Source organism: Lemur catta, chromosome 7 (genome assembly GCF_020740605.2).
Source record: "Lemur catta isolate mLemCat1 chromosome 7, mLemCat1.pri, whole genome shotgun sequence".
NCBI classification, from domain to species: Eukaryota; Metazoa; Chordata; class Mammalia; order Primates; family Lemuridae; genus Lemur; species Lemur catta.
In genome coordinates this window covers 95,267,173-95,334,001 of record NC_059134.1, presented here as the reverse complement: position 1 = coordinate 95,334,001, position 66,829 = coordinate 95,267,173, and the positions used below count along the sequence as shown (strand labels likewise).

The 66,829-nt window shown below is 35.7% G+C and overlaps 6 protein-coding genes and 1 pseudogene across 6 annotated transcripts; all 7 read left to right on the top strand.

Moving 5' to 3' along the window:
- Nucleotides 1-2,865: 2,865 nt before the first annotated feature.
- Nucleotides 2,866-3,801, top strand: LOC123641802 (olfactory receptor 4C15-like). The gene has a single exon (XM_045556737.1). The coding sequence runs from the start codon at nucleotides 2,866-2,868 to the stop codon at nucleotides 3,799-3,801; it is 936 nt and encodes a 311-aa protein (XP_045412693.1).
- A 13,215-nt stretch (nucleotides 3,802-17,016) lies between these two features.
- LOC123641801 (olfactory receptor 4C15-like) lies at nucleotides 17,017-17,952 on the top strand. The gene has a single exon (XM_045556736.1). It carries the CDS (start codon nucleotides 17,017-17,019, stop codon nucleotides 17,950-17,952), a length of 936 nt encoding a protein of 311 aa, XP_045412692.1.
- Nucleotides 17,953-28,332: 10,380 nt separating this feature from the next.
- On the top strand, nucleotides 28,333-29,280 carry LOC123642106 (olfactory receptor 4A5-like). Its single transcript, XM_045557019.1, has one exon. The coding sequence runs from the start codon at nucleotides 28,333-28,335 to the stop codon at nucleotides 29,278-29,280; it is 948 nt and encodes a 315-aa protein (XP_045412975.1).
- A 7,436-nt stretch (nucleotides 29,281-36,716) lies between these two features.
- On the top strand, nucleotides 36,717-37,673 carry LOC123641800 (olfactory receptor 4A15-like). Its single transcript, XM_045556735.1, has one exon. The coding sequence runs from the start codon at nucleotides 36,747-36,749 to the stop codon at nucleotides 37,671-37,673; it is 927 nt and encodes a 308-aa protein (XP_045412691.1). The 5' UTR covers nucleotides 36,717-36,746.
- A 12,477-nt stretch (nucleotides 37,674-50,150) lies between these two features.
- On the top strand, nucleotides 50,151-51,086 carry LOC123641799 (olfactory receptor 4C15-like). Its single transcript, XM_045556734.1, has one exon. It carries the CDS (start codon nucleotides 50,151-50,153, stop codon nucleotides 51,084-51,086), a length of 936 nt encoding a protein of 311 aa, XP_045412690.1.
- Nucleotides 51,087-62,696: 11,610 nt separating this feature from the next.
- LOC123641798 (olfactory receptor 4A15) lies at nucleotides 62,697-63,623 on the top strand. The gene has a single exon (XM_045556733.1). The coding sequence runs from the start codon at nucleotides 62,697-62,699 to the stop codon at nucleotides 63,621-63,623; it is 927 nt and encodes a 308-aa protein (XP_045412689.1).
- Nucleotides 63,624-63,647: 24 nt separating this feature from the next.
- On the top strand, nucleotides 63,648-65,760 carry LOC123642105 (annotated as a pseudogene).
- The last annotated feature ends 1,069 nt before the right edge of the window (nucleotides 65,761-66,829 follow it).

The following is a 66,829-nucleotide window of genomic DNA, read 5'->3' as shown; positions in this document are numbered from 1 at the left end:
TTCCTGTTTCAGTCTTCTACATGTGGCTATCCAGTTTTCCCAGCACCATTTATTGAATAAGGATTCTTTTATCCAGTATATGTTTTTGTCTCCTTTGTCAAAGAGTACATGGTTATATGAGGATGGTTTTATTTTTTTTTATTTCAGCATCTTACAAGGGTACAAATGTTTAGGTTGCATATATTGCCTTTACCCTACATGAGTCAGAGCTTCAAGCATGTCCATCCCCCAGACCGTGCGCACTGCACCCATTAGGTTTTATACAATGAAGCTATCTGAAATACTGGTGGATGCTACTGGCTCTGAGAGCCACAATAATTTATTCAGGAATTACTAAGGATGTTTAAAAGTGGTGTACATATTAAAAATATCATTTCGGTACTGACGCTGACCAAACAACATATATTACATTTGTAACTTAAAAAAAGGATGAGTAAAAACCATGTTGGTCATGGTAAAGTAGGAATTAAGACTGAAGATGTTATAACTTCTGTTCTGTGTCAATGACTCTGGGAGCTTGTTCTCACCACTCATCATGACCTTCTGAGCTTGTTACTGCATCAATGTTTTTATGTGTGTTTCCTTATCTGATTCTCACCACAACACTATCAATAGACATTCCTCTTGTATCCACTTACAGAAGTGGCAGCTGAGGCTTTGAAAATTTGAAGAATTTTAGGGAACATGTTCTACCTCAGTTGTAGATCCTGAATTTGAACCCATGTCTTATGAGTCTAGAGCTGATGTTCTTACTCAGTTCACTCCATTGTGTTTCCTGCTTTGGTCCAAGGCTAAACTGAGCACTGCTAGGTCATATATTGATATTTTTTGCTTTGTAATAAGTGGGTGTTGACTGATCTCATGACCTTCTAGGGTTTGGTTGAATTCTTTTTTCCTTGGCAACAACTTATAACTGGATATGGGGTTCATCATGCAGACACCAGTAGGAATGACCGTGGAAATATAACTGAAATAGTTGTTTTAAAGTAAGCCAAAGGACAGATATTAACATACACCATTGTGTATTTGTTAAATTTATTTACATTTGATTCTTTCTGTTAACTCTAAGTGTCATTAAGAAACATCAGCTTATTTATGCCTCACAATGAATCCCATTTTTCTTTTTTTTTTTTCTATTTCAGCATACTATGGGGTACAAAAGTTTAGGTTACGTATATTGCCCTTACCCTTCCCCTCCCCCACCAAGTCAGAGTTTCAAGCATGTCCATCCCCTAGACGGTGCACATCACATCACACTCATTATGTATGTATACACGGATCCCCTCTGCCCCTCACATCTGCCTGACACCCGATTAACCCATTTTTCTTTTATTCACCTATTTTTTAACGACCATATATATGTATACATATACAAATATTAACACATGCAGACATGTATTATGTGCTATTTGACTGATGCATTTCAGTTATGCATATAGATGGGAATATAATCATCCTGTGAAGTTGTGTCTACCTGTGGAAAATGAAGTCAATGGCTTGATAACTGTCTGGATGACTCATTGCAAAGCTTTCTGTGGGTAAGGAGATGTCTTTGTAAGTGATATACTAGTAACTACAATTGGTAAGGGCACTTTATCATAAGCAACATTTTCACATTTTCAAATTTAATGCACATTATGATCCTGGGAGATGAACAGGTAAGCTGTTAATATATACACAGCTCTCTGCTTTATAATAATATCAAATAAATTTGAAATATGTATATCCTCAGTAGTTATACCTGATCAGACCTGACCACATTGGGTAAATAATTGACAAATAATTAACAAAGCCTCACAACTCTGTCTTACAAGCAACTTGTTTGTCTTCCTTTTCAATGTGTATATGTATATGTATGTGATTATAGAAATGTCACCCCTGCTCTGAAGTTCTTGCTGAAAGAAAAATCCATTCCTTTCCCTATTGATCCAGTGGATGCTGAAGCCAGAGGTTCTGTGTTCAAACCCCAGATCAAGCATCTGTTTTTTGCTTGAACTTAGCCTATTTAAGCATGAGTTTCCCACCAATCTACAGGGACAATAGAACCGATCAGAGACTGTGTTCTAGGCAGTGGGTCCTGAGAACCACCTTACTTCACATTGTAACCATGACAACACTCTGGTATTGGCATTATTATTTTTATAAACTTCTCATTTTAAAATGACAGATTAAAAATAAACTCAATATTTAGTGAATACATTTATGTATTAAGTTTACAGCTAGGAATTTTCCACAGATCATTCTCTTTTATAAAGAAAGACTAAATTCCTTTAAAGGCCCAATACAGTTCAGACATTCAAAGACATATCTGAGGAACAGCCATGATTTTCAAGAGGCTTTTAAACTGCACGTTATTTCTTCTTCTATTTTAGGTGAGGCAGTCTCTAGGTTAGCATGTCATGCTGGCCACCTATGCTCCCATTCCATGCCAATGGCAGGCACCACTAATAAATTACAGTCCTCCTTCCCTAATAACTTGTAGGTGGCTTCAGAATTCTTCTCAATAATTCACTCCAGGAAGCCACTAGTAAATGATCAAAGCTGGCACTTGAGATGAAAACTATTTCTCTTCTCTACCACATATAGATGCTTTCCTTCCCCCATATTGAAACTTGGCCTCTTTTAAGGCATTCAATAATTTATCTCCACCTCAATTCTGTCTGACCTTTCACTAGTACCTTCAACAATTTCTAATTTTGTGTTCTCAGTGAAAACAGAAACACTTAAGATAATTTTGTATATTGATGCAGACACTTATTAATGACTATAATACTATAAATTGAACTGAAGCAAATTTTTCTTTGTCCTAACTGCAGATGCTACATGCTGATCACTGTTGGAGGTGTCACCTTTTCCTTGGAAATCATGCAAAACCAAAGCTTTGTAACTGAGTTCATCCTCCTGGGGCTTTCACAGAATCCAAACGTTCAGAAAATCTTATTTGTTGTATTTTTATTTGTATATATTGCCACTATCGGGGGCAATACACTAATTGTAGTAACCATCCTCAGCAGCCCTGCTCTAATGGGCTCCCCCATGTACATTTTCTTGGCTTTCCTCTCCTTCCTAGATGAATGCTACTCCTCTGTCTTCACCCCAAAGATGATTGTGGACTTCCTCTATGAGAGGAAAACCATCTCCTTTGAAAGCTGCATGATACAGATTTTTGCTGAACACTTCTTTAGTGGGACAGAGGTGATTGTCCTCACAGCCATGGCCTATGATCGGTATGTGGCCATTTGCAAGCCTTTGCATTACTCTTCCATTATGAACCGCAGGTTCTGTGGCATTCTGATGAGGGTAGCCTGGACAGCAGGCTTCTTGCATTCCATGATACAAATACTCTTTATATTCCAATTGCCCTTTTGTGGCCCCAATGTTATTGATCACTTCTTGTGTGACTTGCATCCATTACTGGAGCTTGCCTGCACTGACACTCACATTTTTGGCTTTTTTGCAGTGGCCAACAGTGGCTTTTTCTGCATCATAATCTTCTCCTTGTTGCTTTTTTCCTATGGTATCATCTTGTTCTCCCTGAGAACTCATAGTTCCGAAGGGCGGAGAAAAGCTCTCTCTACCTGTGGATCTCACATTACTGTTGTGGTTTTGTTCTTTGTCCCGTGCATGTCTGTATACACACGACCTCCATCTACTTTCTCCTCTGACAAAAAGGTGGCAGTAGTTTACACCATCCTAACTCCCTTGTTCAATCCTCTGATTTATACTTTCAGGAATAAGGAAGTAAAAAATGCCATGAGGAAAGTATGGAAGAGATTGGTGGTGGTTTCTGATGGAAAATAAAATATTAAACTTTTTTTATAAAGTCAAGGTTAAGAATAAAAACATCAAAAAATATTCTTCGACAAAAAATTTAAGGGATATACCTGTACAGAAAGAGGTAACATAATGTTATTACAAAGTGTTAATGGGCGTCATAAAATGATGTTTTCACCCTCTGATTCTCATCAACTCTGAGTTGCCAGCCCTGTATCACATATGTAAATTAAAATGTGTTGAATTTTATATTTACTTAGAATCTAATAATAAAAAAAGAATGACAAGATAAATTACTTCATCAGACTGAATGTCATTCACTTCATCCATTGAAAAACTTTTTTGGAAGGAATACAACAATGTCTCAGAAATTAGGGACAGAAATTTACCCGAACTATGCCAGTTGGAAAGAAGGTTATGTTTGGGACACTGATATTCATGTATCTGAGGAAAAAAACAGCCAAGACTGAGGAAAAGTACAGACCAGAGTATTCACAGAACCTCAGCCATAGGTGTTTGTGTTTCACATGACTCCGTCATTTAATGTGGGTTTCCTACCAACTGCTATAGAATTTGAGTCACTTGGTCAATTTCTTGAGAAACAACATGATTGATCCAGCCATGCTTACAGATGAGTTCCTCTTGGGTCCGATAACCACCCTCTACCAACCAGCTACAGGAGAGGAAGAGGGAACCGATTCCACAAGGGAGTTAGCAGTGGTTTACCTCTTATGCAAGCATGATCTAAGGGAACATTTGAGAGACCAGGTTACCAGCAAACCAGTACCAAAACTGTAGACGTAGTGACCTGACTTCCCCCCTACAGAGGAATAGAACCAGAGGCATCAGAGACCAAAAGGCAGATTTCAAAAGAGGATTACTTTTCATTTTATTTTGTGATTGAAATTTTCTTGCCTTTGTCTACCCATTGAAAATAATTCCATTTGAATAATTATCAATAAAATCATTCAAATGTAGACAGATCTCATAAGTCATTCCAAAGTTAAGGTTTGTTAGTCTCAGGTTTCCAAGTGTCTTCTGTAATAAAATTACTTGCAGTAAAACTTAAATTTTTCCTATCACCTCAACACTAACAACATGCCTATTAATTGAGCATTATAGACAAAATCACTATGTGATATTTTTCTCTTTCCCTTAATATTCCATAACAATCCCAAAGTAGAAGAGTGTATAATATTACTTTTCTTTCCCAGAATAGATATGGCAGAGTACAGGTAGGATTTCAGTGATTGTACATGGGGAAGTCCATGAGGGATTAAGATAAGGATCTAAAACATTGTCTGAATAAATGTGTGCACTGCAGCAGACCAAGTGTGCAACAAGGGCTTGGGCATGCTGGGGAGCTTTTCCTGCTTCCTTCCCCGGCTTGTCAATCATCTGTCATCGTAGAAAGGGCAGCTTCTTAATGTCTGTTTCCCTTCATGTAGAGGTTCTTATTGTTAAGTAGTTCCTTTACCCCTAAGAACTAGCTAGAGATTGATGATCTGGTATCACTGGCTCAATTAATTTATAAATCTGTGAATTGAAGACTTACTTGATATACCACAAAATAAATCATTATTCTGGCCAGATTTTTGTGAACAACACAGATTCGTGCCTGATCCATGAAACACTAAAATTCAAACAGATTTTAATTATTTGACCTCCCAACTTCCCAATGTGGTCTCTGCTAATAATATACAAGGCAAAAAGAAAACATGAAATTTAGCATATAAAAACACAAATACTGAAAGACATGAAACTGAACGTTTTTCATTCAAACTAGATTCATGAACAGAATTTTGCAAAATTTTCCCAACAACAGTTATTGCTTTAGCTTTCCATTTTATTTTCTTTGTTGATTTGACCTAGGCATGATAAAATTCATTCTAATAAGTTAGGTGTGGTCCATGATCGTAAGATTTTATTTTCAGTTTACAGGGCAAATAAACTTGGGGAACACAGAAGGCAACATTTTAGATTTTACCCTGTATGTTGCACATATCCCTTCTGTTTATGTTCAATAGATAAAAATTTAGTGACAGAGCTACACCTGAATGCACAGGGGGATAAGTAATGTAGGCTATACTTGGTTGGTCATGACAGGTACCCATTTCTTACTGCACAGGAGGGAGAATGGGTTTTAGTTGACAATTATCAGCCCTGTCACAGGCACCTGACATCAGGAATACCCACAGAAATATTTTTCACTCAAAATAAATTCAATTTGGCATTTATTGACAGCTTATTATTGCAAGTACTATTCTAAGTAGCAGTAAAAAAAATTTCTATATTCACAGATAACAATATAGTGGATTATGCTGGTCCAAAACATTCCATAGGAAGTCCTGAAGATTTGTGAGTTCCCCAACTTTGAAGATATTGCATGAATTTTTCTCCAACTAGGGATTGCCAGTTTTTTAAGACAATGTTTATGTTTTGAGTCCATCCAGCACTATAACTTTCCTGTGTTTATCATAAATCTCATCCCCACACACACACCCCAAATCCCCTTTCATTTGATCCTCTGGATCTCAGATCAATAATAAGCAGAATCCTCTACCATTCCAGTCTCTTATGTGAACATTTCCTTTCCTTTATTGCTTTCCTCTTTCTCCTCTCCATGTTTCCACTTAAGTGACGCATGTTTCTTCTCACATAGTTCTCATGCTGAAGGCCTACAGATGAGACTTCATTCCGGTTGCTTCTCACTGCTACTTCCAGCTCATACCCTTGCTTCAGTTCATGATTATTCTGATTTTCTAATCTAAATCTGACTATGCCAGACTCCACTTTTCCTTATAAAAATCATTCACTGCTTCCAGGATCATTTCCTCTTGTACCTTAAAGGTGCCAGCTCCTGGCTCACTGTCACTCAAAGTGGTTCTGCCATACTTCTTAGAGATTTCAAAATCCACATAGATGAACCTTCCAATATACTGGCTCCTAAATTGACCAATTGGCCAATTTCCTTCTCGGAATCTCATCCTTTAATCTATCTCAGCTGTTCACTCCCATGGTCCTACCATAGGCCTTGTCATGACCATCATTTTAAAAATTTCTATAATCTCAATCTCCTACTCACTAATTTTCAAACAATATCCATTGTTTCCAGCTTCTTTCTAATAGTGCTCAACTCTAACAATTCTTTAACGCGTGGTGACATACAAACCATTGTTCCTGTCAACTTTTTACATGACCCCAGATACACTCCTGCCTAAGAAAGTATGAAAAATAATTCTCTGTGTCTTAGTTATTCTTCCTGGAGGTATGTGCATGTCTTACCCCCTCACTTCCTTTGGTTGGTTATTCAAATGTATCTTCTCAGTAATGCATTTCCTGACTACCTTACCATATAGCAAATCCCGCTGACTAACATTTTGTGACTCCTATTCCTACATTTCTGCTTAATTTTTCTACTTAATACTTATCGTTACCTAGCATGTCATATAGTTTATTTATTTTATTTATTGTTTGTACACTAGAAAATAATTTATATGAGGGTAAGGATTTTATCTTTCTCAAAAACTTTACTGTGACCTTAATGTCAGGTGATTAAAAAAAAAAAAAAAAACTTTAGTGTTAAACCTCAGTGCCTAAAATAGGGCACAAAGAGATATAAAGGACATTGGAAACCAAGACAGGAAAAGGGTGGCAAGGGAATGAGTGTTAAAAAAATCACCTATTGGGTACAATAACCACTGTCCTGGTGACAGGCACACTAAAAGACCTGACTTAAGCATTATACATGGTATCTATTTGACAAAAACATTTGTACTGCCTTAGTATTTTGAAATTAAAAAAACCTTATCTGTAAACAGGGAAAACTTCAAAGTGAATTGAAACTTCAATTGACTCTTCAAAGTGAGTGAACTAGGCAGAGACTGACTTTAGAAAGAGGTACTGAGGAAAAGGGGAAGGAGAATCACTCCAAGCATAGGAGCAGGACAAAGAAAGGAGGTCTGAAAATCAGTATTTGGTGGGGACAATGGAAAAAAGTCATTAAGTGATCTCATAAGAGATCCAAGACAGCTCCTATAAAATCCTTCTGTGATTTATATGGTCAGGGGAGCCATTTTCAGTTCTCCCACCTCTGCATTCAGGTCTGAGGCTTCTTTTTTATTCATCCTCACTTCCCAATACCCTTCCTAGCCTCTGGTAACCATCACTCTACTCTTTGTCTACAAGAGGTCAATGGTTTTTAATATTCAGCTCCCACAAATGAGTGATAACATGTGAGATTTGTCTATCTCTGCTTACTTTATTTCACTTAACATAATATTCCCCAGTTCCACCCATAGTGTTGGAAATGGCAGGATTTCATTCTTTTCTGTGGCTACATAATATTCCACTGTGTATATGTACCCTAATTTCTTTATCCATTCGTCCACTGATGGGCACTTAGGTTGATTTCCTATCTTGGCTATTGTGAATAGTACCATGAAAAACATGGGAGTGCATATATCTTTTCAACATACTGACTTCCCATCCTTTGCATGTATACCCTGCAGTGGAATTGGTGAGTCAAATGGTACATCTATTTTTACTTTCTGAGGAAACTCTGTACTGTTGTTCATAGTGGTTGCACTAATTTACATTCCCACCAACAGTGTATAGGGGTTCCCTATTCTCCACATCCTCAGGAGAATTTGTTATTGACTGTCTTTTTGATAAAAGCCATTTTACTGGGGTGAGTTCATATCTCAATGCAGTTTTGATTTGCATTTCTCTGATGACTAATGATGCTGAGCATTTTTCATATACTTTTTGGCCATTTGTATGCCTTCTTTTGAGACATTTATTTTCAGAGCTTTCCCATTTTTAATCAGATTATTTGATGCTTCCTGTTGAGTTGTTGGAGCTCCTTTTATGTTCTAGTTATTTTTCTCTAGATATAAGATCATATCATCTGTAAACACACGTAATTTGACTTCTCCCTTTCCCATTTCGATGTCCTTCATTTCTTTCTGTGGTATAATTGCTCTAGGTAGAGCTTCCAGAGCTATGTTAAATAACACTGGTGAAAGTGAGCATCCTTGTCTTGTTTTAGATCTTAGAAAGGCTTACTGTTTTGCCCCATTTAGTATGATACTAGCTGTGGGTCTGTCATTGATGGCTTTTATCATGTTCAGGTAAGTTGCTTCTACACTCAGTTTTTGAAAGTTTTTATCCTGAAAGAATGTTGAATTTTACTGATTGCTTTTTCAACATCAATTGAAACGATCATATTATTTTTGTCCTTATTTCTGTTGAGAAGATGTATCACATTGATTTTTGTATATTGAACCATCCTTGCATACCTGGGATGAATTCCACTTGATAATGATGAATAATCTTTTCAATGTGTTATTGAATTTGGTTTGCTAGCATTTTGTTGAGGATTTTTCACCTATGTTCGTTTGAAATATTGGCCTGATAATTTTCTTTTTATGTCATGGCTTTAGTTTTGGTAACAAGGTTATACAGGACTCATAGAATGAGTTTAGGAGGAGAGGATTCCCTTCTCCTAAATATTTTGAAATAGTTTAAGTAGGATTGTTATTAGTTCTTCTTGGAACGCTTGGTAGAATTCAGCAGTGAAGCCATAGGGTTCTGGATATTTCTTTTGGGAGACTTTCTGTTACTGCTTCTATCTTGTTACTTGTTATTGGTTTATTCAGGTTTTGAATTTCTTTCTGGTTCACTCTTGGTAGGTTGCATGTGTCTAGGAATTTATCCATTTGTGTGATGTTTTGTAATTTATTGCCATATGATGGTTCATAGTAGTCTCTAATGATTCTTTGGATTTTTGAATTTTGTAGTATCAGTTGTAATATCAACTGATAAGACAATTTTAAATCAGTAGGAAAGACTAGAATATTGGATAAATTCTGGAAAGGAAAATTGCTCTCCCATATCTGCCATTTCTTCTCCTTGGATGTGGCTCCCACGTCTATGTCTTTCAATTTTTTGATGTAAACTTTAAAAATAACTTACCCTATTTTTCATCACAGTGCAAAAATAATGATTCTTATATTATCTACCTTACTCCATCTTTATAATCATATTTTTATTTTATTCCACTCTGTTCCTCTAACAAAACAAATAATAAAGGAATAAGCAAAGCAAGGCATGGAATGAAGTAGAAGATGCTAACTGTGGCTTGGAGTGAGAACCAGAGTTTCAGAATGAATTGTTCATGTCTGTTGCTGAGTGATATTTATAAATTATCACCCTGACTATGGCTGGGGTCCATAACAGGTGATTCTTCTGTACCAGAACACACATATAAAATTTCAATGAAAAAATAACACTTCTTTCTTAATTCCACTGACGGTTTCAGTCATGGTGCTTCTGGGCTATGACTTTTCTGATAAATGACATCAGCCTGGCATTTTTCTGTGAGGTGTGAATAAACATGTAAGTAGGCAGGATACAATGTTTAAAGACTGTATAAAGGCACAAATTGTTTGGTGCCATCCCTCTCTGAAGGGACATGAGCTAAGTTCAACTTGTCCCTCAGCCTCCAGTCTCAATGCTATGCTTTCTTACAGTAAGCAGACCTGCCCTAACTTCTTTTCAAATAATATGAAAAGAAAAAAATCATTTACTCTGTAGAAATTGTACTTTGAGTTTTAAAGTTTGGAACATCAAGATCAGTTCTGAGGGAAAAAATAACATTTTGATTAATCTATGCATCTTTACATACTTACACATAAAATGTTATTCTTTAATAAGCACTCATTGCCACCCTAGTCCCAAAACAACGTATGTTGTCCTTATGGATTAATGCTGTCTTATCCCAGAACTCAGCTCCTTTACTTAGTAAGTACACACGAGTTTGCCCTAAATCTGTGATTCGATCGCAGTACATACAGTACTCAATTCCTGAACATGTAGGAAAATGAAAACATCTTTTTATAGAAACCAGAAGTTGAAAAAGAAAAAATACCCTCTAATTGATCAGGAACATAAAAGTTTTGCAAAGACTTGAGCAAGTCAAAGCACATATAATAAAACTGTGTCTTGGCAAAATCCTACTGATGGGAAGTTCCCAAATCCTGGGGGAGTTGGGAAGCAATTTTATAGGTTCATGACCTCTCAGGGAAATTTCTTTAAATTCCAGTAGGAAACCAAGGAGGAAAGTATTGCTGCTTTATTTTTTTTTCCTGAAACTATGTTAAATACAGCACTTGATAAGCAGTAGGAGACGTTCTCTACCTGTCTGCCAGAGATGCTCTTCCTCTCTCTCTTAGATGTACGGGGAATGGTTGGAAACAACCTTCCTGTTTTGGCCAGCCACCAAATGGATTTTTCTGCTGGGGAATATGAGATTACCATCATCAGAATATGCAAGGAACTGAGAAATGGTGAGATTTATAATTCCCATATTTGCATTTTCAGAGAAGATTTCAAACATTGATGCAGTGCTTCAAAGTGTGGGTGTTGTGGTCCAGCTATAAAGTTTAATGCAATGCATGAGCCTATCACTTAAAACTGTGTACACTTGGGCTAATTATATAACTTTCTGTATCTTAGACTCCTCATATTAATGAAGATAATATTACCAGCTGAAAATATATGGAAACAAATAAAATAATGCATGTGTAGTCCATAGAACTGTGCTTGATACATAATAAGTATCCAATAAGCAGCAGCTATTAGAATGCAAATTGGTGTTTGTTTTTGGGAGAGGGGGTCGGAGCACCTAATTAATCCAAGTCTAATGAAATTAGACCTATCTTCAGCCTTTCATGTGCAAGTTAAATCCAAATAACTTAGAAAAGCAACAAGTGCATATTTTTGCACTTGCTCTCTACAAGCATCTTATTTATTCTTTTTAAAATATTCTCATTTACCGTTTATGGTCTGATGCTCTCCCCATCCTGATGTTTTAGAATAAAAAGCAGATTTTTCTGCTGTTTAAAGGCTAAATAAGGAACACTGACATAATATGGTAAATTTGAGGTCTGCTGTATCATATACAGGGTTATTGATGTAGAATAAAGTGCTTACTATTTCCACGACACCCTAACAAATGTCACAGGGAAGAACATTAAGGGTAAGAAATCTGCCTCACATCACAGAATGGAGTCTACTTCCACTTTATTTTGCTAAGCACATTTGATGTCACAAATAGCGCTAAGTTCCTGCTTCAGAATTGTTCAGAAAATTTTAAATTGCTTTAGTGCTCATTGTCCTGGCTTTGTTTCACCCCTAAAATGAGCTAAATCATTAAGACAACAGAAGAAAAGAAGGTTCAGACATGGATCAGAAAAGATACCAGTGGGAACAGAGAAAGGGTTTTTTTTGTCTGTCTGTCTGTTTGTTTGTTTGTTTTTCAAATTCCAGAAATGGTAAGAGTATAAAAGTTGAGAGATTTAGGGAAATCAGCAGAGCACTATAGAGAGGAGAGAAAAGGATCTGAAATTCTGACATTTTAAGAGACCATCCCAGGTTTCCAGGGAAAGGAATGTGCTTTGCTAGACAGGAAAGGAATAAATCTTTTATTGCTCAATAATAATCCTGGATCAAAAATATGGTGGATTTAAGAAACTTAACAGGGAGGATAATTAGAAATAGGATTTCAATTTATTCTTTTCCTTTGTAATAACAATATTTGGAAAAATGTATGGAAATGTGACTGATATATACACATATGTACATATAAATGCATCTAAAATTTGTTGCTTGAAATATAACTACAAAACATTACCGGCTGGGTGCAGTGGTTCACGGCTGTAATCCCAGGCCTCTGGGAGGCCGAGGCAGGAGGATTGCTTAAGTTAAGGAGAACAAGACCAGCCTGAGCAAGAGTGAGACCCTGTCTCTACTAAAAATAGAAAAATTAGCCTGGTGTTGTGGCCCACGCCTGTAGTTGCAGCTACTCAGGAGGCTGAGACGAGAGGATCACTTGAGCCCAGGAGTTTGAGGTTGCAGTGAGCTACGATGATGCCACTGCACTCTACCCAGGATGACATAGTGAGACTCTCTGTCAAAAAAAAAAAAAAAAAAAAATTACTTGTAATGACAATCTTGCTACTAATTCCTCTTATAATTCTGAATGTTATGTATATTTCAACCTTGAAACAGAAATTCTATTATTTTCAGAACGAATGGTACTATGATTAGTTTTATTGCAAAAACTGATGGGAAGGAAATAGTAGACAATGTGGATAGTGGGAATGAAGTGGTCAACTTCCCAAGGTCACAGTTCCAAGAGATGCTGCAAGGGGATCCTGAGCAATCTGAGGTGCAGCTCCAGCATATTAAGGGTGTGGCTGTCAGGAAAGAGCAGGAGAAATATGGACAGAATAAGCTGCTACCTAGAGGAGAATGTGAATTTAACATTGACATCAAAGTGAGCACTTAGAAGATAGGGAGGGCTGGCCCCATGGTATGGCTATTTATGGAAAGTATACAAGAGTTTATAATTTTAATGTAAGATTCTGTGTAATCTTAGCATGTTAATTCCATCTATGCAAATGAATTATACCCGAACCCCATCTCCTCTGTCTGAACTGTTTAGATGATAAAAAATATGGTATTGTGGTTTTTAAACTTGATGTTTAATTTTAAATATTCTAATAATAATAATATATACATTACAAATAGTCACTATAATTTTTAAGATTCCTTCTAGATTATAAAATTATATTTAAAATATCTGTACAAATGAGAAGAGTAATTACATTTCCTGTTTTTCTCACTCATATTATAAAAATGCTTCCCCTATGTTCTATTATTAGTGTTTTATATATATAGCACTATGTGTTATTAAATTCTGATGGCCTGATTTACATAAACTTCTTCCTATCATTGAATATTTTAGATATTTCTCAATTTTCACTATTATAAATGACATAGCACCATCTTTCATTATAAAATTTCTCCATCACATTTCAGCTTCAGAATAAATGTTTAGAGCTGGGGTTATTAGTATAAAAAACACAAACATGTTTATAATTCTGAAATTATTTGCTACTGTGTTTTCCAAAAGGATTACATGAATGAAGCAGTTTCATTGCAATTGTAGAATGGGTATAATTAAAAATTAGCATGATTTTAAAAATACGTGTTATATTCCTAAGACAGATTCAAATTTCTAGCTTGCTTTGTGTCTGTAGGTAGATGCTGCTTAAAAACAATGTCGATATCAATATTTGATTTCTACTTTGCAAAGCACATGAATAATAGCTACCTATTTGACTCTCATGGGTCAGGCAGCTTGAACAAGTGTGACTATCTATTTTATAGCAGAGGAGGCTGAGGCATGGTGGTTTGTTCAATGACACATGGCTAGTACACCAGGAAGCTGGGATTGCTCGAGTTTTGCTAGCACAAATTGAATTTTTTCTTTTTAATTAACTTTTCATTTGGAATACTTTTAGATTAACAGAAAAGTTACTAAGAGAGTATAGCAACTTTATACTACTCAGTTTCCCTTACTCTTATCAACTTACATTACCATGGCTACATTTGTCAAGACTATTAAACTAACGTTGACATATTACTCTTAATGAGGCACCAGATTTTATTCACATTTCATTAATTTGTGCACTACTGTCCTTTTTCTGTTCTAGGATTCAACCTGAGACAACACGTTGCATTTAGGGGAATTATCTTTCAAATGGTTTAAAGTCATAATTCTTGTGATTACAAATTGTGAGGACACTATACTTGTCAAAGTTTTAACACTAACTTTGGAAATTCCTTTACCTGAAAGAAGAAGGGGTGGGTTTGTTTATATCTAAAGAATATTTTAATTCTAAAATGGTATTGCTCTTAGAACACCCTGGATAAAGGAAGTGGAGCAACTAAGAGTTACATAATTATTTGATTAATATAAAGCCTTCTGTTCTTTTCCACCACCCACCCAATTAGGTTTTCTTTGTGCAATGAAGCTGTCTGAACAGGAGTAGATTCTCGTTGGTCTGAGAGCCACAGGAAATTATTCACAGATTACTAAGGGTGTTTAAAAGGTTGTACATTTAAAAAATGTCACTTCTGTACTGAGACCAATCATACAAAATATTTTATACTTGTAAATTAATAAAAGAATGTGTAACAACCATGTTGGTCATGGTAAAATAGAAATTAGGAATGAAGATGTTATCACTTCTTCTCTGTGTCGATGACTCTGGGAGCTTGTTCTCCCACTTGTCATGGCCTTCCATGCTTGTTACTGCATCAGTACTTTTGTGTGTGTTGCCTTATGTGATTCTCACAAAAACCCTATCAATAAACATTTTTCTTGTACCCATTTACAGAAGTGGCAGCTGAGGTTTTGAGAATTTGAAGAATTGTGAGTAACATGTTCCACCCCAGTAGAAGATCCTAGATTTGAACCCATGTCTATGTGAGTCTGGAGCTGATGTTCTTACTAATTTCACTTCACTGACATTCCTGCCATGCTCCTAGGCTAATCTTAACACTGCTGGGTCATGTATTGATATTTTTGCTTTGCAATAAGTGGATGTTGACTGATCCCATGACCTTACAGGGTTTGGTTGAACTATTGTTTTCTTGGCAACAACTTCTAACTGGATATGGGGTTCATCATGCAGACAGCAGCAAGAACAATCCTGGAAACGGTTCTTTTAAAGTATGACAAAGAACAGATATTAAAATACACAATTCTATATTTGTTAGTTTTATTAACATTTGATTCTTTCCATTAACTCTAAGTGGCATTCAGAAAAATCAGCTTGTTTGTAACCCTCACAATAATTCCTGTTTTTCTTTTATTCACCTATTTTTCAGTAAAAATATGTATGCATACTTATACAAATATTAACACATGTAGACATACACATGTGCTATTTGACTGATATATTTCAGTTACACATATAAATGAAGATCCAATCATCCTGTGAAGCTGTTTCTACCTGCGGCAAATGAAGTCAAAGGGTGAATAATTATCTGGATGACTCATTCCGAAGCTTTCTGTGGGTAAGGTGGATGGCTTTTAAGTGAGACAATAGTAACTACAATTAATAAGGGCATGTTATTGTAAGCAACATTTTCAAATTTGACCCTCATAATCCTGGGAGATGAGCAGGTAAGCTATTAATATATACTGCTTTACAATAATATCTAATAAATTTGAAACATGTATATCCTTAGTAGTTATACTGGCTGCAACCTGACCACACTGTGTAAATAATTAATAAAGCCTCAAGACTCTGTCCTATATACAACTGGTTTCTCTCCCTTGCCTATGTGGTGGCTAGCAATTTGTATCTGTAAGTGTTCATAGAGAGGTCAACCCCGCTCCGAAATTCTTCTTCAAAAAGGAAAATTCCACTCCTCTCCCTGTTGATCCAGTGGGTGCTGGAGCCAGAGGTTCTGTGTTCAAACCCCAGATCAAGCATCTGTTTTTTACTTGAACTTAACCTCTTTAAGAATGAATTTCCCACGAATCAAACAGGGAAAAGAGGACTATCACAGACTGTGTTCTAGGCAGTAGGTACTGAGCCCCACCTTATTTCATTAGTCACCATGACAACACTCTGATATAGGTATTATTATTTTTATAAACTTCTGTTCTTATTTTAAAATGACAGATTAAAAATAAACTCAACACCAGTGCATACTTGTTATGTATTAAGTTTACACCTAGGCATTTTCCACAGATCATTCTCTTTTATGAAGAATGAATTAATTCATTTAAAGGCCCAATACAGTTCAGACTTTCAAAGAAATATTTGAGGAGTAGCCATGATTTTCAAGAAGCTTTTAAAATGCATGTTATTTCTTCTTATATTTGTACATAAGGCAGTCTCCAGATTAGAGTGGCACGTTGGTCACCCCTGCTCCCATTCCATGCCAATGGCAGGCATTACTAATAAATTACAGTCCTCTTAACCTTATAACTTGGAGGTGCCTTCAGAATGCTTCTCAATAATTCACTCCAGGAAGCCACTAGTACATTATCAAAGCTGGTACTTGTAAAGAAAACTATTTCTCCTCTCTACCACATGTGGATGCTTTCCTTTCTCCATATTGAAATTTGGCCTTTTTAAGGCATTCAGTAATTCATCCCCACCTCAATTCTACCTGACTTTTCACTATTACCTTCAACAATTTCTAATTTTGTGTTCTCCTTGATGACACCAGCACTCAGATAATTTTGTATGTGGATGCTCCAAACTTGTTGATGAGTATAATACTACAAAATGAACTGAAACAATTTTTGTTTATCATGACTGCAGATCCTACATGATCACCACTGTTGGACATTTCACCTTTTCCTTGGAAATTATGCACAACCAAAGCTTTGTTACTGAGTTTGTCCTCCTGGGCCTTTCACAGAATCCAGATGTTCGGAAAATATTATTTGTTGTATTTTTGTTTGTCTACATTGCAATAGTCGGGATAAACATGTTAATTGTAGTAACCATCTTCAGCAGCCCTGCACTACTGGGGTCCCCCATGTACTTCTTCTTGGCCTTCCTGTCCTTCCTAGATGCATGCTTCTCCTCCGTCTTCATGCCAAAGATGATCATGGACTCCCTCTATGAGAGGAAAACCATCTCCTTTGAAGGCTGCATGATACAGCTTTTTGCTGACCACTTCTTTAGTGGGGCAGAGGTGATTGTCCTCACAGCCATGGCCTATGACCGGTATGTGGCCATCTGCAAGCCTTTGCATTACTCTTCCATCATGAACCGCAAGCTCTGTGGCATTCTGATTGGGGTAGCCTGGACAGGGGGCTTCTTGCATTCCATGATACAAATTCTCTTTATCTTCCAGTTGCCCTTCTGTGGTCCCAATGTCATTGATCACTTCTTGTGTGACTTGTATCCATTACTGGAGCTTGCCTGCACCAACACTCACATCTTTGGACTTTTTGTGGTCGTCAACAGTGGTTTTTTCTGCATCATAATCTTCTCCTTGTTGCTTGTCTCCTATGGTGTCATCTTGTTCTCCCTGAGAACTCATAGTTCCGAAGGGCGGAGAAAAGCTCTATCTACCTGTGGATCTCACATTACTGTTGTGGTTTTGTTCTTTGTCCCGTGCATGTTTGTATACACACGACCTCCATCTGCTTTATCCTCTGACAAAATGGTGGCAATAATTTATGCCATCCTAGCTCCCTTGCTCAATCCTTGGATTTATACTTCCAGGAATAAAGAAGTGAAAAATGCCATTAGGAAAGTATGGAAGAGATTGGTGATGGTTTCTGATGGAAAATAAAATGTTAAACTTTTTTTTATAAAATCAAGGTTAAGAGAACTGAGCACATACTGTGTGTCAAACATATAGAAGAGCGCATTCCGAGTTTTCAGGCTTGAGGCTTCTGGGTGGCACCATGACTCAGCCTTTAGGAGGACATTCCAATGTTCTATCCAGCCAGTGGCTTCTAGTTGATGGGAAATGTGGTTACGCCAGTAAATTCTATGGTGGTCAGTGATTTGCTTCACTTTGTTTACTAGAAAATGTGTCCTCTGGTTAAAAATGACAGTGTTGGGGTATCACAGCAATGGATGATGGATTCTATTCCATGAATAATAAATAAGACCAATGTTCTGGGACAAATATATACCTAGAATATCTGATGACAAGCAGCTGTCTCCTCCAGATGCAGGAGTTTCAGTGCAGTAAGCTGCTACAAGTTTGTCGGCTGGTTTCCCTAGCAAATCGTCAATGATGGACTATGCTGATGGAATTTTGGACACTGAGCAGTGACAGTGGCCAGGTCAGGCATGGTGAAAGACAGACCATGTTGTTCACTGGGCCCATGTAGAGCATTCATCTCTGCCACAGTGACTACACAGGTGACTGCGGAAAAGGCTGACGGATATCCAAAGTGCAGTTCATCTTCTTGATGGGGTTTTTGAAAGCCTCCTCTACCACAGATTCTCTCTGGTACACATTTATGTAGGAAACTAACATTGTTGCACTCAGTGTCCATTCTAAGAGCTCCATGCACACACCACTCCTCTAACTGCTTTGTCATTATTTTTCCATTTTTTTCTTTCCAGTTCCCTCAGTAGCTTATCAAACCTGTTAGCCAGTGTCTGTGACATGGCTGTGACTAATCCATAATTGAGGCCACTTTTCCTTCTGCATGAAGTGGAAAACCCAATGTACTGCTCAAAGTACTACCCATTGGGAGGCTTTTCCTTCACTACAGTGCTTCAAGACCACCTTCAAGGGAGACTGCAGGGCAGCAAGTGTCTACTTTAGCTGCTTTTACCGTACCATGCAGATTAGTAACTGTTGTTATCTTTAAAGCATTTTGTTTTCTAGCTATATTGAGGTATACTTTACAAATAAAAATTATATATTTTCAAGGTATACAGCATAATGTTTGATAAACATATCCATTGTGAAATGATTACCACAATGAAGCTAATTAATGTACCCATCGCCTTACATAGTTACCTTTTTTGAGTAAGAACATTTAAGATCTATTCTCTTAGCAAATTTCAAGCATATAATATAGTATTATTAACTATAGTCACCATGCTGTACTTCGGCTCTCCAGAATTGATTCATCCCACGTAACAGAAACTTTGTACCCTTTGACCATCATCTCTTCAGTTTCCCCACTCCCAGCCCCTGGCAACCACCATTCTCCTCTCTGCTTTTATGAGTTTGACCTTTTTAGATTCCACAAACAAATGAGATCATGTGGTATTTGTCTTTAGTGAAGAGAAAAAGGAACCGTTGTACACTATTGGTGGGAATGTAAATTGGTATTGCCATTATAGAAAAACCATGGAGGTTCCTAAAAAATTAAAATTAAAAATAGAACTACCATGTGATTCAGCAATACCACTTCTTGATATACATCCAAAGGAAATGAAATCGGTATCTTGAAAAGATACATGCACTTCTGTGTATACTGCAGCATTATTCACAATAGCCAAGACATGGAAACAAATGTCTGTCAGGCTGTCAACAGATGAACGAATAAAGACTATGTGATACATATATACACATGTATATATATATATATATATAATGAAATATTATTCAACCTTAAAAAGAACACAATCTTGCCATTTATGACAATATGCATTAACCTGGAAGACTTTAATAACATCTTTATTTAATTTTTAATTGACAAACAATTTTATGTACTTATGCAGGAGTTTTGATATCATTTGCAATAACATGGATGAACCTGGAGGACATTATGCTTAGTGAAATGATTTCTTGAATGGACATTTAATGCATTGGTTTTTCAGTCTTTGTTATATTCTAATAAATGCAAGTAAGATTTTGGTCAACTTTTACAAACTTTGGTATGTTATATTGTCATTATCATTAAACTCAAAATATCTTCTAACTTTTATTGTTATTTATTTTACCAGTAGGTTCTTTAGAGGATATTTGCTTATTCTTCACACATACAGAAATTATCTGACTAATTTTAGGATTTTGTTTTCTAGTTTATATTCTTGATGTTCAGAGACATATTTTGTGTTTATAATTCTTTGAAATGTGTTGAGAATTGCTTTATGTACCAGCATGTGCTTGATTTTTTTTAAATGTTTCATTTCCACTTGAAAGTGAATATGGATTTTACAGCTGTTGGATACATTCTTCTGTGAAGTCAATAGGTGAAAATTGTTAGTGGTGCCGTTTAAAACTTAAATAATTTTATGAATGTTTTTCTGTGCATAGTTTTGCCTTTACTGATAGTTGAGCTAAAATTTTCTTGTATTATTACTGATTTGTCTATTTCTCTTTTTAGGCCAATCTATTTTTCAAAAGTTCAGTGAAGCTATGTGTTTAGGTACATACCAATTTATAATTGCCATATCTTCCTTCTACTAACCTTTTGCTATTACAAAGAATTTATCTCTGGTAGTACTTCTTGTCTTGAAGTCTAGGTTTGCCTGATATTGGTAAAGAAACTGTTCTTTTGGTCAAGGTTTATGTAGTTTATTCTACTATTTTATTTTTACCATTTTTAGCCTCTTATATGAGATTTTTTTGTAAGGCTTTTACTATTGAGTTCTGTTCTATGTAAACAGGTGAAATTTACTCATTTATTTTTTAAAATAAAATTAATCATTGTCATTATTAAAAAGTCAGAAAACAGTAGATGCTGGCGTGGATGCAGTGAAATGGGAACACTTATATGCTGTTGATGATAGTGTAAACTAGTACAGCCACTGTGAAAGCAGTATGGAGATTCCTCAGAGAACTATTAATAGCAGTAGACCTACCATTCAATCCAGCAATCCAATTACTGGGTATATATCCAAGGAATAGCAGTCATTTTGTGAAAAAGACACCTGCACTCAAATGTTTATTACAGCACAATTCACAATTGCAAAGATATGGAACAAACATAATTGGATAAACAGAATGTAGCATATCCATACCATGGAATTCTACTCAGCTATAAAAAGGAATGGAATAATGTCTTCATCAGAAACTTGGGTGAACTGGAGGCCATTACCTATGTGAAGTGTCTCAGGACTGAAAAAACAAATAGTACATATTCTCAGGTATCAGTGAGAACTAAACAAGAGATATACATGGACATAAAGTAGGGTAATGGACATTGAAAACTAAGAAGGGTGGAGGGATAAAAAGCTACTTATCAGGTACAATGTACACACTCCTGGGGACAGGTACACTGAAAGCCCTGACTTTAGCATAAGTCAATTCATCCCTGTAACAAAAACATTTGTAATCTGTAAATTTTTTGAAATAAAAATAATCATATATTTGGATTTGGATTCACCATCTTTCTATTTGTTTTACATTTATAAATATTGCCTATCATTAATATTCAATTTTACTTACTCCCATATTACCTCTTTCTCATAGTCTTCCTTCTTGCCTGCATTTCCTTTGTACCACTTCAGAGCTTTTTCCTTTTTCCTGAAGATCAGTCTTCAGAGGTCTATAAAGTATCATTTGGCTGGTTATAAAATCTATAAGTATTGTTTTCATTTGGTCAGAATAATCTCTGCATTTTGCCTAAGTTTCTATAAGATTTTAAAATTTATATTCAGTTCTATGTGCGCATACATTTTCAGTTAGCGCCATGAAGATCTATTTCCTTCATCTTCTGGTTTTTACCACTTCTTTTTAAGAAATACATTGTCGGTCTTACTCTTATTTTCTTGAATGCACTGTGTCCTAAATAGTCTTTCTTTCACATTTGGTCTAATTATGCTTTACCTTTTCTATTTATTCTTTTTAAAAATTTTTCTTTATGAAACTTTTAATACCCTATGAATTTACAGCTTAAAGTCTTTCAACAGTTTTAGAAAATTTTCAGATGTATCTTTTCAAATATTTTGGCTACCCTATTCTCTTTCTCTTCTCTTTCTGGAATTATAATTGCATTAAATGTTTGTGAGAGTTTTACATTGTGTCTTGCATACCACTTTTATACTATTTTCTGCATTTACTTTATTGCTCTCAACATTGATCTGCATATTTTTTTCTAATCTTCCTTCTAATTTACTCTCTACTTATCAGTTTCTGATATGCTGTTAAAGCCAATCATTGAATTTTTAATTTCAGTTGTTATATATTTTATTATAGTTTTGTAATTTATCTGTCTTGTGTTTTAATTTTTTGTACATACTAAGCTTATTTTAAAATGCTTGTTTTTTTATCAATCAATCATCTATGTCTGTTTTTATTGCTCTTACCTTTCAATCAGGCCTTGTCTTCTCCTATACTTTGTTATTTTTAAGTGATAGATTTCGTATATAAAAAGCTGTCAGACGTCTCAAGACTTTTTACAATGTTTCCTTATTCAAGAGAGGATTTCCTGTGTTTCTGGCAGACAACTAGGATTACAGACATAAAGATCCCATATAACATTAATTCAATCAATAAATTAGATGAAACAAGCTGGCCTGGATTTTCTTTGAGGACCACTCTATGATCTATTCTCCCTGACTCCAAGAGTAAAGCCTTCAAACGGTCTCAGATGAATGCCTGGCTGTTAAAAAAGGACTCTTCTCCTTGATACGCCTTGAATTTTACTTGTCCCTCAGGGTAAAGCATTTATAGAAAGGTCCTCCCAGCTTTTCAGGCTTTCATTTTTGGCTTTTAGAATTACCCTATACTTTTGGAGAAAAGAGACCCCACATGCAGAGTCTAGCTCTCTGGCTTCCCTTCAAAATATTGGTTCCACAGACCCTTTGTGACTTGTTTATTTTTAAAGTGCTTTCAAACTCATGCATATTACGTTTTCCAGCTCCACTGGTCATTCTTATTGTGGATATTTGGGGTAAAATAAAACATTTTTGCTACATCTGTATTTGACTTGCTAGGTTGGTTATAGACATTGATTATACAGAATTACTGTGGACTATGGCATATTTTCAGGCAACATCTACATCAGTTAATATTTTTAGTGTATCCTTTATTGGAGTAAATAAATTCAGATTTTAGGTTGTGGACATCATCTCTTCTAGCAAACACCTTTGCCTCATAAGCAGAAAACAGTAGTAGTTCTCTGAATTCAGCTGGAAGGGACATAGGGAATGATGCCTTATGCATATATTAGTTCTTCCTCTTGGAGTCATAATTTAATCCATAGTAACTTTGATCACATAAGATAGCTCTTCAGACTTAAAATATATTTGTGCATCTTTTAGCACTTACTGATAAAAGAGGCATAGTGCTTATATCTGCTCTTTAAATCTCATATATAATACATAGGATATTTGGATTTCCTAGATTCAATCCATTTATTATGTAAGTTAAAAACTGTCAACTTTCAATGGATAAAAATATTTAGCTGATTCAGATAGGTATTTATGTGACTCTTTATCTAAAGCCCTTATTACACAGGAGATTCACTATTTAATAACTAAATATTTGATGAGATAAAGATAAGCAATGGAGCCAATGACATCCATAGTCAAGGAAATAACAGCAGAAGTTATTAGGTGCTGTTCCTTTGTTGGAAAAGAACACTTTCTTTCTTGCAGAAACCGCTACTAAATTGAAGTTAGACTAAAATTAAGGATTGAGTTAATTGTCAAAAGATCACTGTGGCTACATCTGACACAGACGTAGACCTTCATCATTAGCTTCTACCTCAACATAAAACTGCAGCACTAACATTACCTATCTTTCCAAAATTTAGAATATCAACTAAGATCCAGGGCTCTCTGTCTTTGAGCTTCACGGCTTCTTAGGTACAGATTATCTAATAGAGTAAAATCCACCTTTACAGGGGACATGGTTGGGGAAGGGAACATGGGTTGCTTCCCCTTCATTCTGGTTTAAATATTGCTTGCCTAACCTAAAAATTTCATAATGTGGAACTCATAATTTATTATTCAATTTACTTTAGAATTTTTCTTTTCACATTACAGCCTTTTCACATCTTGGCATGTGGATACATTTTCTTGGCAATACCCAAGTCTTTTTCCTCTAGGGATTGTTCTAGGGGAGAAAATTGTTCAGAGAGATTACTTCGTCTGAATTTGTTCCAAATATTCTAATTAACTTATGTGTAATGACCTTACAGTCTCTTTCATTTAAAAGACTGATGATGTGAATGGTCATAAACTGTGTCTGCACATATAAATGGAAGAATTATTTCCCTGATAAAATAAACCAAGAAATTTCTGAAAACTCAATTTTTATCCAAAGCTGGAGTATGTATTCAGTTGGTATCTATTCCTATTCCTGTGATGTTTTCTTGTTATATCCTTCATTACTTGTATAAATTTGTGGAAAGTTTAGATTTCCTGGGATGGGATTGGGAAGATAGAGGGAGATACTTTTAATTAGCAAAGCAGTGGTCATAGAGATATGCTATTTGAGTGACTGAAAAACTAAAGATTTTTTTCTTCTATCTGTGAGAAAGTTTTCTTATTGGCTTTCCAAGAAGTTAGATCCCAGCATTTGCCTTGTTAGGTACAGAAGTTAGTAGCTAAGCAGATGAATGTTATGATAAATGCTCAAAGTAAAGTACTTTTTTGGTTGTTTCTCAATCATAATTGAGAAGAGAAAAATTCAGTAACTAAGTTTAGTGTTGATAAGTTCTGTGTTTATTTGTGCCACAAAATAATGTGGCTGGCCATGTTAATTTCCACTAATTAGGTCAATTTTTACATATTCATACAAATATGACATCTCTGTTTTTCTATGAACGAATTTTCTCATCAGGTGAGAATATTCAACTACCTTTGTACAGTAAATATTGACATTATGTTTAAATGACTTGTCTTTATATTTTAGGCATGTGCTTTGGACACTTCCACATCTCTCTGAAAGGATAAGATAATAGGAAGCCTATGTAGATGTGGAAACTGTAGCCACTAGGATCTATTTCTAGATTCACTGATCATCCATATATCACCATGTGTTCCATGATCACACATGGATGCACGAGGAATCTACAATTACAGTCAGTGAAAGAAGCATTGATTTTTCCAGACCAAGAACAAGATCCAAGAAGTGAGTTCTTGAACCAACTGACACACAATGCTCATTGAAAATTCCTGTGATATGTTGAAATATACCTAATGTTTCAAATATCATGTTTTCGTTGGAGAAATCTGAATTAGAAAAATTAAACTAGCAAAAGACAGAAATTAATCAGAATATACAAAGTGTATTTCTTTTAATATGCAGCCTTAAAGGTGCTTACTTTCCATTTTGCCAAAGAAAAAGAGAAATACATGTCATGTTACATGTATAATAGATAAACCAATGGATTATAATCTCAGTTTTTGGGATATGAAATTTTATAAGATGTATTAACAAAGCTGTAGAATTATTTTAGATATATTGAATTAGAGAATTTAAAATTGCATATCATACCAAACATGTTAGAGTGTGAAGGAACAAATGCCTATTATGTTCTGGAAGCAAGATAGGGACTTTTATGTATGAATCTAAAAATTATCCCACCAGATATATTTGTGTGTATATATATATATATATATATATATATATGTGTATGTATATATACACAAACACACACACACACACACACACATATATATAAAGAAAGCATTGCTCAGGGAAGTACCTTGTCTACTGTCATTTAGAAAGCTGTACAAGACTGTAATTTTAAAATACTATACAGAGCATTTTTTCTAACATTGGAATTTATCTTTTAAAATGTCATGTTCTTAAGAAACTATGTTAAATTATTTTTCCTCTAGGGAAGTGTTAACTTATTGTTTTAAGTTGAAAGCCTAGTAATACTATCTTTTAGTTTTTAAACTATTAAATCTTTGATGACTTAAACTTTAGAGGATAGTTTATGTACCCTACTTTTACAAGTAAATATTAATACTTAAATTGTCCAATAGAAGATTTATCCTAGTGAAATCTGTCATTGCTGATTAAAGAGAGGAAAGGCACTAAACCTTGCAGAAAGTGAGGTGTGGAGAAAAGCAGAGAATTGGATACAGACTACTTCATACAGTTATATTTTTTGAGTTATGCCTTTATCAGTCTATAGCTTCAAAATTGACAGAACTCCTGACTTATGTGAATGAGACTTGTACACTGTTCATCACAACTGGTTTCTAGGGAGACCTCAAGCTCTTCATACACATGACGTGCCCCACTGCCAAATCCCTGTAAATGGAATCATCTTGTGTACGTGGGAGGTTTATTAATTCTGTAATTTTCCTCAGCAGTAAATAACCAGAAATTTGGGGTTTGTATCAATACTTGTCCCATTCTTCTCTGTTCTTTAACTTTGTCCCTAATAATCAGATCTAGAAAATTTAGGAAATCAATGATTTCTTCCTTTGGAATTTTTAAAGTTTTCTTTACTAGGATCTGGTCTGTGTTTATTTGTTACGGCTGCCCCACGAAGCCTCCTGTGTATCTATCCCCAGGAACCCTCAGGAGCTTGGGCTCCCAGTACTTCCCCACTGAAAGAAATCTTTCTTAAGAAGATTTTTAAAGAACGCTAGTCTCCTTTAATTATCACATTGATATTCTTATTACTTGTGAACATTCATATATTAACTATAATTTCTCTGTTTCCTGATTTGATCATTCTTTTCTTTCATTTTCTGCCAAGCAGCTTTACCTCTGGTGAAGGGTCCAACTTTTGCCATATTATTCTGCATGCTTCTCATCAAAATCCATCCCAGCACAGGTGAAATTACTACTCACCAATAGTTGGATAGGTAATTCCTAAGATATATAATTTATTTTATGCCCAGAAAGAAATGAATGAGTTATGGGTAAACTTTTCATTTTATCTCGGACTATATCTATAATTCCTTTCAAGTTGACCAAGATCCAGATGATTTTGTCTGATCCAATGTTCACAGTGAAGCATTCAAAAACACTAATAGTAGTTGTCATTTATTGAGCCTTTACTAGGGTCCAGGCACTGTGCTAGGCACTTTACTTTACTGTAATACAAAAATGACCCTAAGAGGTAAGTACTATGGGTATCCTCATTATAAACACAATGACACAGAAGCACAGAGAGGTTTATTAAGTGGCTCAAAGTCACATAGTAAGTGGGGACGGGATTCAGAGTCCAGATTATTCACTACTGTGCTGTGCTTTTTCTCCTGTTGAGAAATGTATAGTCATTATTTGCTCACTGTAATGATCAAATCCCATTTGCCACTGGCTCACATTTTGCAAGGAACAGTGATGATATGGGATATTGTTATTTAATTATAAAAAAGGAAAAATGAAACAAAATTTCAGCAGAGTAGAATAAATTAGGACTGTGTTCATACTATAGACAGTTCCAATGGAAAGGGTTCTGAGACTGGTTCAATCCCGTTATTTTCCAATGAGCAAACTGAGACAGACTTGTGGATTACATTTAGAAAATGACTCAAACCCATGTCTTCTTACACTGAGCTTGGAATTATCATTGAGTTGCTTCTTTTTGGAATCTGGACACTGAAGTTCTATGTTTGAGTATTCTCAGTGTCTAAACACCATTATAAATAAACCCCTGTCCCACTGATATTTTCCTGTGTTTTCACAGTCTATTTTATCCTCCATCACTATCTAGCTTACCCCAAGAATTTTGAAAAAACTACCAGCTGTTAATGTGGTGGGTGGTCATAGCCATGAGTTAAATCAGTTCAGTTCAAAACTTATTGCTAAATATCAGGCTAGTATATATGAGTGTGATAAGAATTGTACTATAGGTGAAGCGGAAATGAAGAGAATTACAGCTTCTGAAAAAGCAGACAATTAGAGTAAAAAATAATGTCTTAAATAATTTTGTAGTTATTTAATACAGTTCAAAGACCAGTCCCTTAATATTTAATGACAGATTCATGAAGACAGAATATCCTTCAAGCCATGAAGTATCAAAGGTATTACAGTGAAGTACCATAGTATTGAGTGAGATATTTCAGAAGAGGTTTATATGACACTTTTACCTGTAGGCCCCAAGGAAAATCATCTGAGGAAAATGCAGTTGTTAAAGGAAGGTCCAGTGTGATTTTTAGAAGAGGAACTCAGTAGCTACTTAGTAAATGTTCATAGTGCGTAAACCACTGTTGAAGGTATGATGGTGAAGATGTGCTCCATGACATCGTGGGTGTGTTCATAGTCCTGTTCACAATTTCATTACAGGTGCTGTTCTACTGAGCTCTCAGCTCTGATACAAGCCTTACAGAAGAGTGAATGGGAGAGAGTAACAATGTGACAGAATTTGTCCTCCTGGGTCTCACTCAGGATCCTGATGTGCAAAAAGCATTATTTGTAATGTTTTTACTCATATATGTTGTGACGATGGTGGGCAACCTGCTCATCGTGGTGACTGTTATCAGCAGCCCCTCCTTAGGCTCCCCAATGTACTTCTTCCTGGCCTCCCTGTCACTCATGGATGCTGCCTATTCCACTGTCATGTCACCCAAATTGCTTGTAGACCTACTCTATGATAAAAGGATGATCTCCTTCCCAGCATGCATGGTCCAGCTGTTTATAGGACACCTGTTTGGTGGAGCTGAGGTCTTCCTCCTTGTGGCAATGGCCTATGATCGCTACGTGGCCATCTGTAAGCCTCTGCACTATTTGACCATCATGAATCGACGGATTTGCATCCTTCTGTTGGTGTTGGCCGGGGTTGGAGGTTTTGTGCATTCTGTGGTTCAAATTGTCTCTGTGTACAGTCTCCCCTTCTGTGGCCCCAATGTCATTGACCACTTCACCTGTGACATGTACCCGTTATTGGAACTTGCATGCACTGACACCTACTTTATAGGTCTCACTGTGGTTGCGAATGGTGGAGCCATCTGCATGGTCATCTTTACCCTTCTACTCATCTCCTATGGAGTCATTCTAAGCTCCCTTAAAAGTTACAGTCAGGAAGGGAGGGCTAAAGCCTTCTCTACCTGCAGCTCCCACATCACCGTGGTTGTCCTCTTTTTTGTTCCCTGTATTTTCATGTATGTTAGACCTGTCTCCAACTTTCCCATTGATAAATCTATGACTGTGTTTTATACAGTTGTCACTCCCATGTTGAATCCTTTAATATACACCTTGAGAAATTCAGACATGAAAAATGCTATGGAAAAACTCTGGTGTAAGAAGTTAACTATAGGTGGAATAAGAATTTTTTCCACACTGTAGTCAATTCAAAGGATTCTCTAGAAATACTTCTCTTTATTTACAGAAAGTCAACAGAAAAGTGGATTAAATTATATTTTGAGATTAGAATCAATCAATAGAAAATTTCTGCAGGATGAATAAAAGGCACAGGTATCACATAGTACAAGTAAAAATAAAACTAAGCTCACTAAGTTTATATTGAAATGGGACTTAGAAGAAAGTGGGTTATTCTTTTCAAAGGAGAAGCAAGCTGTTTTTGAAAATTTACTATCTCTCTCACTTAAGAGAAAGCAATTTGGTTAACATATAGAACATATTTCTAGGGCCAAAACAGTGGATTTTAAGGTTTAATGTTCATTATTCTATCAGCAAAGCGGTTCTCTGTAGCTGTTCTATACATTTTGTCTTAAGATTACTTCTGTTCCTCAGGTGAGTGTCCATCCATTTCCAGTTAGGACATTTGGTTGACAGATGATGTTGGGTATATTTAAAGAAATCGTCAGTAGATAATTTTGTTTCCCGGAATGTGTGACGAAAACATATTCTAGTTCTTGATTACAAGATAGATACTTTACTTGGTTTATTTTTGTGATTTTTCTCACTAGTTATCATGTGCATTTTTGCCATTCTTCTGTGTATAGAGGTAATTTGAAGTTCATAGTATTCTCAGTGTCTTAGTTATGCTGAATGTCCTAGTTCTGTGTGATATTACATACTTGTGTTGTATGTATTGTACTTTTTGGAGGATGTGTAAAGATAGTTAGATTTAAAGAGCTGCCATTATTACATAAAAGACATCTGAATATCAAATGTGAAAAAAATTTCTGCATTTAATTTTTATTTTATCTTATATTACTTTATAATAATCTCTTTTAAATTATAGGTCTTAATTTCTGTATTTCTTTTTAAGAAACATTCTTTTCTTTTGGACAAAACTTCCAAGTTGTATTTGATATTTGGATATTATCTCATCTGAATTTCATTGAAACTTTTAGTGAGTTGATTAGCTATGATCTTCTGCCATTCCCATTAAGTATGTTTGCCATACACAAACCCTCAAGCTCTTCTTTTTACTCTAGTGTCCTCTTGGTTTTGAGAATTTTCAATATATGCTGATTAATTTAAAAAATATTCTTGTTTGTGCAAACTTATATCTTTGCTAATAATAAATGATTTGCTCTTTGATGTTGGATTTCTATTTTTTCACTTAATTGTCTTAAAGTTATTGTCCAGGAAGAGATCCTAGAAATACAGGATGCACTGGAAGGAACAGGTGAGAGGGAGGTCTCACTTCTCTGGGGCATGATTCCTCAGTGAATTTAATTTAAAAGTGGCCTTGGGGATAAACAGTATGAACAACTTGGTGAAGTATTCTGCTGTTTATTAAGTGCCCAGTAATGTCTTTCCTAATCTGGGAGAAGATTTCTCCTTGGATATTAATGTTACCATCGAGATACAAAATATTAATAAAAGCCATTACCTTACGAGACATGAACCATATTAAAACTGTCATACAAATGCTTTAAAAATATGCAAAACAAAGCTCACTTTTCAGATTTTCCAGTTTTGTGCACTATTGACTAAAAGTAGTATAAAATTTTTGTTCAAATTATTTAGATCAGTAAGTGAAGTTTTAATTTGTTTAATTCTTGATACATATTCCTAGCAGCTTTCAAATTTGTTGATTCATCAGTCATATCAACTGTTTATTCTTGAAGCTAACTCTGGATAATTCCATAATCTAAACTGTAAAATGTTTATGAAAGTTGAAGAAAATGGTCATTCTTTGTGCAGGTAAAAAGAGACATATCCCTGTGTGACAAGACATTTATAGCTTCAGTGACTGAGTGTGCCCTTTTCTTTTCTTTTCTTTTCTTCACAGTCACACCTGGATTGATATGGTGGCAATTCTGACTTGTCTGCTATCAAAAGAAGCTGTCATCTTCTAGGAGCAAAATAAAATTGCAGAAACCTGGCTTTGTAAAAAGTGACTGAAGATGAAATAGAAAACCCAGGTAACATATTTACAAAAACTCTTCACTGCTATTATAATACTCACAAAATAGGCTTACTTTGAATGATTTATGTATATTTCTTCAGAAGATTTTATCATTTGCTCTCAAATGTTTTTGGCCAGAATCTCCAAGAATAAGACAGCACATGAATTTCCTTCATTTTATAGAATATTATTAGAATGAGTGCAATGGCCATACTTTTGTCCAAATTTTTTACTAGATTAGTTTAAATGTAAACTGAAATAGAGAAAATGCATAACACAGTACAGCAATATAATGTGACATATATGTGGTCCTCACAATAACTTCTTTTTTTTATTTCAGCATATTATGGGGGTACAAAAGTTTAGGTTACATATATTTCCCTTGCCCTCCCCCCCGAGTCAGAGCTTCAAGCATGTCCGTCCCCTAGATAGTGCACATCGCACTAGATTGCTTTAGGTAAGTTTGAGAACTCGACAGTTATGTATTGTGTATCTTAATACATTAAAGTTAACAGTAAGGATTCCTGTATCTCTTTATAAATTATATGTTGTGTATGTATTTTTAAATGTCCTGGTTATGTGTAGATGTGTTATTTTTGTTTTTTTTTATTTTTGTAAAACATATGTAACGCACTGTTGTGCTACCATCATCACTATCCATCTCCAAAACTTTTCATCATTCCACACCGAAACTGTGTACCTATTAAACAATGCTTCCCCATTCTCCCCTCCCCTTATTCACTGGTAAGCACTGTTGCACTTTCTGTCTGTATGAATAGGACTATTCCAGGTGCCTCGTAAAAGTGAGATCATAACATATTTTTCTTTTGTGTCTGGTTTATTTCGTAGCTCAGTACGTCTTCAATGTTCATCCATATTGTAGCATGTATCACAATTTATTCATTTTTAAGGCTGTTTTTTTAATTGCAGCATATTACAGGGTTACAAATGTTTAGGTTACATATATTGCCTTTGACCCACCCAAGTCAGAGCTTCTAGCATGTCCATCACCCAGACAGTGTGCACTGCACCCATTAGCTATGAATATACCCATATCCTCCTCCCCCCTGCCACCTGCCCAACACCTGATGAATATTACTACCATATGTACACTTAAGTGTTGGTCAGTTATTACCAATTTGATTGTGAGTACATGTGGTGCTTGTTTTTCCATTCTTGTGATCCTTCACTTAGTAGACTGGGCTCCAGCTCTATCCAGGGCAATACAAGAGATGCAAGATCACCGTTGCTTTTTGTGGCTGAGTAGAACTCCATGGTATACATATACCACATTTTATTGATCCACTCATGTATTGATGGGCACTTGGGTTGTTTCCGCATTTTTGCAACTGTGATTTGTGCTGCTGTAAACATTCGAGTGCAGATGTCTTTTTTATAGAATGTCTTTTTTTGTCTGGGTAGATGCCCAGTAATGAGATTGCTGGATCAAATGGTAGTTCTACTTTTAGCTCTTTGAGGTAGCTCCATATTACTTTCCACAGAGGTTGTACTAGTTTTCAGTCCACCAGCAGGGTATGAGTGTCCCTATCTCTCTGCATCCACACCAAATATCCCATAGTATATGTATACCAGAATTTGTTTATTAATTTATTAGTTGATGGACATTTGAGTTGTTTCTACCTTTTGACTATTGTGAATACTGCTCCTATGAACATTGGTGTACAAATATTTTTTCCAGTCTCTTATTAATATTCTTTTCTGAATATGCCCAAAATAACATTTTGATATGTAAATTAATAGCCCCTTATTACAAAATGTGGAACCAAGTTCTGGGAAATCGAGTTACTCATTAAATTCATGAATCTGCACTAATGCTTTCTTAGAAAGAGTATTTTCATCTCTGTGGAAATAGAGATTGTGAAATTTGTTAGGTATAATCTCTACAGAACCTGAAGGAAAATGCCAACATCTCTTTCTGCCTATGGGTCAATTGCATGGATATTTTCTCATTTTTAAAGTCTTAGAATGTAGTGAATGAAACTGAACACACCACAGTATGCACTCAGCTGACCCTCTAATTTCCTAAAAGGTCCCTCAGACTAAATTTAGTTTCAATGATAAATTTCAAAGAGGGAAGCAAGGTATGGAGAAACACAGTGAATTTCCACACAGTAATGTGAGTGGGAATAGAAAGGACAACCTCTATAACTATGCACAATAATGATGAATCCATCCATCCTGTAGGGAATGTTTCTCTGGATAGAGAGGAGAGTGGACTTGGAGAAATTTATATAATATCAATTGCAAAAATGTGGCACTAAAATTATATGGGGAAACAAATAATAGTAAGTAGTATTTTGAATTTATTTAGTGTTTATTATTTGCCAAAAAATTTTGGTGAGCTTTATTTGCATTGTCCTATTTAATCCTTAAAACTACTCTCCATGTTAGGTGCTATTATAATTCTCATTACACAGATGATGCTGTTGAATAATTTATCCAAAGACACCCATTTGGTGTATATGGATTCTGAAGCTCAAATTCCAAACCAGAATTTGGAACCTGAGCTCTCTGAAACTATAAATGCAGGCATACCAGCCCACCCTTGCAAAATTACAAAGCAGAACAAAACAAAACTAACCATGACTGTATATGAGATTGGCAATTCACCTTCTCAGATTATTGTTTTCTTTATTTGTCAGAAAAGTCCACGCAGGTTTTAGAGGTAGCATTTTTACTTTATTGTGAAGATATTAACTTGGAAACGTGATATTACATTAAAGTTTATCTTGTTCAGAAAACAATCTGATGAACCAATTAGATGTTTGTTAGCACCTGAAATTCCTCCTGCATCATATCTATTGGTCAATGCTCAATTATTGAAAACAGATATTGTTTACATAGGAAACAGTTTTTACTGTAAAGAGAGTTAAATAGAAACATTTAGGTATTGATTGTGATCATATGTGTCAATAGGGTCTTGATGAAAACTAAAAACTCACATACTGTATAAGTGATTTATTTTTATCTTATGTTGAGTTTGGCATAGGATAGATCTGCTTGATTTATGTTATTTTAATTGTCATGTGGGATACTCACCATGGATAAACATTTTTTGAGCATTTGTTAATGACTTATTTGTTCTCATTGAATATGTTAAGAGATTTGTCTATAAATTTCCAATTTAGAGTAAAACATAGATTACATATTTAGAATAGCATCATTTCTGCCAGAAAAGAAATAAAGTACCTTCAGTAACCATCACTTAATCAGGTTCGTAAATGTTTCTTATAAAGATAATTTAAAATTAACTATTGTTTGACGATCTGGGTATATATCCATGTATGGGATTAAAGACTACCTTTAATGATTAAAAAAAAAAAGAAAGAAATTTGCAGATTCTTACAAATGTTTGAATCAGATATATTTTTTTCATAAAACACAACATTGATAAAGTATAGAATTTTATATCATTCAGATGGATTGATAATTTTTGATAGTTCAGAGTAATAATAATGCTACTAAGAACATTTTTAATAGTGAAATATTGCCTGAGAACTTACAGTGTTATACACAAGTAAGTCTTCTAAGTGCTTAAGAGGTGAGCAAGAGACATCCTCCCACTGGAAGTTATCTCTTGAATGCTCAGACAGCTCCTATGAACAGTGAGTATTTATTTTCCATTATAAATGCAGATATAGCTTCATAAGTGTGAGTGAGGACATTTAATTATGTATATATGCAATTAAAAATCAGAAGCCCCAAAGATGGAAATTATTCATTAGGCAGCTGCTCTTTCCTATTGATCTATCCTAAAATTTAAATTTGAATTTTTATCTTTACCCAGGAATATAACGATTCCTAGAAGCAAGTGTTGGTACTAATGCTGTTACCTTCCAGACCACCACCTGATTGACAGCTTCAGGAATCTGAAATCCTTCTATTCTCAACTCATTCAAACCCCTCAAAAAAAAATGCTTGCCCATTTTAAAGCCTATTTCATTCAGCTTATGGCGTTTGCTGGTTTCTATCTGCCTTTTCACAGTTATCTCTTATTTTCTTTCTGTGTACAGTTTTGTTCTCCCTCTCATGCTAGAGTGTAACTGGGCTCACCTAGAGGCATAAAGGATAGAATGATCTCCTGACCTTCACAAATGACCATCAACAAATGTAGACACTAGAATGGAGCATATTTGAAATAATCCTGCTAATACAAAGTTGCACATGTTATACATAAAATTGGCCCTGGTTCACATCTGAAAGGCCTGGCACTTTATTTACTTTGCTGAAGGTAGAATGAATGTCTTGTATTCAGCATGAACTCAGATAGCCATGAATTAATGAGAAAAATAACTCATGTATTGATTATCTTAATAATCAAAAAACCTTTAGCACATGCTAAATCAGGTTGATTAATATAAAAACAATCTACCAGCAAAAATGATATCATGTCATTTAGGATAAAGGTACCAATGATAAGAATGCAGAAACTCATATCTAGAAAAATCATTAAATTTCCAATAAGGAATATAAGGCAGGACATGATTTTCCCAAGATGACTAAGATCAAAATCAACTAATATTTCCAGATTTTTAGCATTCTTTCTAGTATACCAGTATTTTGCCCAAAATGTTTATTTTTGACATACTGAATTGATCATGGTTAAAACATAATATATTCCAAACCAATTGAAAAGTGGGGTAAGTGTGCAGTGCCCATCCACTTTGAATGGTATTACCCATTTTTTTCCCTTTAACAGTCTAGGTTGCAATAAATGGCAATTCAGTTTTTGTGTGTTTGTCTGTCTGTATGTGTATGTATATATTTTTTCAAATAAAACATTGCCTTCATTGTACTTTCATGGCTCGTAAGAATTTAATACAAGTATTTCCATTTACTTGCTCTCTCATGAGCTTTGAAATTCACTTTAATTAAATAAAGTATAATAAGTATTCAATGAGCACTCACGACATGCCTGGTTTTTTCATTGCTGTGAGTTATTCCTAGATTGTAGCAGCTGTTAGTAAAGTATTTGACAAAGGCAAATATCTGAACATCAGCCTATAGTTTTATGTTCCACGTACTGGGTATTACTTTATATCTGTACATAAGTAAAGCCAAAACATATGAGATTGTTCGCATGATAGATTTTAGAGAGCCAAGAAACGTTCAAGCAAAAAACATGTTATCGAAAACGCAGTCATTGTGAGAGGTACTCTGGAGAAAGAAGCTGTCCTGATTTCAGTAGATCATCTCAGATATATCTGCTCCTATATACCTTCCAGTTACAATGCTGAAGTATCATCACTGCAGCTGAACCAAGAAATTTGTGAAAATGCAGAGGGTAGTTGAGGAAGGACGTTCCACACACGTATTTTCTAATGAGCTGCCCTGTGTGAGGCCCTGCAGGGAACACTGTTGACTAAGGCTTTACACTTTTGACATACAGCTTGGGATCATCTCAAATTCATTATCCGCCCTTTTGTTTGCAGGCTCTGACACCTGAGTTCAACACCTTTAGAAGAACATGGGAAAGAGGAACAATGTGACTGAATTTATCCTCCTGGGGCTCACACAGAACCCTGAGGGGCGGAAAGTTCTGTTTGTCGTGTTCTTACTCATCTACATTGTGACGGTTCTGGGCAACCTGCTCATTGTAGTGACCGTCGCGGCCAGCCCATCCCTGGGTTCCCCCATGTACTTTTTTCTGGCTTATTTTTCATTTATAGATACTGTCTATTCGACCGCCATTGCTCCCAAAACGATCACGGACTTGCTTTCTGAGCAAATGACCATCTCCTTTCAGGCTTGTATGACTCAAGTGTTTATAGTTCATTTATTTGCTGGTGCAGAAGTCATTCTTCTGGTAGTGATGGCCTATGACCGCTACGTGGCCATCTGTAAACCGCTTCATTATTTGATCATCATGAATCAGAGGATGTGTGTTCTCATGCTGTTGGTGGCCTGGATTGGAGGCTTTCTTCATTCATTAGTTCAATTTCTTTTTATTTATCAGCTCCCTTTTTGTGGCCCTAATGTCATCAACAACTTCGCATGTGATATGTATCCCTTGTTGGAACTTTCTTGCACCAACACCTACCTCATTGGACTTTCCATGATTGCTAATGGAGGGGCCATTTGTACTGTCACTTTCTTTGTTCTCCTCCTTTCCTATGGGGTCATATTACACTCTCTGAAGGCTCAGAGTTTGGAAGGGAAACGCAAAGCCTTCTACACCTGTGCGTCCCACATCACTGTGGTCATTTTATTCTTTGTCCCCTGTATCTTCCTATATGCAAGGCCCAATTCTACCCTCCCCATTGATAAATTCATGACTGTGGTTTTAACTTTCATAACTCCCATGCTGAACCCCCTGATCTACACCCTGAGGAATGCAGAAATGAAAAACGCCATGAGGAAACTGTGGAGTAAAAATGTGACCTTAGTTGGATGAGGACTGTATCCCTAATGGCAGAACATGACATTCATTTTTTCACAGAAGCAAGGAATACTTTCACTATCAATGACTCCATTTTCTTATCATTCCTTTTGGTTATTTAGCCTATTTATTCTGAAACAGCCATATAAATTAATATTTATTGAAGTGGAATATGCTATATCCCTTAGAGACCAAGAGAATTGCATAGGTAAATTAATCCCTTATAATGTTTATGTAATCATACTGTGTTAAGATTCTTTGGTGAACAACAATTTTTAGTTTTATTTCAAGTTTTTATTTTAAAAAATATTTCCATTTATCTTCTTTCTTTTTTATTTATTTTTAATTGGCAAATAATATTTATATATTTATGTGATACAATGTGATGTTTTGAGCTATGTATCCATTATAGAAAATTTAATCAAGCTAATTAACATATTTATAACTTCATCAACTTATCATTTTTTGTGGTGAGAACATTAAAAATCTATTCTTGTTTGTGGGTTGTGGTACCTCTCTGGCATGTAAAAATATGACCTAATAGAACTTGATCCTTTTAGCTAAGAGATTGATATTTTAGACTTAAAATTTCACATTGTTGAAATGCATTAAACTAATAGTACAAATAAATGTTTTGGTCAAATTAATTGGTTTAAAGATTCACATAATATGTTCATAGGTGAGGATAACTCCATGAGAAATGAAGTTTATCAACTGCATACTGTTACAGAGCCAAGATGTACAGGTAGCATATGATTGATTTGGTATATTATGACCAACTTTTGGATAGAAAAATGTTCAGCCACACTCTATGTATATCTAGATCAACTGGCCTCCTCCAGAAGTTAAAATATGTATTTAAGTCACTCATATCACAGTAGAGTCCATAGAATCTGCCTACATTAAATTAACTCTCTGGGTGCACTTTTTAAAAAGGGAAAAACACTGAATTTTAAACACTTTGGGAACAGATTGTTTTGTTTTGCACAATGAATGCCTTTCTGATTATCTGTAAACTATATGTTCTCATTGACTTTACATAGATCAAAGGTATCTTCTGTGTTTACAATTGCTCTATAGTAGGTTTCAAGAACTGATACTGTGTTACAAAGATAATTTTTAAAGGTTCTTGAATTACATATTGCCTTGTTGAAAAATCAACCCACAGTATATACAATAAAGCAAAAAGTTGTGTTTTTTAATCCTTGTGTCAGTTTATAAGACATTTACTTAGTGCACTTATTAGTGCATTGAGTACTTCAACGGATTGAATGGGTTGAATAAAAGCCAGCCATGAAATTTTATTTATTCTTTAGTGAAGGAAATAGAATGTACTCTAGATTTTTTAATGAAAAAGGAATCCAATATAGGAAATTAGAAACTTCACAATTATTGCAATGGGAGAATCTAGCATATGGATTCTGGAGGAAACAGAGTTGGGATCAAGGATTCACCACCCAAGCCAAGATGCAGGTATGAGGAAACTGAACTCAGGAAGAAAGTCCTCTGCACATATTTCTCAAAGACCTTTCTTGCCATGATTTGTATATAGAAATAATTTTCCCTAAAAACTTACAGTTTTTCTTTTTACAATAACTTATTTAATCCATATAGGGTTTGAATATTCAGGTAAGTTGTGAGGTAGAGATACACTTTGCTTTCTTTTCATAAAAATAATTAAATTTTCCCAGCAAATTTATTGAATAATCATTCACCTTTTCACTATCCTGCAATACGGCCACCTTCATATATATTTACATATCAATTATTCTATTTTCTAGATTTTTATTTTGTTCAATTAATCTAACTACTCATGAGCCAATACTACAATGTCTAAATTATTGTAGTGTTTTAGATTCTGTTGCTGTGTAACAAGTCACCCAAACATTTAGTGGCATAAAACAACAACAATAACTTTATTATTATTTCAGATACTTTCTGTGGGTCATAAATTTGTAATCAACTCAGCTGAGTATTTCTGACTCAGTGTGTCTCATGAGGTTGCAGTCAGGAATAAGCTATTGCTGAAGTCACCTAAAAAGTTTCTTCACTCACGTCTGCACATAGGTTTGAAAGTCTTAAACGGTGGGATAGTGGGCGCTACAATAGCTGGTGCTCCTTGAGTATCTGCCCCTGTCTCCATGTGGTCTCTCAAGTATACTGGCTTCATGGTAATGGGACTATTGACATGGTGGCTCGGTGCTCCAAAAAGCATGTGTCCTAAGAGGGTGAGCCAAGCAGAAGCTGTGTTATTCTTTTCTACTTAACCTTAGAAATAACATATTAATACAATCATTTCTGCCCTATTTGATTCGTCAAGATAGTCATATAGTTTGCACCATGTTCCAATAGAGAGGATGGACCCTATCTCTTCATATGGAAATGGCAATGATCTGGAAGAGCATATACAACATGATACTATATTGCCATAGTCTTCCCTCAGTCACAAAAACATACATCTATTGGTTTACCTATTCATAGATCAAATCTGACCTCTATGTGCTTGAATTCTCAGAAAACTCTCATTTAATATAATATGAAATCCAGAATTACTAATTTGCTTAAGATGAAACATAGTCCAACGCTTACTACAGATTTTGCATTTTGGACAGCTGTTAAACTGGGCAGAGAACACGGTGGAACTGAAAGAGCAGAAATTGGCTTGTAATTCTACCATTTACTAGATAAACCATTCTGGATAAATGAAATGAACTGTTCTAAGCCTTGCCTTTTCTATCTATGAATTGGGAGTAATGTACTCATCTCATAGGGTTATTTTGAGATTAATATAGAAGTTCCTTACAAATAATGAGTGCTCTATGTATATTTCTTTTTAATAGTAAATTTAAAACAGGTTAAAAATGCTGTTTTTAACTGACTTAAGATAAATAAATACAGTCATGTCTCACAAAGATACATTCTGAGAAATGCATCATTAGGTGATGTCATTGTACGAACATCAGAGTATATTTAGATAACCGTAGATGGTCTTGCCTACTACACACCTAGGCTATATGGTAGAGCCTATTGCTCCTAGGCCACAAACCTGTATATCATGTGACTGTGCTGCATACTGTATGCAATTGCAACACAATGCTAAGTATTGATGTATCTAAACATAACTAAACATAGAAAAGGTAAAAATGTGATATTATAATCATAATGGACGCCCATTCCATATGTGCTCTTTATTGATTGAAATACTCCCTTGGCATACACTTGATATATCTTATAATTAAAAATGTATTGGGTTTCTTCTACTGAGTGAAAGTTGTCAGTGATTATAAAAATTAATTGCATTAAACCTATGTGCAATGTTTAAATGTCCTCACATGGTTACCACAACTTTATAAAACTGACATCTAATGTTCTTATTTTATAGAAATATGGAGGATCACAAGATTAAATAACTGTTAATAAATCATAGAACATGTACATAATCCTTGAGCCCAAATGTGCTTACTTCATATCCTATGATATTTTCACTATAGAATATCTTGGGACTAATATTTAATTATGATTTAGTATATAAAATATTTTTGATTATATGATAGAAAAGTGACAATTTATTAGATTAGAAATCATTAGTAGCATTTAAATGCAATTTTTTTATAACATCAAACAGTAAAATTTATCCATAATATAGTTTCACTATTAAAAATCTGTACATTTAGTCCTTGAATCTGGTATCCTCTTTGAAAACTGCTTTAGGAAATGGTTTATAAGGTAAGGTATATGGAAAGAAATTGGGAATCCTTACTCCATTATAGACCAAAGGAAATATTTCTCAGCTAAACCACTTATGTTACTTACAATATTTCTAAATTGAAAACATGTTATTTGAGTATCATGGAGTGAGAAGAACTTTAAGTGTTTATTTTTTTCTGGCTGAGGTCCATATTTTAATCCTTAGTAATGGCAGCTACCCTGCAGTTAGATGACACAATTTTGATAATCGTCTGAAAGGTGAAGGGAGCACCAGACAACATGTCAGAAAAACTCGGTCCTGATATTTCTAAGTGGCCAAAATGAGTACTAGTCCCTTTTCTTCCTCTGTGTGATCAGGCAGTGGGATCATGTGTCACTGAAGAACAGAGCTTAGCTGTGCAGCAAATCTTTGAATGGATAAGACCATGACCTGGATGTGTGCCTGTGGTGCATCAGCTTGGCCTGGCTCCAGTGGAGCTCTGCCCCTGGGAAAACCCAATCACTGCAGGGTGGATGGGAATTCCGTGGTACTGTGATGAGCTCCTCAGTCATTAGAGACACAGCCTCAAAGGGATGCGGTTGGAATGATGAAAGTCTGCACATTGTGGAATTCTGTGCCGTTTGAAAATGGCGCTTTGCCCTCTTGTAGCCCAGGTCCATTACCCAAAGTTCTAGCTGCTCAGGGGGCTGAGGCAGGAGGATTGCTTGAGCCCGGTGAGCTATGATCGTGCCACTGCACTCCAGCCTGCGTGACAGAGTGAGACCCTGTCTCTAAAAGAAATAAAAATAAAATTTCACGCATCATATTTTCTGTACTTTTATATAAAGTAAAAAATATATATGATTGTACATATACAATATATCTACAAATGACTCTCTGAAGAACACGCATGAAAGTGTTTGTTATTTCTTAATTTTTAATTGACAAATAATATTTATATATATGTATGGGCTACAATGTAATGTTTTGAGGTATGTATAATTGTGTAATGATTAAATCAAGCTAATTATATCCATCACTAGTGCTTGTGGTTGGGAGCAATCCTTTGACTTTAAATTCTTTTTTTTTTTTTTTTTTTTTTTGTTTTGAGACAGAGTCTCACTTTGTTGCCTGGGCTACAGTGAGTGCCGTGGCGTCAGCCTAGCTCACAGCAACCTCAAACTCCTGGGCTTAAGCGATCCTACTGCCTCAGCCTCCCGAGTAGCTGGGACTACAGGCATGCGCCCCCTTGCCCAGCTAATTTTTTCTATATATATTTTTAGTTGTCCAGATAATTTTTATTTCTATTTTTAGTAGAGATGGGATCTCGCTCAGGCTGGTCTCAAACTCCTGACCTCGAGCGATCCACCCGCCTCGGCCTCCCAGAGAGCTAGGATTACAGGCGTGAGCCACCGCTCCCGGCTAAACTTTTTATCACTGTATATAAGATATTTTTCACGGGTCATGCTTTACTTTCCTAATTTATAAAAATAACAGTGAAAACACTTATGTTTTATTTAACCTATTTTTGCTTTTGGTTAGAACTACAGGTTGTTTTAGGACATGGTTTTGGAAGACTTGTCTTTTAAAGTCAATTCAAAAACTTACATCCTGCTGTGTGTTGGGGAGTACTAAGCTGATATCCTGCTGACCAGGTGAGCACTTAGTAGCAGTGTACATAAGCACATGTCTGTGGGATCCATGCAAAGGTCGGGGGCCTGTTTGAAGGTAGTTTGTGCTCAATATCATTCTCCACGTCCTGGGAAAAGAACTAGGGATACTGATATAAGCCTCTTACATTGATAAAATCATCTAATACTTACAAAAACCTTTGGAGACAGGTAACATTAGTTTGCCATTTTATAAAAAATGAAACTGGGGCACAGAGAGGTTGTCTGTCATATAATTGCTACTCAGACATAAGAACTCACTGTAATGTGGAAAGTCAGGAATATTACACAGGTAAAGATAGCTCTTATTGCCAGTCTACTTGGGTGCATGTACACAAGGCACCTTGCACATAGAGCCAGTAAGGGTGTATGTAACTAACTTTATGAGATATAAGCAACATGAAAAACATAATGTTTAATAAATACATAAATATAATTTAAGTTACTATTTTATTATATTTTAATGTCTATAAGTTTAAACATTAAAATTTAAACCATAATGCTAGACATTTAGTATCTTTAATACGCACTCTCAGAAAAGCAACTGAGATTACAAGAGTGTCTATCCTCTAGTTAATTACATCCTGGGAAGATCTGTCATATAATCTAAGTTTTTGTGATGTCAAAGTCCATAGGTTTCAACTATGTACACCTTGCTTTTCTGTCTTCATGCCTTGATAATGCTGTTGCCCTTGTTGTTCATTTCATAAGTTGCAAATTTGTAAATTTAGAATTTTCTAAATTCTCTCTCATGTCAAGATCTAGCTCATTTCATATTCCTTGAAATCTGTAGAGCACACTGATATTTTCCCATCCTGGAACTTATATCATACATGCATTGTTTCATATGTGCTCATTCTGTCTCCCTCATTATGGATAGGGAACTTCCTTACACACCACACATTCTCAGACATGTTATTAAACTAGTAAATTACTGTATAGGATACCAATGTCCCCTGTATCATTAAATTCAATAATCACTGCTCGTTTCTCATTTTATGAAATCCAGTAGCAACATTTAACCCAGTTTTCATGGACGTACTCTCCTAACATGACCAAGATTCTCAAATTAATATCTCCAGCCCACAATTCTTTTTTGAGGTTAAGACCTGGAAATCAAAATTCTTTCATGCCATTGCCACCTGAATGACTAATAGGTCTCTCAAATGAACAAGTCTAAAGATGTACTCTTGGTTCTGCCCCCGTTTCCAAACCTACTCTCTCACAACACTTGCTAGCTCAGCTGATGAAACATTTGATCTCTGTATCTCATACCCCATATCCAGTCTATTAGGAAATCCTACTGGCTCAACCTTCACATATATCCCAAATTCAACCACTTCTAGTCACTCTAGAGCTGTCACCTAGTTCCAAGCTGCCATCCTCTTTCACCTGGATTATTTTAGTTGCCTCTCACCTAGTCTCCCTGCCTTTATCTCGGTATCCCCTGCTCCAATATTTGATCCTAATTGGTGTTCTCTCTTGATTCCATTGAATATGGTAACACTTTGTGCTACTGTGTTGGTCTTAAGTCATCTGTGACGAGGGACGTGCCGTGCCTTGCATCAGTCGAACCACTTTTCCTTATCCTCAGTCTGGTCTTTTATCTATCAGCCCTCCTAGTGGTGTGTGGAAGAGAGATTTGACATGAACAAGAAAAGAATTACTCACATTTTCCTGTATACTTTGTTCATCAGATTTGTCTCTGTGATCATTATTAAGAGAGTATCTTTGAGAGAGTCATTGGAAGCCAGTATTCGTGGGAAGCCCAATAAAAAATAAAGCATTATGATCAATGAAGGAAAATAGCATTAAATAAATAGAACTAAGGAATTGCAGAGTCATTATTTCAACATAAGCAGGATCTGAAGAGAACAAGATTAACCTGAATACAAAGACAGATGCCTGGACACCAGAAGACTCTCCATGTGCTCTGATTGGACACCATACAAATACCTAGGTGCCTCCTTTCTGCTCACAGTTCTGCATCTCCATCAGTAAGTCACTACATCTGACACTGACTCATTACTCTTCAGTCAAATTGTTTATTTTTTTACATCGAACAGATTATGTAAAGAGACCTACAGTAAAAAATGTTAGGCTGACTCTGCACAGCCCAGGAGAGGTCTTAATTTTAGAGATAATAATTTTGTGATGAATTAATACCCACCCATCCCTTCCTTCCCAATGACAAAACACTTTTTCACATGAATTGGTAAGCCAATTCTATAATGTACATGGATGTGGGCCTGTGTTGAATACCAGCCTTTGGTAATTGGAGACTGTGAGAAGCGTAGAGATGGAAGACTAGATCCAGTGGATATCAGAACATTTCTTAAGGCTCCAGTTTGTAAAAGTTTTGGTAAGGGCTGAGTAATAAAGAATTATAAGTAACAGAAGAAGTTACCCAGAAATTGAGACATCTATGTTTGGAAACCTAGTATAAATTTTGCAACTTAATAGATGATGAAAATGGAATTTTAATCTGTAGAATGAGTAGAATATTGGATAAATTCTGGAAGAGCAAATTAATATGCCCCTACCTCTTCTTTCTTCTCCTTGGCTCTAGCTCTCTCTGTCTCTTTTTCTTTTCTGACTTAAGTTTAAAAATAATTAAGTGTATTTTTTTCACAATGATGCAAAAATAATATTTCATCTGTTATCTGCCCTACTTTGTCTTTTTTTGCATCTGTTTTATTTTTATTATTTTTTTCTTTTTGTATTTTACAATATTATGTGGCACAAACATTTTGGTTACATAAATTGCTCTAGTACCCTTTGAGTGAAAGGTATAAGTGTGCTCATCCCTTAATAGTGTGCATTGTACCCATTAGGTGTGAATTTACCCATCTCCCCCTCTTTCCTCCCTCCTGCATTATTTCTGATAAATGCTATTTCCATATGTGCACATAAGTGTTGAACGATTAGTTCCAATTTAATAGTGAGTACATATGCTGTTTGTTTTTTCCATTGTTGTGATACTTCACTTTAGAACAATGGACTCCAGTTCCATCCAGGATAATACAAGAGGTATGAGTTCATCATTTTTATGGCTAAGTAGTACTCCATGGCATACATATACCACATTTTATTAATCCACTCATGTATTGATGGACACTTGGGTTGTTTCCACATCTTTACAATTGCAAATTGTGCTGCTATAAACATTCCACTGCAGGTGTCTTTTTACAGAAAAAAATAATAAGCCAAGAAAAGCATAGAATGAAGTAGAAGATGCTAACTGTGCCTTGAAGTGAGAACCAGGATCCCAGAATGAATTCTGAAGTCTTGTTGCTGAATAATATTTTCAAAATATCACCCTGACTAGGACTGTGGTCCACATAAGGTGATTCTTCTGTGTCAAGACACACATATACAATCTCAGTTAAAAAAACATAACACTTTTGTCTTAATTCCACAGACAATTGAAGTGATGGTGTTTCTGGGCCTTAAATCACTTCAATTTTGCCTTTTTCTGTGGGATGTAAATAGACATATAAATAGGTAGGATAAAATGTTTGAAGACTGTATATAGCAACAAATTGTTTGGTGTGGTTCCTGGGCTTGATGAGCTAAGTTCAAGTTGCCCTTCAGGTTTCAGTCTCAATGCTACATTTTTCTTAAACAAACATGATATATCTTCTTCTCAAATAAAATAAATAGAAAAAAATCATTTAACGTCTACGAATGGTAATTTTAGTTTTAAAGTCTTGGAATCTCAAGATCAGTCTGAGAGGACAAAATAAAATTTTGATTAACCTATGAATCTTTGCATACTTATACATAAACTGTTCTCCTTAAATAAGCACTCATTGCTACCCTAGTCCCAAGACAATGGGTGTTGTCCTTATGGATTCATACTGTCCTATCCCAAAACTAAGCTCTTTTATTTGATAATTACAATTGCCCGAATTTTCCAAAGAAACACTACATATTCCATCACAGTATACACAGTGTCCTAGTCCTGAACATGCAGGAAAATGAAAGCATCTTCAAAAAGAAACCCAGGAGAACTTAAAAAAGCAAAAAAGAAAAGAAAATCCTCTAATTCCTCAGAGACATAAAAGTTTTCCAAACACTTGAGCAAGACAATCCACATAAAATTGGGTTTGGAAAATCATACTCAGGGGAAATTTCCAAACCTTGGAGGAAGCTGAGAAGCAACTCTACAGGTTCATAACCTCTCAGGGAAATGTCTTTAAATTGCAATGGGAAACCAAGGATGAAACTTTTGTTTATTTTTCCTTAAACCATGTAGAAGATGGCACTTGGTAAGCAGCAGGGGACATTCTCTACCTCCTCTGGCAGGGATGCTCTTCCTGTCTCTCTTATATGTAGAAGGAAGCGTTGGAAACAGCCTTCACTTTTTGGCCAGCCACCAAATGGACTTTTTCCATGGAGAATGGGAGATGACCATCACCAGAATTTTCAATGAACTGATAAATGGTGAGATTTATAATTCACATTTTTGCATTTTCAGAGAGGATTTCAACTTGTGATGCAATGCTTCAAAGTGTGCGTGTTGTGGTCTGGCTGTAAAGTGTAATGCAATCCATGAGCCTATCACTTAAGAACCGTGCACACTTGGGCTAGTTACATAACCTTTCTGGCTCTTAGACTGCTCATACTTAAGGAGGATAATAACGTTACCAAGCTGAAAGGATGTGAAAACAAATCAAATAATACATGTGGAGTCCATAGAACAGCACTTGATACAGAATGTGAGCAATAAACAGCAGCTGTTAGAATGCAAATCCCTGTTTGCTTAATGGGGGAGGGTGGTAGGAGCTCCTAATTACTTCAAGTCTAATGACATTAGACCTATCTTCAGCCTTTCATATTCAAGTTAAATCTGAATAGCTTAGAAATGCTACAAGTGCATATTTATTCTTTCTAAAATATTCTCATTTATCATTTATCCTCTGATGCTTTCACCATCCTGATGTTTAAGATGAAAAAGCAGAATTTTGGGAGGCTGTTTAAAGAACACTGAGGTAATATGGTAAATTCAAGTGCTGTAATTTACAGAGTTATTGATATAGAATATAGCAGAGTGGGCTCCAGTTTGATTTAGGTTAGTAAAAAAGTATTAGTTCAGTATTTTTTTATGGCTGGGGAGTACTGCATAGTATATACATATACCACATTTTATTAATCCACTCATGTACTGATGTGCATTTGGGCTGTTTCCACATCTTTGAGATTGTGAATTATGGTCCTATAAACATTCAGGTGCCAGTGTCTTGTAACCAAAACATTTGTACCCCCATATTACTCTGAGATCAAAAAAAAATACATCATTTACTATTTCCACAATGACACCCTAACAAACGGCACAGGGAAGGACATCAAGGGTAAGAAATCATGCCTCTAATCACACAGTGGAGTCTTCTGATTTTAACTTTGTCCACTTTATTTTCCTATGCACATTTGACATGTCACAAATAGCATTAAGCTCCTCCCTCAGCATTATTTAGGAAAATTTAAATTGCTTTAGCACTATTTGTCATGCCTTTGGCTCTTCCTTAAAATGAGCTAAATCACTAAGACAATGAGAAAAAAGAAGTCCATGCATCCATCAGCAAGGATACCAGTGGAACAGAGAAAGTTTTTTATTTCCAAATTCCAGAAAGAGTAAGAGTATAAAAGTTGAGAGATTTAGGTAAATTTATAGAGCAACACTGAGGGCAGAGAAAAGGATCTGAAATTCTGAAACTGGAGAACATATTTATCAGGTTTCCAGGGAAAGGAATGTGTTTTCCTAGACAGGCAAGGAACAAATCTTTTCTTGCTGAAAACTAATCCTGGATCAAAAATATGGTGGATTTAAGTAATTTAACAGGGAGGGTAATTACAAATAAGATTTTAATTTATTCTTTTTCTTTGTAATAACATTATTTATTTGAAAAAAGTATGCAAATGTGACTGATATGCACACATATGTACATAAATGTATCTGAAGTTTACTGTTTGAAATAGAACTACAAAGCATTACTTTTAATGACCACCTTGCTACTAATACCTCTTATCATTCTGAATGTTATGTATATTTCAAACTTGAAACAGAAAATCCATTACTTTTATAATGAATGATGCCAATTGGTGGCTGCCAATTTGAACATGTAAGTACTTATAGAAAGGTCACCCCTGCTCTGAAATGCTTGCTGAAAAAGAAAATCCCACTCCTTTCCCTGTTGATCCAGTGGAGCCAGAGGTTCTGTGTTCAAATCCCACATCCAGCATCTGTTGTTTGCTTGAACTTAACTTCTTTAAGCATGAGCTTCCCTCCAATCAAACAGGGACAATAGGACTATCACAGACTGTGTTCTAGGCAGTGGGTCCTGAGCCCCACCTTACTACACTTACTCACCATGACAACACTCTCATATAGGCATTATTTTTGTAAACTTCTATTCTCATTGTTAAATGACAGATTAAAAATAAACTCAACAATTAGAAATATTTGTTATGTATTAAGTGTACAGACTGACATTTTCCCCAGATCATTCTCTTTTATGAGGAATGAATTAATTCATTTAAAGACACCACACAGTTCAGACTTCCAAAGAAATATCTGAGGAATAGCCATGATTTTCAAGAAACTTTTATAATGCAAATTATTTTGTCTTCTATTTGTAGATGAGGCAGTTTGCAGATTTGGGTGGCATGCTGATCACTCATGCTCGCATTTCATGCCCATGGCAGGCATGGCCAATAAATTACAGTCCTCCTTTCTTCATAACTTAGAGGTGGCTTCAGAATCCTTCTCAGTAATTCACTCTGGGAGCCACTATAAAATGATCAAAGCTGTCATTTGAGATGAAAACTATTCCTCTTCTCTACCACATGTGGAAGCTTACCTTTCCCCCGTTTCAAGCTCAGCCTCTTTTAAAGTAGTGTTATAGTTATTTATCTACATCCCAATTCTGTCTGTCCTGTCACTACTACTTCAACAATTTTGAGTTTTGTGTTCTCAGTGACAACACAAGCACTAGTGGTAATTTTGAATATGGATGCTCTAACTAGTTGATGACTATAATACTATAAATTGAACTGAAGCAAGTTTTTCTTTATCATAATTGCAGATTCTACATGCTGATCACTGTTGGCAGTGTCACCTTTTCCTTGGAAATCATGCAAAACCAAAGCTTTGTTACTGAGTTTGTCCTCCTGGGGCTTTCACAGAATCCAAATGTTCAGAAAATATTATTTGTTGTATTTTTGTTTGTCTACATTGCAACAGTTGGGGGCAACATGCTAATTGTAGTAACCATCCTCAACAGCCCTGCACTACTGGGGTCCCCCATGTACTTCTTCTTGGCTTTCCTGTCCTTCCTAGATGCATGCTTCTCCTCCGTCTTCACCCCGAAGATGGTCGTGGACTCCCTCTATGAGAGCAAAACCATCTCCTTTGAAGGCTGTATGACGCAGCTTTTTACTGAACACTTCCTAAGTGGGGCAGAGTTGATTGTCCTCACAGCCATGGCCTATGATCGGTATGTGGCCATTTGCAAGCCTTTGTATTACTCTTCCATCATGAACCGCAGGTTCTGTGGCATTCTGATTGGGGTAGCCTGGACAGGGGGCTTCCTGCATTCCATGATACAAATTCTCTTTACTTTTCAGTTGCCTTTCTGTGGTCCCAATGTCATTGATCACTTCTGTTGTGACTTTCAGCCATTACTGGATCTTGCCTGCACCAACACTCATGTCTTTGGCCTTTTTGTGGTGCTCAACAGTGGGGTTTTCTGTATCATAACCTTCTCCTTGTTGCTTGTCTCCTATGGTGTCATCTTGTTCTCCCTGAGAACTCATAGTTCCGAAGGGCGGAGAAAAGCTCTGTCTACCTGTGGATCTCACATTGCTGTTGTGGTTTTGTTCTTTGTCCCGTGCATATTTGTCTATGCACGACCTCCATCTGCTTTCTCCTCTGACAAAATGGTGGCAGTAGTTTATGGCATCCTAGCCCCCTTGCTCAATCCTCTGATTTATACCTTTAGGAATAAGGAGGTAAAAAATTCCATGAGGAAAGTATGGAAGAGATTACTAATGGTTTCTGATGCAAAATGAATTATTAAAATTTTTTTATAAAATCAAGGTTAAGAGTACCAAAGTTAAAATTGTTGTGGACAAACTTTATGGACTATACATTCTATAGAAAAAGGTAACATAATGTTATAACAAAAAGCATTAATGGGGGCTCAGAAAATTTTATTTTCACCCTCTGATTATTCATCAATTCTGAATTGGCAGCCCAGTATCCACATATGTAAATAAGGGCATTCAAGTGTATATTTACTTAGAATGTAATAATCAAAATTTTCAGCCACATATCCATTATTTCAGCCTTTCTTTTATCAGTGCTCAACTCTAACAATTCTTTAACCCCATCACAACCTACAAACCATTGCTCCTGTCAACTTTTTACATGACCCCAGGTATACACCTCCTAAGAAACTGTGTAAAATAGTTCTCTGTGTCTCAATTATTCCTCCTCCAGGTATGTGCATGTCTTGCCCTCTCACTTCCTTTGGTTGATTATTCAAATGTATCTTCTCAGTAATGCATTTTCCGACTACCTCACAATATAGCAAATCTCATCCACTCACTTTTTGTTATTCCTATTCCTACATTTCTGTTTAATTTTTACCTTTCACACATATCATTACCTAGCATGTCATACAGTTTATTCATTTTATTTATTGTTTATACACTAGAAACTAATATATACAGGGTTAGGATTTTTATCGTTCTCAAAAACTTTACTGTGGGATCTTAAAGTCAGATGATTAAGAAAAAAAATAAAACTATTGTTAAATCGCCAGTGCCTAAAATGGTGTCTGGCACATAGTAAATGGTCAATATATATAAGTTGAATTAATAATTGAACAATAATAAAAATATATAAATGGGCTTCTGCTCCTGGGTACGATGCAATAACTCGGGCCAAAAATACTCTTGCCGTGAACAACTAGAAACACCAGATACAGTATGGGAATGACTTCTATGAGATCTGGAGACCTACTGAGAAAAATGAAATTAAAAGGTATAAGATTAGAGACACAAGATCTTCAATAAAGTGAGTTGAATTTTGTGGCCACTTTTATCCTGGGAACATGTCTTGATTCTTGGCAGGGGTCCGAGGTGGAGAGTCTGGGCTTTGCTCAGGTGGAGGGTCCCTGCTGGAGGTGGGGTGGAGGAAGAGACACCAACAGAGCTTTTGGGGGAAATTTGGAGAGCCTGAATCAGGCAGTACTTTTTCCCCAGTTTTAGGGGCTGTATAGGATTGTTATGGTTTGAATTCTATCCCCCCAAAATGCCGAAGTCCTAACCCCCAGTATCTGTGAATTTGACCTTATTTGGAAATAAAGTCTTTGCAGATGATCGAGTTAAAATGAGGTTATTAGGGTGAATCCTAATACAGCATAACTGTGTTGTCATAAAAATGGGAAACAGAAAAACATGCACACGGGGAGAATGTCACATGTAGAGGGAGGCAGAGAGACTGGGAGATTCATCTACAAGCTAAAGAATTTCAAAATTGCCAGAAAGTCATCAGAACCTAGGAGAGAGGAAAGGAACAGATTTCCCCTCGTAGTCCCCAGAAGGAAGCATATAATCAAATCAAATAATAAAAAGCAGAAGGCAAAGAACCACAATATGAAAATGAGGAGAACATAAATAAAGCCAAAACCTGCTTCTTTGAATAGATAAAACTGATACATACCCACGATTGTGGTAGTAGTTACACGTGTGTATACATTTGTCAAAACTCCCCTGCTATACATTTTAAAATGCCACATTTTATTGTATGTAAATTATACCTTAAGAGATGCATTTAAAATAAAAAGATGTAAAAACAGCCTTTATTTTCTTTTCTTTCCCTTTTTCTCTTTTCCCTTCTGCCCTTTACTGACTTACTGATTTCAGAATACATTGGAAATTACAGAAGTTTTATTAGTTGTTTTCATTGTAACTACTGATAATGTATTTTATCAATATCATTAGTATTAATAATAATTATTGATTATTAATAATTTATTTTTCTGATTATTAAATATTATATTTAACAGTAATATTTTCCAGAATAGGAAATTAAGAGAAGTTAAGAAACTTGCCTAAAGTCATAGAAATACAAATGATGGATTTACAATTCAATTGTATTTGTATTATTATCTATTTGAGTCTTTATCTGGGCCATTCAAAAAGGTTTGGCCAAAAGTAGAAATCTTTTTGTAACTTTCAGTAGTCTACACCTGGATGTGACTCTGAGGGCATGCCTGAGGGAGCAGCTGGTCACTGTAGTGAGAGGTGTCCCTTAGCATAGGCAGGAGGGAAGTCAGGCTCTGAGGACAGAATCTGCCTGTTGACAGCCTTGCTTGGGATTAATTGGCCCCTGGTTTACTGTGGTCTTAGATTAACTGTGCCAAATACCTCACTGAGCAAATCCTTCAAGGTTGGGTGGGAAGGGATGTGGTCTTTCTCCCTCTGGAGGCTGGGCCTTTGTGAACTTTTATGAAATCTCTGTAAATATTTGACAGAGAAAACATACATGTCTAATTCACATGTTCTGCCATAGAATATTTTTTAGATTAATAGAGCTGTTTGGTTTTATAGGGATGTTTCTACACAGAATAGTGGAATATTTTCTTTTTCTTTTAGAATGTTCTAGAGGCAAAAGTAAGAAACTTTCTCCTGGTATTTCAGACTCATTTAGAGTCTAACTCGGGTCTCTTTAGGAAAGGTTGGCTGTCTGTGGAATATCTCCTCTCCCCATAGCTTCTCCAGCAGAGTGGACAAGACTAAAGTAAAATTGACACCTTGTAGACACACTGCAGATGATTATCTTCTGAGTAAATTGAATTGAAAAAGAGAAAGCTGTGAGCTTTGTATCAGATGTCATCATTTTTTTTTTTTACAAGAAAAAAAGGTACATTTTCAAGCCCAACCAAACTATTTCTTCTCTCTTTCCTCCAACTCAGGAGAACTTCACCCTGTGAAGGATGGAAAAATATGGGGAATAGCAAAGTTGAAGTCCTTCTCTCAGGTGTAATGGGATCATTTTTATATTCCCATAACATAGAACATAATTTATTTTGCACAATATTTGGTACTCATCAAATTATAGATAACATGTCTCCCACAATTCAGTGGAAGAAAATTAATATCATTTTGGGTGAGATAACTCAGTGAATTTTCATTGTGATAATTATTAGCCTGGAACAAAGTTCCAGGCTAAAATTTCATAAATGCCAATATTTAAAATAGTCAATTCTAGATTTTTTTTGCAGGTATATTTTGCTTTAATATCAGGTTTGATGATTGAAATGTCTGTATGTGATTCCTGAAAAAGTCCTTTTTTAATTTTTTAATTTCAGAATATTATGTGGGTACAAACATTTTGGTTACATATAATGCCTTTGCCTCACCCAAGCCAGAGCTACAAGAGTGCTCTTTCCCTATACAGTGTGTTCTACATCCATTAGTTGTTTGGTTACCCACCCCCAACCCCAGCCCCACCCCCAATTGACCAGCATCCAATGAATATTACTACCTTTTTGATAAAGGCCATTCTCACTGGACATAGGTGATATCTCATTGTCGTTTTGACTTGCATTTCCCTCATGATTAGAGATATTGAGCACTGTTTTATATGTATGCTGGCCATTATTCCATCTTCTTCTGAAAAATTTCTGTTCATGCACATTGGCCATTTATTTATGAGGTTGTTTGATTTTTTCTTGTTGATTTTCTTAAGTTCTGTATAGATTCTTGTTGTCAGCCCTTTATCAGATGTGTAGAAAGCAAATATTTTTCTCCCATTCTGTAGGTTGCCTATTCACTCTAAAGACTGTTTCCTTGGCTATGCAGAATTCGATCAGATCCCACTTGTTTACTTTTGTTGCTGCTGTGATTGCTTTGGGGGTATTCTTCATAAATTCTTTACATAGGCTGATGTCTAAAAGAGTCTTCCCCACATTTTCTTCCAGAATTTTTAAGGTTTCAAGCCTTAGGTTTAAGTCTGTTATCCTACGTGAGTTGATTTTTGTGAAAGATGAGAGGATGGGATCCAGGTTCAATCTTCTGTAAGTGGTTATCCAGTTTTCCCAGCAACACTTATTGAATAGAGACTATTTCCCCAATGTATACTTTTGTCTGCTTTGTTGAACATTAGATGACAATATGAGAATGGTTTTATATCTGGGATCTCCATCCTATTCCAAAGGTCTATATCTCTGTTCTTGTGCCAGTACCATGCTCTTATGGTCACTATATGCTTATAGTAAAGATCAAAGTCTGGCAGACTGATGCTTTCCAACTTTTTCTAGGCAACAGCAGGTGCATCAAGTAACCCCTCCCATCAGGAGCAGCCTCCCAAGCATGGTGCAAGAGCCCTGAATAACATATTAGCAACTCCTCCTAGTGGCAGATCAAGCAACCATAGAAACACACACATATAGGCTGGTGGGCAGCAGCTGGGATCTACCTTGCTCCTACCACCACTTTAAGGGGGAATAGGGTCCAAGTAACCCTTGGGAGTGGCAAGATTCTTCCTAAATATTGGGGCATTAGTATTGCTCACCCGGGGACATAAAACCAACAGAGAGGCATCAGATTACCTCAATAACTCGCTCCTCCACACAATCTACAACCAATGACAGAGAGGGTAACTGCAAAGCTCAACACAATGCCCTCCATCTCAAGCTATTAGATGGCAGTGGAGTTATACACACAGGTGTGACTCACCACATGGGAGCTTAAGCTGGGGGACCAAATTCACTAATCTCCACTGGCAAGAGATGAAGACAACAGATTAGAGGTATCCCAACTTGGCAAAATACTTCTAAGGCAATATAAGACCAGAGTGCCTCTTCCCACCACTGTTAAGGAATGTCCCTTGGGGGCTTGAAGTTAAGGGCACAAACCAATCCTATAATTTGTATCAGATGTCATCACTTTTTTCTTTTTACAAGAAAAAAAGGTACATTTTCAAGCCCAACCAAACTATTTCTTCTCTCTTTCCTCCAACTCAGGAGAACTTCACCCTGTGAAGGATGGAAAAATATGGGGAATAGCAAAGTTGAAGTCCTTCCCTCAGGTGTAATGGGATTGTTTTTATATTCCCATAACATAGAACATAATTTATTTTGCACAATATTTGGTACTCATCAAATTATAGATAACATGTCTCCCACAATTCAGTGGAAGAAAATTAATATCACATTTTGGGTGAGATAACTCAGTGAATTTTCATTGTGATAATTATTAGCTCATATGTACAAATTTCTCAATCAATTACCCTGATGAGGAAGAACCAGAGAAAGAACACAGGGAATATGAAAAAACAGAGAGAAAAGTCACCCCCAAAAGAAATCATGAGACCGTCAAAATCAGATACTAATTTAAATGAAATGATTAAATTGCTGGAGGAAGAATTCCAAATATGGATTTTAAGGAAACTCAATGGAATTGAAGAGAAAATAGAAACCCAACACAAAGAAACCAAAAGAACAATACAGGAAATGAATGAAAAAATTCTCTAAAGAAATTGAAATATTATGAAAAAAAGAAACAGAAATCTTGGAAATGAAGGATGCATTCAAGGAACTTCAAAACACAATGGAAAGCCTTAAGAATAGAATGGATAATGCAGAGCAGAGAATCTCAGAGCATAAAGATAAATGCCTATGTGCTAAACAAATCAGATGAAAAAAAAGAACACACAAGACAGAGACAAGAGCAGAACATACAAGAAATGTGGTATTATGTAAAGAAACCAAATATAAGAATCATAGGAATCCTGGATAGAGAAGAAGAAAATATACAAGGGCTGGAAAATCTATTTCTTGGAATACTAGAGAAAATATGCATGGCCTGGCAAGAAACCTAGATATTCAGATAGGAGAAGCACATAGAACTCCTGGGACACTCAAGGTGAAGAGGCGAACACCAAGTCACATAATTATCAGACTGGCCAAAGTAAACACGAAAGAGGAAATCCTTTACACAGTAAGACAAAAATAACACATAACCTACAAAGGAAAACCTATCAGACTAACTGCAGACTTCTCAAATGAAACCCTACAAGCCACAAGGGACTGGAAACCCATCTTCAATCTTCTTAAACACTTAAGTATTTTAAAGTTATTGTCCAGGAGGAGAATCTAGAAATATAGGATGCACTGGGAGGAACATGTGGGAGAGAGGTCTCACTTCTCTGGGGCATGATTCCTCAATGGATTTAATTTGGAATAAACAGTATGAACAACTCAGTGAAGTATTTCACTGTTTATTGTTAAGTGCCCATTAATGTCTTTCCTTACCTGGGAGATTTCTCCTTGGGTATTAATGTTACCATCAAGTTATAAAATATTAATAAAAGCCATTACCTTACTAGACATGAATCATATTAAAGCTGTCATGAAAATGCTTTAGAAATATCCAAAACAAAGCTCATTTTTCAGATTTTCCAGTTTTGTGCACTATTGACTAAAAATAGTATAAAAGTTTTGTTCAAATTATTTAGATTGGTGAAATTTTAAGTTTGTTTAATTCTTGGTACATATTCCTGGCAGCTTTCAAATTTGATGATTCATCTATCATATCAACTGTTTATTCTCAAAGGTAACTCCAGATAATTCCATAATCCAAACTCTAACATGTTTATGAAAGTTGAAGAAGATGGTCACTCTTTGTGCAGGTAAAAAGAGATATATCCCTGTGTGACAAGGCATTTACAGCTTTGGTGACTGAGTGTGCCCTTTTCTTTTCTTCACAGTCACATCTGGATTGATATGGTAGCAATTCTGACTTGTCTGTTATCAAAAGAAGCTGTCATCTTCTAGGACCTAAGATAAAATTGCAGAAGCCTGGATTTGTAACAAGCGACCGATGATGAATTATAAAACCCAGGTAACATATTTCTAAAAACTCTTCACTGCTATTATAATACTAGCAAAATGGCTTACTTTGGATGATTTATGTATATTTCTTCAGAAGATTTTATCATTTGCTCTCAAATGTTTTTTGCCAGAATCTCCAAGAAAAAAACAGACAGCACATACATTTCCTTCACTTTATACAATATTATCAGAATGAGTGCAATGGCCATAGTTTTCCCCAGATTTTTTACTAGCTTTGTTTAAATGTAAACTGAAATAGAGAAAATGCGTAACACAATATAGAAATATAATGTGATATATGTGGTCTTCACAATAACTTCTTTTAGGTTGCTTTACATAAGTTTGAGAACTCAACAGTTATATATTGTGTATCTTAACACATTAAAGTTAATAGGAAGGATTACTATAGCTCTTTATAAATTGTACCTTGTGTATGTATTTTTAAATGTTCTGGTTCTGTGTAGATGTTTTATTTCTGTTGATTTTTTTTATTTTTGTAAAATATCCATAACACATTGTTGTGCAACCATCATCACTACCCAAAAATTTTCATCATTCCACACGGAAACTGTGTACCCATTAAACAATAATTCCCCGTTCTCCCCTCCCCTTAACCACTGGTAACCACTATTGCACTTTCTGTCTCTATGAATAGGACTATTCCAGGTGTCTCATAAAAGTGAGATCATAACGTGTTTTCCTTTTGTGTCTGGTTTCCTTCATAGCTCACTCAGCATGTCTTCAAGGTTCACCCGTGTTGGGGCATGTATCATAATTTATACATTTTTAAGGCTGATTAATATCCCATTGTAGATAATACCACCATTTGTTTATTAATTCATTAGTTGATGGACACTTGAGTTGCTGCTATGAACATAGGTGTACAAATATTTATTCCAGTCTCTTATTTCTATTCTTTTCTTCATATGCCCAAAATAACATCTTGATATGTAAATTAATTGTCCGTTTTTACAAAATGTGTAATCATGTTCTGGGAAATCAAGCTACTCATTAAATTCATGAACCTGCGCTTATGCCCTATTAGAAAGAATATTTTAGTTTCTGTGGAAATAGTGGTTATGAAATTTGTTAGGTATAAGATCTACAGAACCTTAAGGAAAATGCCTACATCTATTTCTGCCTGTGGGTTAATTACATTGACGTCTTCTCCTTTTTTTATAATACATACAATTATTATTTGTCAATTATCCTCAATAAAGTTGGAAAAAAATTGCAAAGAACCTCAAATAGGTGATTAACTGTGGAGGTCTGGTAGCCTGAATACAAGCTTTGGAGGGTTAGAAACACTGCTGGTTTTCTGGGGCTTGCTTTGGGGCAGGGGAGATGGGAAGTGAGAGATGTGGTGGCGGACATTGCTGGTGGCAGGATCAGCAGTGGAGAAAGTGAGACCAGCAGCAGCAGCGGCAGCAATGGTGGTGCGAAGGCACTGAGAATAGAGGAAGTAAAATGCTTGTCACCATCTGCTGTCCCCAGGAAGTTTTAAGGTCTTAAGATATAGTGAATGGAACTATTAAACACCACAGTATGCACCTTTACAAAAAGGTCCCTAAGATTAAGTTTAGTTTTACTGATACACTTCAAAGAAAGAAAAGAGGTATGGAGAGAGACAGTGAATTTCCACACAGTAATGTGAGTGGGGATGGAAAGGACAACCTCCATAACTGTGTACAATAATGACAATCCATCCATCCCATAGGGAATGCTTCTCTGGATAGAGAGGAGAGTGGACATTGGAGAAATTTACGTAAGATCACTTGCAGAAATGTGGCACTAAAATTACATGGGGAAACAAATAATAGTAAGTAGTATCTTGAATTTGTTTAGTGTTTATTATTTGCCAGAAAATTTCGGTGAGCTTTATTTGCATTGTCCTATTTAATCCTTAAAACCACCCTCCATGTTAGCTGCTATTATAATTCTCATTACACAGATGATGTTGAATAATTTAGCCAAGGACACACATTTGCTGTATATGGATTCTGAAGCTCAAATTCCTAACCAGAATTTGGAACCTGAGCTCTCCGAAACTATAGTAATGCAGGCATACCACCCCACCCTTGCAAAGTTACAAAGACAAACAAAACAAAACTGACCATGACTGTATATGAGATTGGCAATTTAACTCCTCAGATTATTGCTTTCTTTATTTGTCAGAAAAGCCCATTTATCCACAGCAGATTTTAGAGATGGTATTTTTACTTTATTATGAAAATATTAACTTGGAAAATGTGATATTTCTTTAAAATTTATCTTGTTTGGAAAAAAATCTGATGAACTGATTAGATGTTTATTAGCACCTCAAATCCCTCCTGCATCAATGCTCAATTATTTAATAAAGCTATTGTTTACATAGGAAACAGTTTTTACTGTAAAGAAAGTTAAAGAGAAACATTTAGGTATTGATTCTGATCATATGTTTCAATAGGGTCTTGATGAAAACTAAAAAAAATCACATAGTGTATAAGTGATTTTTATCTTATGTCATTGAGTTTGGCATAGTATAGATCTACTTGATTTATGTTATTTTAATTGTCATGTGGGATACGTACCATGGATTAACATTTTTTGAGCATTTTTTAATGATTTATTTGTTCTCATTTATTATGTTAAGAAATTTGAAGAATCTTACAAATGGTTGAATCAGATATATTTTTTTCATAAAATACAGCATTGATAAAGTATAAAATTTTGTATCATTCAGACAGATTGATAATTTTTGATAGGTTAGGGTAATAATAACACTGATAAGATGTTTTTAATAGTGAAATATTGCCTGAGAACTTACAGTGTTATACACAAGTAAGTCTTATAAATACTCGAGGGGTGATCAAGAGACATAGTCCTGTTGGAAGTTATCTCTTGAATGTTCAGACAGCTCCTATGACCTGTGAATATTTATTTTCCATTATAAATGCAGATATAGCTTCATAATTGTGAAGACATTTAATTATGTGCATATGCAATTAAATATGAGAAGCCCCAGTGATGGAATTTATTCTTTAGGCAGCTGGTCTTTCCTATTGATCCATCCTAAAGTTTAAATTTGGATTTTTTTTTTTTACCCAGAAGTATAACGATTCCTGGGAAGCAAGTGATGGTACTAATGCTGTTACCTTCCAGTCCACCATCTGATTGACAGCTTCAGGAATCTGAAATTCCTCTATTCTCAACTCTTTCAGACCCCGCAACAAAAATGCTTGGCCATTTTATAGCCTGTTTCATTTAGTTTATGGCCTTTGCTGGTTTCTATCTGCCTTTTCTCAGTTATCTCTTACTTTCCTTCTGTCCACACTTTTGTTCCCCCTCTCATGCTTGAGTGCAACTTGGCTCACCTAGAGGCACAAAGGATAGAATGATCTCCTGACCCTCACAAATGACCATCAACAAAAGTAAACACTAGAATGGAGCACATTTAAAATAATTATGTTAATACAAAGTTGCACGTGTTATACATAAAATTGACCCTGTTTCACATCTGAAAGACCCAGCAGTTTATTTACTTTGTTCAGTCTTGTATTCAGTATCAACTCAGCCAAGAACTAATGAACAAAATAACTCATGTATTAATTATTTTAGAAAATCAAATAACCTTTAGCATATGCTAAATCATAACGATTAGTAAAAAATGATCTACCAGCATAAATGACATCATGTAATTTATGATAAATTTATCAATGATAAGAACACAGAAATTTTATCTAGAAAAATTGTTACATTTCCAATAAGGAACATAAGGCAGGACATGATTTTCCCAAGTTCCCTAACATCAAAATCAATATTTCCAGATTTTGAGCATTATTTCTACTATACCACGATTTTTCCAAAAATCTTTATTTTTGACATTCTGAATTGATCACGGTTAAAAAATAATGAATTCCAAACAAAATTTAAAAGTGGGAAAAATTTGTGTACAGTGCCCATCCACTTTGAGTTGTCTTATCAATTTTTTTTCCTTAAATAGACTAGATTGCAATAAATGGCAGTTCAGTGTGTGTGTGTGTGTGTGTGTGTGTGTGGTTTTGTGTGTGTGTGATGTGTGTGTGTGTGTGTGTGTGTGTGTTTTAAAACAAAACACTGCCTTCGTTGGACTTTCATGGCTGGTAAGAATTTGGTACAACTATCTCCAATCACTTGCTCTCTCATGAGCTTTGAAATTCACTTTAATTATAGTAAGTATTCAATGAGTACTCACAATGTGCCTAGTTTTTTCATTGCTGTGAAGGAGTTATTCCTAGATGACGGGAGCTATTTGAGATGATAGTAAAAAATTTCAGAAAGGCAAATATCCGAACATCAGTCTATAATTTTATGTTCCATGTACTAGGTATTACTTTATATCTGTAAAGCCCAAACATATGAGATTGTTTGCATGGTAGATTTTAAAGAGCCAAGAAACCCTCAAGAAAAAAACACAATATCAAAAATGTAGTATTTATGAGAGATACTCTGGAGAAAGCAGCCGTCCTGATTTGAGTAGATCATCTCAGATATATCTGCTCCTATATACCTTCCAGTTACAATGCTGAAGTCTCATCACTGCAGCTGAAGCAAGAAATTTGTGAAAATGAAGACGGTAGTTGAGGAAGGACGTTCCACACACGTATTTTCTAATGAGCTGCCCTGTGTGAGGCCCTGTGGGGAACACTGTTGACTAAGGCTTTACACTTTTGACATGCAGCTTGTGATCATCTCAAATTCATCATCCGCCCTTTTGTTTGCAGGCTCTGACACCTGAGTTCAATACCTTTAGAAGAACATGGGAAAGAGGAACAATGTGACTGAATTTATCCTCCTGGGGCTCACACAGAACCCTGAGGGGCGGAAAGTTCTGTTTGTCGTGTTCTTACTCATCTACATTGTGACGGTTCTGGGCAACCTGCTCATTGTAGTGACCATCGCAGCCAGCCAGTCCCTGGGTTCCCCCATGTACTTTTTTCTGGCTTATTTATCATTTATAGATACTGTTTATTCGACTGCCATTGCTCCCAAAATGATCACGGACTTGCTTTCTGAGAAAATGACCATTTCCTTTCAGGCTTGTATGACTCAAGTGTTTATAGATCATTTATTTGCTGGTGCAGAAGTCATTCTTTTGGTGGTGATGGCCTATGACCGCTACGTGGCCATCTGTAAACCGCTTCATTATTTGATCATCATGAATCCGCGGGTGTGTGTTCTCATGCTGTTGGTGGCCTGGATTGGAGGCTTTCTTCATTCACTAGCTCAATTTATTTTTATTTATCAGCTCCCTTTCTGCGGCCCCAATGTCATTGACAACTTCGTGTGTGATATGTATCCCTTGTTGGAACTTGCTTGCACCAATACCTACCTCATTGGACTTTCCATGATTGCTAATGGAGGGGCCATTTGTACTGTCACTTTCTTCATTCTCCTCCTTTCTTACGGGGTCATATTACACTCTCTGAAGGCTCGGAGTTTGGAAGGGAAACGCAAAGCCTTCTACACCTGTGCGTCCCACATCACTGTGGTCATTTTATTTTTTGTCCCCTGTATCTTCCTATATGCAAGGCCCAGTTCTACCCTTCCCATTGATAAATTCATGACTGTGTTTTTAACTTTCATAACTCCCATGCTGAACCCCCTAATCTACACCCTGAGGAATGCAGAAATGAAAAATGCCATGAGGAAACTGTGGAGTAAAAATGTGACCTTAGTTGGATGAGGGCTGTATCCCTAATGGCAGAACATGACATTCATTTTTTCACAGAAGCAAGGAATACTTTCACTATCAGTTACTCCATTTTGTTATTCTTTTTGGTTATTTAGCCTATTTATTCTGAAACAGCTATATAAATTAACATTTATTGAAATTAAATATGCTATACCCCTTAGAGACCAAGAGAATTGCATAGGTTTAATTAATCCCTTTTAATGTTTATGCAATCATACTGTGTTAAGATTCATTGGTGCACAACAGTTTTTATTTTTATTTCAAGTTCTTATTTTAAAAAAAATACTTAAATTTTTCTTTTTTCTTCCCAAAGAGCTGGAGTCTTAAAGGCACTCAAGCCACTGACAAGCCAAAGGAGGGAACCAACCAAATAAATACCCTGTCATCCTTTCCTCCCCTTCCTGATCACTAGCATTCACCTGTTGCCCAGAGGTAAGGCAGCTGGTTAAAGCTGACCTTGAAAAACAACCAACCGAGGTGGAAAAGAATGAGAGTAGATCCAAAGGGTGAAAGCATTATACAGAGTTTACTTTCCAAAACTATTGGTTGTGAACACCCCATTTTGGAGTTACCCATAAAAAAGAAAACACAGGCAATAAGTAGAGTCTTCTGACTTATTTGTTTACTCAATCAATATTTATTGAATACCTTTGTGAGTCAGACACTGAACCAAGTACTGGGCATGAAAAGGACAAGACAGACAGAGCCCTCTTCTCTGAAGCTTATTTAAAGAGCATTTAAATAGAACAAGGGAGGGGGCTGAATTAGAATTAATCTGTATATCAACAGTGCGCAGAATCCAAACCAAGAGTTCTAAAAGAGTTTTTCAAAATACATTTAAGGAGGAGTTTTCTAACATTTTTTACTGGCTGAGAAGGAGTCAGAATTTTTACAGGTGAGTTCTCTCTGCCTGGATGTCCAACAGCAATTGGGAATTCAGTATCCTCAAAAGAAGCTAAATTAGAGAGCTTCAAAGATTAATTCTCATTTCCTTCTTTAAAATAGAAAAAGAAAAGCATGTTTCTTCTCTTCTGGTATCCCATGAAAGAAAATAATTTCTGTTGTTAAAATGGCTTTGGCTTATCTGAAAACCCAAAATAGATAGTGCCTTTTCCATTAAGAATTTTCTTTTTGCAGGTTAATCCACCACTTCTGAATTTGCCATCAGCATTGAAATAAAAGAAATCAGAATGAATGTGACTGGATTCATTCTCATGGGTCTGACACTGAATCCTCAAACGCAGAGAATTCTATTTTTGGTGTTACTTATCACCTACATTGTCACAGTCGTGGGAAACCTGCTCATTGTGGTTACCATAATCTATAGCCAGACTTTGGACTCCCCAATGTATTTCTTCCTGGTTTTCTTATCTTTGATAGATGCATGCTATTCCTCTTCCATAATCCCTAAAATGCCAGCTGACTTGCTCTCTGAGACAAAAGCTATCTCCTTCAATGGCTACATGACACAGCTCTTTGTTGAACATTTCTTAGGTGCTTCAGAGATTGTCCTCCTGGTGGTCATGGCCTATGACCACTACGTGGCTACCTGTAGACCTCTGCACTATGTGACCATGATGAGCCATCGCATGTGCTGCCTCCTGGTTGGGGGGTGTTGGACAGTAGTTTTCTCCACTCTATTGGGCAGATTTTAGTTACTTTCTGGCTCCTATTCTGTGGTCCCAACATCAAGGATCACTTCATGTGTCACATTTTCCCCCTAATACATTTTCCCCCTGACACATTTTCCCCCTGATACAACTGCCACTTTCCTTGTTGGTCTCCTGGTTGCTGCCAATGGTGGGCTAATCCCTGTGATCACCTTTGTGTCATTGTTGATATCACATGTAGTCATCCTGTGCTCCTTGAAGACTCACAGCTCTGTAGGGAGGAAAAATGCTCTTTCTACCTGTGGCTCCTACATCACAGTTGTTATTTTATTCTTTGTGCCCATATTTTTATGTATCTGCAACCAGTATCCACCTTTCCCATGGATAAAGCCATAGCAGTGTTTCATACTCTTGTCACTCCCATGTTACATCCGGTTATCTACGCAGTAAGAAATGCACAGATAAAAAATGCATTCAGAATGTTATTAAACAGGAATGCAATTTCAGATAATAAATGATCTAATATGAAGATTGTATTTCCATCATGATCTTTTCAATTTTATATTTCATTACTTTAAAGCCTTTTCCTCACCTCTTACTCAACTCTCACAGCACTTTTGCAAAGTAGATAGTATTATGATTATTCAATTTTACAGATGAAGGAAATAAAATTCAAAAAAGTTAAGTTGCCAGCCCAATGTCAGAAATTGATCTCATGTTCCGATCTGCATTGATCTAGATCCAAATTTGATGCTCTTTCAAACATATCACGCTTGAAGCTCTGACTCGGTGGGGGGAGGGGGAGGAAAGGGCAATATACGTAACCTAAACTTTTGTACCCACATAATATGCTGAAATAAAAAAAAACAAACATATCAAAAGGTATCAGAAAAAAGGGAACATTTAGATGAGAATCCCTATTTTTTTTTTTCAGCAAATAAAAAAATTTCTCTTCTAAATGCAGAGTTGTATAATGTGCCACTATATTTAAGCAGTATTGTCTACTGGTATCTAGGACAGTGTGGAATATATTAATATTATAATTTAGAAAGAAGACCTTGCCAATACTCTCTTGGCACACACTTGATATATCTTGTAATTAAAACTGTATTGGGTTTCTTCTACTGAGTAAAAGTTGTCAGTGATTAGAAAAATTAATTGTATTAAACCTATGAGAAATTTTTAAAGATACTCACATGATTACAACAACTTTATAAAACCAACACCTAATGTTCCTATTTTACAGAAATATGGAGGATCAACAGGTTAAATAACTATTAATAAATCACAGAATATGTACATAATCCTTGATCCCAAATGTGCTTACTCCATATGCTATGATATTTTCACTATAGAATATATTGGGACTAATATTTAATTATGATTTAGTATATAAAATATGTTTGATTACATGTTAGAAAAGTGACAATTTATTAGATTAAAAATTATCAGTGGCGATTAAATGAATTTTTTTACAACACAAATACTAAATTTTATCCGTAAAATAGTTTCACTATTAAAAATATGGTTGTACATTTAGTTCTTGAATCTGGTATCCTCTTTGAAAACTGCTTTAGGAAATGGTTT

Bases quoted from the DNA above. Each gene is read 5' to 3' on its own strand.
- LOC123641802 (XM_045556737.1), top strand. From the start codon at position 2,866: ATGCAAAACCAAAGCTTTGTAACTGAGTTCATCCTCCTGGGGCTTTCA.
- LOC123641801 (XM_045556736.1), top strand. From the start codon at position 17,017: ATGCACAACCAAAGCTTTGTTACTGAGTTTGTCCTCCTGGGCCTTTCA.
- LOC123642106 (XM_045557019.1), top strand. From the start codon at position 28,333: ATGGGAGAGAGTAACAATGTGACAGAATTTGTCCTCCTGGGTCTCACT.
- LOC123641800 (XM_045556735.1), top strand. From the start codon at position 36,747: ATGGGAAAGAGGAACAATGTGACTGAATTTATCCTCCTGGGGCTCACA.
- LOC123641799 (XM_045556734.1), top strand. From the start codon at position 50,151: ATGCAAAACCAAAGCTTTGTTACTGAGTTTGTCCTCCTGGGGCTTTCA.
- LOC123641798 (XM_045556733.1), top strand. From the start codon at position 62,697: ATGGGAAAGAGGAACAATGTGACTGAATTTATCCTCCTGGGGCTCACA.